A 55,702-nucleotide genomic window follows, 5' to 3' on the forward strand; every position below is an offset into this window, starting at 1 on the left:
GCAGAAGAAAATATACATAACCGCATAAACGGGGTATGTAAATATTTTCTTCTGCAATCGCTGCAAGTATTAATAATTTAAGGATAGTGGTTTTCACAATAAGAAATTCAGTGGATCCGATGTAAATATAAAGATTTTCTTTATTTTTTGTCTTATTTGACAAAACCAAAGAACTACAATGTAGGTCTTCTTCGTCCTGGATAATAACAATCGAATACATTACAATACATTTGTCCATAACTTGTCGATGAAAGAAGATCAACTCTTTTTTTACAATTCATTCAAAAAGTTCACACAAAAATCACAATTGTTTATCCAACCACTGATTTGGGTGGTGGTGGCGACCGAGTGTGGTGGTTTACTTTGGTAGTTGTGGGCGTTGTTGGGCCTTTCGTTGTACCTGGGTGAGGTGGTGTCTGTGTCGTGTACGGTGGTGGTGAGTTTGTGGTACCTTTAGTTGTGGTAGTTAGTGGTGGGGGTGTATCATAACGCCGTCTTAAAATTTTTGCCAGGTTTGAAACCGGAACTGTTTAGTTGGGAAAAAACGTCAATTCCACATATAAAATTTTTCTACATGTATATAAGCAGCAACAGCATCTCAAAAACTTGTTTTAAAATTTATGTACGCAGCGATTCATTCCGTAATATAGAAGTCTTTCCAGACATGGTCTGACGCCAAATTACAGTAGAAAACAAGCTTATTTACGGTTGCATGTGCCCCCTAAATGATAATATTCTTTGTCAGGTGTTTTTGCTTGTCAAGGACTTTGTTCGAATTTGCCCCCACCCCAACCCTTTCCAACTGATTTCTTTTTACAGGTTTCTATTTTGTTGTTCAAATCGTAGCACAACATACTAAGACTTTTGGTATACGGGGTTCGTAGATTCATTCTGTACATGCATTTCACAATAAATACGAATACGCAAATATAAGCTCTTCGTTTATACCACATTAGCAGACAACTGATTACCTTTGGCAAAAGGAAATCTGGCCTCACACAAGTTGCGACAATCAAAGTATCCATTCTCCGTGCACGTGCACCATATGCAACGGGTTGCGTCAGTGAAGCCTTGCGTCCCCCCTGTACGTGCACATTTCCATAGGGATCCCGCAGCCGCTGTGCTCACCAACAAAAGCGTCAACAATGTCAACTTAAGAATCATCTAGGAAAAAGAGATTGCGTAATTCTGTGTACATTGTCTTATCATAGCAAACACATGACATTCTTAGGTGACTAGTCGCACCTTAATCATGATCTGTCGTCTGGTCACGTTAAGTTGTTGGTCACCTCTGTAGTATGAAGGAAATAATAATTCAAGGCCGGTCAGTTTCATTTTCCAATAGAATTTTGACAATGCAAATCTTAAGTAATTTTTAGAGTTCTCTCACCTGGCATTTGGGGAGGGGAGGGGATATGCATTTTTCAGATTTAAAGGGACACAGAATTTCATGTTTACAAGATATTTTATTGACCAATCAACAGTGATCAAGGACGCCCGGAAGGCATTGTAACACAAAAGTACAATTTACACATTATCACGACAGAAGACAATAATATATCTTTCAAACTTTTCGGTGGAATTTCATGACTAACATGTTGCGAGAGCGTTTCAGACCACTTCTTTTATCTGAAAATTATCAAAATTAGGACTTTCAGATGTATTCGATCAAGGAAATGTTAGAAAGCAAAACCAAAATACCAGTGTCAGTTCGTGTTCAATGACGTGTGCTGTGTTACCAAATCGAACACACCCAGTACGTATACAGCGTAAATAATAACAGAGCTCGAGTCAATGTTTGTAATACAGGTGTTTGATGCAAGAATTTTCATGCAATTTTGAATAACTAAACTAATGCTATTTTTCTAGTAATTTCAAAATTGTATTCAAAAAAGGAAATGCAAATTTGTCTATGCCCAAACAAATTTACGAAATGCTTACAAGTAGATATCCCCCCTTTCCCACCTAGTATTTGTAGTCTTTCCATTTGCATGTACGTCTTCATTTGAAAAAATAAACAGCTGAACTGTCAAAAATGCTTAAAAGTATCAGATAACACACTAAATCTAATGTTTTCTTGGGACTATAAAGTTGATCACCTGTAAACTCCGTCTTAAGGTTTCATTAGAATAGAAAAACCTAGTAGAATATTTAGAATTTATCAATACCAGTTGTCAGAAAATTTTTGAGACATACCATGAGTATTGCATTCTCCATCAATTTTGTCAACACAATAGAAAGTAGAACAGTTTTTAAAACTGCACTCGCAACCACTCATGGTGCACTTTTTCACCAGTTATTTACATACACTTAAATAATGACCTTCAGACTTCTTTCTTATCAGTTATACTAAGCCTATCCTCAGTGAAAAGTACAACTGCTTTAGAAGATCAATTCACTTTGTACTTTTATTCAAATGACCAAAAACAAATACATAACAAATAACTAAATTCATTCTTTAAAAAATTGAAGTCATTTTTTCAGCAACATTTTTCTAAAATCATCGTTGCTCATTTTTGTTGCTGTGGCATTGGCCACTGGCTGTCCATTAGATTCTGTGTTTTGTGGGGGAGGGGGTTTACTGTTTTTAGCTGTGGCTGGGGTTCTCTGGATTGACCTTGGCACCAAGGACAGCTGTGTACGAGCTTTTCCTCTCCTAAAAACAAAAAATGGTTACTAAGAATTAATCTGGAGACTTTTGATCAGATAAACTGTTGTATATGTTCCAATATTGTATGTTAAACATTTATATCACATATCAAGTAAGAAAGTAAGTAAGAAGTGGGATGGAGGCAAAGAAAGAAAATGATCCACTAATTTACCAAACCTTGGTTTCACTTGTTAATTTATTTTGTTTTTAATATGATGTTTTACATTTGCAATCTTTACAAATGTTATCAACCAATAAAAACTGTTCAGATCAATTAACACTAAAACAACCAATTTACTCCTTACACTTCTGTCTCTTTCTTTCCCCCTCCCAGTGTTGGGGTGAAGGAGGTTTCATCCCTGCTGCTGAGGGGGGTACCTCTCTGTGGAGGGTTACTGATGGCTACCTCAATCTCATGTTCACCAATCTTCAATCCATCTGTCTTAACCACAGCTTTAGCTGCATCTTGCTAAAACAAAAACAAAAAAAAGTTATCTTTAGGAACTGTGTGTCTGGAGTACATGTTTAGAAAAAAATTTCTGATTTACATGTGTATAATACAGATTTAAAAAAAAAAGACTTTGAAATAAAATTAACTATATAACCCAGTATGACCTTAAAGACAACATAGATTATTTTCCAATCCTATTGCATTTTTGGGAGTTGAAGTATGTTTGATATACATGTATGTTTGATCTCCCTTGGCCATCAAAATTGTTCAAATCATTGGGCGAGCAATTTTTGTATAGGTTGTATAGTACCACTTCTTTGTGAGCTAATCTACTCGTAGGTGTACCCTGACAATCATAGGCATCTACTGTATATGCCTCCGCAATAGAAATTAAATACAGCGTACCACATATCATTAGTTTTCATTTGAAATTTTTTAGAAAATGAGTTGAAAAAGAAAATGTATACTTGAATTCTTACTAAAAGGTTACTTCAGGTTTCATGTTCATGAAGACTGAAATGATCATTTTGACCTGATTATGCCACGCTAGGCACTGGATTGACTGATTCATTGCTGATAAGAGGGGTTAAAAAGTTAATAACCGACTGCATAACATTCATGTCTCTAGAATTTGTTTTTTTCTTTACCCTTAAGTATTAATGTATACCATTTCATGGAGTAAAATAAAACAAATGAATAGCAAGAAAGTATTTATGTAATAATAGCATTATTTGCAGTCCATCTGACTTTCTTTAAACCATGTAATTTTTATAAAAAGAAATAGAAGGATTATTACAATAATTTAAAGATTTTTTTCTTTAAATAATAGAAAATTCAACTCCCAATAGTACATTCTGCACTTCAATTCATTAAACAGCTCAGTGTACATCCAGTTAGCATAGCTAAGGTCCTAGCTGCAACATTATTTTAATGGTCCTCTGCCATAATCACTGGATGTGTACAAGAGGAGCATGTATTCTATTAACTGCAGCTTCTGCCTAGGGTACTATGTACTGTACATGTATAAAAATTCACTTAGGCCACACCAATTTGTAAAATAGTTCTTCGGATTTTCAAAAATAAAAACTGAGGCGAGAGGGCGAAATAATTTTACAAATATTATTTTTTATTTTGGGGTTAAAAATTATGAGGCAATCGAAATACAAGTAATATAATTTTTTTTAATGAATAAAGCATGATTTCAAAGAGCGAGCGCTTAAAAAAATAAAGACTTAAAATTATCAGATATCATTTGTATACCACATGAACTTATGATTTTTAACTTTTTGATATTGTTTTCAATAAAAAAAAGTTTCAGTTTTCAAATACTTTATTTTCATAACAGGTAATGTTTTGCTACATTAAATAAGGTCTTTTTGAAGAATTTCCTCTCCAATCTGTTGCCCATTCTATCAAATCATTAAATAAATTCGGTGGTCTCATTTGCCTGTAATTTTTCCAGGGAGAGAATAATTTTTAGAAGCATTCATAAAACATGAAAACGCGTCTACTTTCTGTTCGTCATGTTTTGAATGAGGTACGTATTACATTGCAATTTACTTTCATTTCTACAAATGTTCTGTTAAGTTCTGTGCAAATTCCTAAGGACATGTCCAGTCTTGAAATCTGAATTACATCGCTCTTAGAATTTTTTTTTATTTTGACAGAGCAAATATCATCAATATTCACCAAACCTTTCGTGGACTTTTTGTGGTCTCAGTAACATCTTACAGCGCTTCAAAAGTTTCCTCGGCTTCTAGTTCGATTGCAGTATAAGGAAAAAATTCACATCCACTGTTTTTAACTATTGACGTATCGTAAATATAGAGAGTAGAAAAACTTCACACATTGTTACACAGTATGATTTACGAAGTATGAACTTTCTCAATCCCGCGCTTGTGTCATTCTTCAACCACGTGTTCCGAAGGCTTTTGTGCGTTTGGTGTAAAAAGTCGAAAAAAATGTACTAGGATATTTTGATAATATTTAATTTGGAATTGTTACAAATAGAAGGGGGGAATCTGACGAACTATATTGCAAATTGGTATGGCCTTAATGATGAAAAAACAAAATTTATTAAACATGCAAATCTACCTCATCCTCAAACTCTACATAGGCTAACCCTTTAGGAGCCCCACTTCTGTACGTCACCATTCGGACCTCGCGTACAGGGCCATGCTGTAAATTACATGTATAAAGATGAATTACTACCATTTATATACAAATGTGAAGAGACAGTAAAACATTTAATTAAATATTAAAACTGATAATTATACCTCACTGAAGATCTGGATCAAGGCCTCCCTGGTGCAAGTAAAAGGAAGATTCTTCACAAAAAGTTTGTTCTTCTCCATTTCAGTAGAAAACTGAAACACAATAACACAGCCTTTCATAAGCTACATCAAGTTAGAAACCACAGGGCATGATGGGTCTTTATTTACAAGTAAATTATTTAAAAAAGAATGATATTAACACATTTTTTAAAGTTTTATTTACATGTATGAGAAAAATAATTTATAAATTGATTTTACATCAATTCTTCTTCAATGATAATACTTAAGGACCCTCTCTACACTCCACCCCTAATTTCAGGGTACTTTTGTGTAGTTAGACTGACCCATCATTTGATATAGAAATAGAATAAATTTTAACCTGCACTGTATGACATAATTTAAAATAAATCCAAGTATTCTAAACATCATATCAGACCCAGATAGAGTAGTTGAAAACTTTATTTGCATGTATTTTCTCCATTTGATTAAGCAAAAGCGAATTTTATTTATAATTACTTCATTATCTTTGAAGATTTTACCTGGATAAAAAAGGCATGCTCCCTATATTAAAAATGAATTAGTTAATTTCAAAACATCCTCCTTTATGCTATATAATTTTCTCAAAGTCAAAAAAACATTTTTCATCAGTGTATAGAGGGTCCTTAAAAGAACACAAAACACACATTACTGATAACAGTGAAACATTTTCCAGCTCCCTCACCTTGAACTGAGCCTTCTTTTGGCTTCTGTCTTCACATTTTGAAACAAAAACTGGTCGACCCTCAACAGGTGTCCTGTCCAACTTTAAAGCTTCTAACATACCCAGCTAAACCAATTCATATAAAACAGAATTTTCATTTTCAGTCACTTTGAACTCTAAAAATCAAGCAGTAGGGGCTTTTCAAACAAAAATAGTTCTTAATGCTTCAAACAATATCTACTCCAAAAAATATTCTCTAATTAATCTGTATATGATGTACATATAATTACCAAAAAAAACAGGTCCTTACCTCATCTTTAAATTCTACATAAGCATATCCTTTAGATTTTCCTCTAATAGTTTTCACGAGTCGGATATCTGTCATTTCCCCACACTACAAAAATTTCTTTTAAATTAAGTCTTTTTCAGTGTATAATGGTATATGAACATTTAATGTTTAAAATATTACACTGCTCCTTCGATGAGACAACAAAAAGCTAAAAATTAACCTTGGCAAAAAGTTGCCCAATGCGATCCTCATCTATGGAGTAATCCAGATTACTGACAAATGCTGTACGTTTGGATTTATTCGGATCTTGCTCAGCTTTCTCCACAAAATCTACTTGAGTGTTTGAGCCATCCCCCTGGCCACCACTGTTGGATGTTTCCTCCTCTAACAGGTAAATATTGAATTCATCAATAAAATGGCATCCATGTTTAATGAATTGATAGTATATAAATAGTGCACGTTTTTGAGGGTAACAGTTGAAATTGACACCCCAAGGAAAACCATTGTCAACCGACGCGTCAGCGGAGGTTGACAATGGTTTTCCGAGGGGTGTCAATTTCAACTGTTACCCTCAAAAACGTGCACTATTTATTTTATTATACTGAATGTCTTATTGATTTCGGATGTCATAAAAAAAAAAATCGGAGATCGTCGTTAAGTTCACGCTTAGAAAGCTTTCAAACTCCCCGCTTCTATTTTTCTCAATAAGAAAGCTTCGGAAAAGATTTACCAACCTCTCTATTGTTTGTTTGCTACTCAAAAAGTCCTTTATCATCTAAAGTTTGCACTCGCAAGGATGTTTCGTCTGTCGTTTGTTGTTTTCAAGTAAGCTACATCGGACGCAAGCTTTTATTGACGTCGTTTATTCGGCTTCTTTCAAACGCACAACCGACGTTTTGAGAATTCTACGGTGAACCGTACGCGCATGATTTGAACGCATGTGATATTTTCGTAATGTTACCCGTTGTCAAGTGTGTTGCTAACGCTGAGGGTAACATTACGGATTGTTAAATGCGTCTAAACCAATCAGATTTTAGTATTTAACATGAAAGTATAATAATACAAAATATTAGACAGGAATCTTTTGTACATGTAATAGAAAAATTTAAAATCGGTAAGTCTCATGAATGAATTTATAATGCAATTCATTGAAGTTAGGGATTCTGTACCTATGCAATATAAAATCTGAATCTACATGTATTACATTAATGCAGAGTTTTATTGTAATCAATCAAAGTATTTATAAGCATCAATAAAGTTAGAGTTACTGTAAACCAACTTTTATTCGCATGCGAGAAACATCCGCAAGTTTCACAACCTACATTTACTTGCGAAAATTAATCACCACGAACCATTTCTTTTGCTTTGTATTTGAAGAGAATGTTTCCTCAGTCGCGAAAATTAATCACGCGAATTGATTACAAAATGATAAATAGCGAATAAAAGATGACGCGAATAATAGTTGGTTTACAGTATTCAAGTCAATGTACCTATTTTTGGCTTCTTGGCTGCATGCTCTCCTCCTTTATACCCTGGAGGGGGTCCTTTATATCCAGGTGGAGGGGGTCCCTTGGACTCAGGTGGAGGTGGCTCCTTGAACCCAGGAGGGGGTGGTCCCTTTGAACTTGGTACTGCAGGTACTTTGAATTCAGCTTGCTCTTCTTCTGACTGAAACATATCCTACACAATTTAAAACTGCTAACAAGCTACCAGTGATTCAGGGAATTTGTATCCCCTGCTTCAGGAATAAAGAAGAGGGTGGAAAACCTAAAAAAAAATGTAAATGGCAAAAGAAAAAAGGTTGACCATGACCTTTCAGCTTTTGGTCTTAAAGTTAATATGGGTCATTTTTAAGGACTCTCTATACACTGATGAAAAATGTTTTTTGGACTTTGAGAAAATTATATAGCATAAAGGAGGATGTTTTGAAATTAACTAATTCATTTTTAATATAGGGAGCGTGCCTTTTTTATCCAGGAAAAATCTTAAAAGATAATGAAGTAATTATAAATAAAATTCGCTTTTGCTTACTCAAATGGAGAAAATACATGCAAATAAAGTTTTCAACTACTCTATCTTGGTCTGATATGATGTTTGGAATACTTGGATTTATTTTAAATTATGTCATACAGTGCAGGTTAAAATTTATTCTATTTCTATATCAAATGATGGCTCAGTCTAACTACACAAAAGTACCCTGAAATTAGGGTGGAGTGTAGAGAGGGTCCTTAAGTTAAAGAAATTCATGACCTTAAGATTCATTGCAGAAAGGTTACAGAGAACTTTAAGTTAATATCAGGAAACATTTTTTGCAATGTATGAATTTCTGATCTTGGTCTTTGACCTTTTGACCTCAAAATCAATAGGAGTCCTTTTTTAGTCATATTGACTGAAGGTATAAAATTTCACTGCAAATCTCAAAGAGAACTAAAGTTATCACCAGGAATCCATTTTAAGCAAGATATTAATATTTGACATTTACCTTTTGACCTAAAAAGTGATAGGGGTCTTCTTTAGGTCATTTGGAGTTATGATATAAAATTTCATTGACAACCTGAATGAAAGGTAAGGTCAAATGTCAGGAAATATCAGGAATATCAGGAAACAATATTTTGTAATTTATAAATGTATGACCTTGACCCTTTGACCTTAAAATCAATAAGGGTCTTCTTTGAGTCACTGAGAGTTATGATATATATTTTCATTGAAAAAGCCCACAGAGAACTAAAGTTATGAACTGGAAATAATTATTTCCAAATATGAATTTCTTAACTTGACCTTTGACCTTAAATCTTTAAGACTTGAGACATTTAGTTATGTAAACAAAAGTGTTAAATGCAGATAGAATGACAGAAGGACAGACCCAAATTAATATCTTCCACTTTCAATGAAAGCAGTGGACAAAATAACATATTTACACATGCAAGTTTTTTGATACCGGTATATTAAAATAATTTGGAAAATACAAAATCCTTATCACATAATTCAGTTAAGTCACCTTTCTTTTCCTGTTTTCAGATTTGTCTGTCTTTTCTTTCTGTGAAGATTTGTCTGCACTTTCTTTTGGTGACGATTTTTTTCTCTCATTACCGTCTTTCTTCCCCTTCTTTCCTTTTTCTTTTGCATCAAATCTTTTCTGTTTCTTTTCTAGTCTTCTATTCTGTCTTTTTTCTTCCAATTCTGACTCCTTGAACACAACATGGTGGCATAAATCAGTAACTGAGTTACATGAAAGCAATCATTTCAGGAAATATCTTCTTTTTTATGATTATTGTTAGATGATCAATTTCTTACCTTTCTCTCTTTATTTATGGCATCCATATGTATCTCACACTTGGTTACAGCTGTGTCATACTGTTCCAAATTCCCTATTTAATACAAATTTAACAACTATACAAGTATATCTCTATTATCATATTAAATCAAAGCTATCATGAACTACAACGCTTGGCTCAACATATCTGACCTTCCTCTCTTTCAAAGTTGATCATAGCTTCGACAATTCCTTCTGGCCAGTCTGTTACCACATTGAGTGCTCTGTTCAGAAGTTTACGGCAGTGTTTATTATCACCGTATGCCCTTCAATAAAATAAGCCAATCAATGGTTAGCATCATATGGAATCATAAACACTAAAAATTGACATTAAAAGCAGATCTGCTTCTTATGAGACACATTGAATTTGGATTAAAAAGCAAATAAATGCATGTTTTTATAACTGGTTAAATACAGCATTTCTCAAAAGATTTTTGATGTTTTCTGGTAGTTTTGTAATGAAAGAGAAAATCTACAGATCCTCACTGTTTCAGCAATATCATCGGAAAATATACAAATACCTTTCTATTTTTAGATAATCCAACCATAAAGCTGCCTCATGATTTCTTCCTGCAGACATGATGTCATTCCAGATCTCTCTAGCCCTTGTCATATTTTTACAAAACTTGCCCTGCAATTTTTAAAAAATTTTCTTTCTTTTTTTTTTTTTTTATATATTTACGAATATATTTCATTAATACAATTTATTCTGAGGGTACATCAAATATTTCAAATATGTAAATGTAAGGATAATTCTTTTTCCCCAATCATAAAGACAAATAAGAAAATGTCTCAATTTCAGGTCACCTTTCATAATGGAAATTTTGTTTCTCTATTGGCTAACAATTTAGAACATATTTTTATGATCTATACATAAACTGTACCTCTATTACTGCCCAGAACTGCTGTAAACTCCCCTTTGGATCTGCCTCCACACCATAATCTGTCATAAAATATTTAGATGATATTTTGAGTATTTCCAATTTCCTACCCAGTCCTGACCTATATGGTATATGATGGTAGGTAGCAATGATAATCACTTTATAAATTCTTATGAAGCATTTGATAACAGTGTATAAATTATTTAGTTTCATACCCCAATTTTTATTTAAATTTCACTCTGAAAAACAGCAACAAATCTTTGTGATTTTTTTTTTTTGGGGGGGGGGGGGGGGGGGGTCCATAGCAAAAGAAAAATTACCAAAAATTAAATTTAAGCCTTATCATAAATTTAAATGCCTTTAGATATTAAGAAAGGAAGGGAAGACTGACAACTACAACAAAGAAAAAGCTAACTTTAATTGATAAAAAATCAACTGCAAAAATAAAACAAATTCACTATCAATATAAGAGTAATTTAAAGCTTACATGATAGAAAGTTAACAGCACTTTCAACAGTTATTCTGAACAACTCCAATTCATCTTCATGTTCTGTGGGATAAAAATGTTCTCACTAGACAATTAATTACAAACGATAAAAATATATATAACATATATTAACACACAAGTAATTAAAAAAAAAAAAAGTTTTCACTTCTGCTTTTGCAAGACCTTAACACATTCGATTCTCAAGAGCAAGCCATTACCAACTTAGAATAAAAGAAGAGGATATTAAAAACTTTCAGTACTATCCTTGTTAACTGGCGAACATGAGAGAGCATAGTGTATGTGTACTTAAAAAAGCGGGCTTTATATTTTAGCGGCTTTGGCGTAGACAAAGATGCACTAATTCATGCATACCGCTAAGAAATCATTTATATATACAATACACGGCATGGACATGTGTAGCACTAATTCATGATTACTCTAACAACTCCATACTCGGTGATTGCACTAAATTTTGAATATGCCAATTTATGTACACGTACAGAATGTATTCAACAGTGTTACACTTGGAACATTACCCTGATCCCACTTAATTCTCCGTCGCAGATAGTCACAGTACGTGCTCCACACCACTAGATAATCAGCTCCAGAGTTAAAGCCACACTGTAATGCTCTGTCCACCAACTCTAAAAGTGTGAAAATTTCATCATGTACAGCATTTATAAAATCCAAGATCTGATTTAATGAACAGAGTAAAGATAATATTTGGTAATACGTTGATAGTAATCATATCATCATAAAGCCATGAATATTTGGACATTTTTTTCATCTAGTTTGTTAAAAGGAAAGTCCACTAGACACTGTACCTTTGATTTCCTTTTGTGATTTATGAAATCTCTCCATAGCTAGTATGTATCTCTGCCATAGCTGTGAGCACCAAGGACAATTTCTGACAGATCTTTCATACATTCCTAGAACCAGGGTTTCCACCTGTAGTCTTTTGTGATCCTGTAAATAGAATATTAGTGGTTCAATGATATCACAAAGTTAGGAGGAAAGACAAATATCAATGCACATAAAATAAGAATAAAAGAAATACCAGATATTTAGCATATTTCAGCCATAACTCTGCATTTAAACAGTTCTCTTGTAAAGCTCGCTCAAATATGTTGTGAATTCTGGCTGGATCATCGTGAGTCATCTCGTAATCAATATAGGACAAGTAAGCATCCAATCTTGGCGGCTCTGCTGAATTCTGCAAGATACATACAGAATACCACTAAATGCTTGTATTTTAAGGACCCTCTATACACTGAAGAAAAATGTTTTTTGGACTTTGAGAAAATTACATAGTGTAAAGGGGGATATTCTAAACTTAACTCACTCATTTTTAATATAGGTAGCATGCCTTTTTTATCCGGGAAAAATCTTCAAAGACAATGGAGTAATGATAAAGAAAAATCGCTTTTGCTTACTCAAGTGGAGAAAATACATACAAATAAAGTTTTCAACTATTCTATCTTGGTCTAATAAATGGTTTAGAATACTTGGATTTATTTTAAATTATGTCACCCAGTGAGGACTACAATTTATTCCATGTTATGTCAAATGGTGGGTCAGTCTAACTACACAAAAGTACCCTGAAATCAGGGTGCAGTGTAGAGAGGGTCCTTAACTGTCAGTGAATTTAATTTTAAAATTATCCTTCTCATCTATTTTTAAACAGAAATTAACATACACATACAAGTATGAAAACCCTTAGAAGACATTTACTTAGTACTTACTAAAGCCTCTTCATATGGTATTAACTTTTCCAGTTTATCCAGAGCTTTACTATAGGCCTCTTTGGTTCCGTCATCAATCTCATCCTCAAAATATTCTTTGAATTCTGCCATGGTTTCCTGCATATCTGTTTCATATTTAACATAATTACTTCTTCAAATAGTATGCGTACAACATTTTATAATTGTGTAGTGCAGAAGAAGTGTAATACAAATTTACCCATTAAAGGGATGGATAGCTGTCTTTTGAAAAGGGAGACTACTCTATCCTGCTGGGTATTGAATTTTTCTTCTTGTTCAGGAGTGGCTACTTGTCCTGGTTGTGGCTAAAACCCAGAAACAAAAGCATTTCAAATGAAATTGCTGAACAAAAAGAATAGTGCACTTACAAGTCAGCAAAGGTTTAAAATAAAATATTGAATATGTAAGAATGATAAGTTTGAACAACTAACTGAACAAAAACAGACTCTATCATCTGCAGCTGGCAAGAAAATTTGTACAAAGTTCTTAAGAGTTATTCCCCTTGTCTGCTTATCTGCAATACGAAAAATCTGTCCTTTTCTTCACCTAAACTCTCCTCCCTGACCCCAAAACAGGTGACAGAGTCAAAATTGGTATTAAAATATGTCTAATTACCTACTGAAACAGTATACAAAATTTCATAAATATGAGATAATCACTGGAAAAAAACATTAGGGAAAAAACATGATATTTGTGAATGGATAGACAGAGTCATTATTGTAAAGCATCTGCAAACTTTGACAGGGCCCTCAAGAGTCACAAAATACCACAATTATGAATAACAATAAAATAAATAATACGAATCTTTTGACAAAATTTTAATGTATTAAATTTTTGTAATTTTTTTTTACCATATAACCACTCATTAGAGCATTCTCAAACTCCCTATAAGCCTCCCAGAGACTAGATCCAGCTGCAACATGAAGGCCAGCTGCTGACAGAGCCCTCTCAAAGACATCCCGAATGTGGGACATTCCATCTATCTGACCCATCCCTCCAATACAGAACTGCACATATTCCAACCACACATCTACAGCTAAAATTAGATATGGATGTTTTATAGTATGTTTCAGTGTAAAAATGGCTAAATATAAATTAATATTGAAACATGCAAGTATGTCTGGCCTGACAAAAATCCTTATTCAAGTAGCATGACAATTTAATGTATGAATGCAAGGAGGTTAGAAACTGTTGTTACATGTATCTGTTACTGTATTTTAAAAGATTAAGATTGCCATCTGGACTTTCACCATTATTTTTTTTTAATTAACATGACTTACACAGATAGTCTTTTACTGCCCTCTCAAACAGGTCATAGACATGCTTCCTCTCACTTTCATCTGTTGCCAAAGGAATCTCATCTCTGAGCCATTCCAACCACAGATCTAAACAATCAGAGAAAAATGAATACCATAAATGTCTGTAACAAAACAACGTCAAACACTATTAAATTTTACTTTAAAAAAATACCAAAAAAACCATTATATTTGCCATCATTTGGCTAAAGTGATAAAAAAATTCAAGATTCTTAAATGATGTATAAATGGTACATGTGCAAGGGGTGATCAAAAAGTTTGCGAACTATCTCTATATCTACAAAACCAAAATTCAGATCAGAATGAAATTTCGCACACATATACATGTAGTCATAAATATGTTCAATAAAGAGCAGATATTGAGTAATGTTTTGCTCTGCATTTATGATGTCATATTGTGAAATATTTAGATGACTTGTGACAAAAAATGGTTGAATCCATTGTACTCAAACAAGGAACGGCTATAAAGTTTAAGTTAAATCTTGGAAATTCCTTTGCAGTTGCATATAATAATCTGTACCAGGTTTATGAAGGCAAATGACTTGCCAGAAGTTTAATTATTAATTTGATTGTTTTAGTGAAGGAAGGGAGATGGTTAAAAATAATGTTCGTTCTGGTGCCTAGTGAAAGTAAGCTTGGAAAGAGATGTGTCCTTAGTTAAGCAATAAGATATCAATTGTAACAGGCTTGGGTTAAAGTTTATGACAAATGTCTGTGGACTATACAACAATTCAATTTTAATTTTTTATTCCATTTCAAACCGGCATTTTTATCAACTGAAGCGGTCAATTTGGCCGGTAGCAGCTCTTAGGGAGAACACTGTATACATATTTATACCTTGGACACTGAGATTTTTAGATCAGAAGTCTTTTAATATTAAAGGTGCTTAGACACAGATTTGAAGTTAATATTTTCTCAAATTTTCTGTATAATATCACGACTTATATATTGCAATAGCATTTCACATGAAAATATAATTAAAAACTTATTTTATCTAGAAATTATTGGAACTACGAATTCCTAGACGAGTTTGATTAACACATCATTGCACTTTCACAAATTTTATCTTTGTCCTTAATATTTAAGAAAAGAAGTGATTTTGTTGTGTATTAATGAAAAACATTACATCTATAATTCAGAAAATTCAGAGTAGAAATGTGCGAAAGCAAACCCTCTCACTAATATCATCAGCCCGTGCTCAGTGTTGTGTACAGAGTTTAACAAATTGAATACACCCGTGAAACGTAAACTGTTTTTGTAAACAGGGCACAAGCTCTGTTATTGTTAATGTTTACGATTCACCGGGTGTGTTCAATTGTTAAAGTCTGCACACACCACTGAGCACGGATTGACAATACTGTGAGTGGGTTTTGCTTTCGAACATTTCTACTCTGAATTTTCTGGATTATAGTTTTAATTTTCATTAATACACAACAAAATTGCCACTTTTCTTAAGTATTAAGAATAAATTTAAAATTTGTGAAAGTGCAAGGATGTGTCAATCAAACATGTCCAGAAATTTGAAGTTTCAATAACTTCGAGATGAAATAAGATTTTTATTTTATTTTAGTATGAAATGCTATAGCAACATATAAGTCATGAAATTATACAGAAAATTTGAGAAAATATTAACTTCAAATCTGTGTCCAAGCACCTTTAATAATCAGAAGTAACTCATGAGATTTCTCTGAATTTGTATGACTTCCCAAAACATCTTTTTTCCCAATTATGGAAAAATCATCATCATAAATAATACATGTTGAGGAAAGTCTAATACTGGACCCATGATGTCATCCTTTTTTTTTTTTTTTGTTTTGTTTTTGGTGATCTAAAAAAGCAATGGCAGAAGACACTGAAGATTGTCTTCCGGTGTCATTATCTTACTGAGTTAAATTGTATTACCTTGAGTTAGGGGAAAGTACTGGCTCATTTTCTCTCTTGCGTCTCTAAGTTTCTCCAGTTCTCCAGTGTTACGGAGAAGTTTTATCATTTCTGTGTGTCCATCATACAAGTACGGATTTTCCTCTATCTGTTTAAAATATATATATCACAATTGAATAAAAAATGATTTCACTGAAATTCAGAAAATCTTTCATCCAAGAAACTAAATTGGGTATACCTTTGATAAAATTGAAATAATTTTATAAATAATAGTTAATTAATGTAATATCGACAATTTGGGTGACAACAATTCTAACAAGAGGCTCATGGGCCACAATACTAACATGAGTCACCTTGGTCCTGTTGTTCATCACATACCTGTCAACATTCCAAATATTTTTGGGGGGAGAAAACACGCGATGACCTTTTTTGATAGTAAAAAGTCATCGCGCGTTCTTTTTGTTCATACTGATAACTAAGAAATAACAAATGATACACTTTAATGTTCTTTAATCTAATTGTAAGCTGCTGATTTAGTCAGCTTTAGAGTGTCCTTAGAAGGTTTCACTTGATGGCATTCCTCTTTACAGTTTATTTTAGCACATAGAAGACTACATAGTGTCTGATTGTCCATGGAAGCTCTTTGTTCTGTCTGTATTTTTCTCACAAGGGAGAACACCCTCTCACAATCTGCATTGCTGTTTGGGATACAGCACATAGACTGAGCAATTTTATTAAGAATTGGGAATCTTGGTGTTCCAGAGACTTTGTTGGTGATTTTCCCCATCTCTCCCCAAAATGAGTCTATTCTTGTCTGCCCCTTCTCAAAGTTTGGAAGGTCACAGTCAGGAGAAACACTGAAATCCAGATACTCCTCTTCCAACTTTGGGAAGTCCTTTTCCTGAACTATGGCAGGGAATCTTCTGGCAATCTCCACTATAGACTGTAAGCTGGTCTCTTCCCTTCTGTGAGGATTCAAGAATCCTAAATTGTTGACAACTGGGTCCTTGAATGGAAAGTGCTTTAGCATTTTCTTTGTGATGGCACAGTAGAACCCCCTTACATTCCTAGAATTAGACAAAAACAAAGAGGTATAATATCAGTATGAGTTTTTGTATATTAATGCAACATTCCTTAATACATGATGAACACTGCATACCACAAATATCTGAAGAAAGTTTTTTTAGCAACTTATTAATTTACTTTCTTTACTTAAACTGAGCTAAGAACTGACAGCTTAAAAAACTTAAAAGGTCAGAATCTAAACTTACTGGAAAAAAATTGCCAAGTCTACTGGTGGAATATCCTCATCATTCTCTGCAATGTAGAACCTGGTAAGAATTCCAACTGCAAGTATGTTATCTTGGAGCTGGTTTTCTGGATTTTGGAAGTCCACACTGATGAGGTCCTTGGAATTCTTGATTATTCCTGCCTTTATAAAACGGCCAAGGAATTTTCTTAGAAGTTTGTGGATTTCTTCTCCAAGATATCCAATCCTTGATTCATCAGCCTACAAAGATAGAAGAAGAAATCAGTACTTAAGTAATATACAGTTCTGTAATTTTGTGATTTATTAAAACAAAATTATCAATATATTAAGATTATAGCTTATATACCTGAAATGTAGTGTTGAACTCATTCAATGGCTCCAACACATAACCTAAGAAGTGGAATGTCATCCTCATCTCATGGCTTCTGAGGAGCTCTGCCACTCTCTTAACTCTTCCAGGCTTCTCTACATCACTGTGTGAGTTGAAATAGCTTGTCAGAGCAGGCCAGTGGTGCAGCAACCTTTTGACACACTTCTCAAGACTTAGCCACCTGGTTGAGCAGTGCTTCAGAAGTTTTGAAGGGTCAACATCACAGAAGTCCAAGTATTCCTTGTATGTTTCCTTACGTAATGCACTGTTAAAAGAAAAGAAGTAAAATCTAAGGTCAAGATAACAGATATAAAGTGTGCAATTTGAAACTATGTAAAACTGAAAACTAAGTTAAATATTACCAGTAGATGTATTTATTAATGTATTTATTAGATAAATGTTTTACCTATGGTGAAAATGATAATAGACGTCAACAAGGAGGTCATCTACAGGAAGGGACAGACTTTTGACACCAGCCATTGTGCAGAGATTGGCCAAATGACAAATGCAGCCAATGTCAAAAACATGTGGCTGCATTTCCTTGATCTTTGTCATCACTGAATTCTTCTTGCCCATCATGACATTACAGTTGTCAGAGGAGAAAGCAATCAAGTTTTCCCAAGGAATGTTGTTGTTTCTACAAAATACATTGATAAATTAAGAACAATTCCCTTATTGAAATCTTTATCTGTAAAAAAAAAAAAAAAGGGGGGTATTCAATATAAAATCTATACACATTGAACTTACATAAAAACTTGTTCAAGGTGGTCAAATATATTCTGGGAAGTTCCCACATTGCAAATTGGCATGTCCAAAAATTGAGTTACTGCCTGATTGTCAAAGTATCTGACAAATATAGCAAGGGTTTTCTCAGAGTTTCTATCATTGCTTTCATCACAGGCTAAGGAAAATGGCTTTGTCCTGCAATTTTGAACTACTTCCTTGTGAAGCTGAGGGGCAAGGGCGTTCTTGACAATCATGGTAGTCTTTGTGCGGCCACAGGCAAATTTTTTTAGCAATCTGGCTGTCAGGAAACATGGACTTGCAGAGTTTCGTGAAATGGTCTGCAACAGCAAATGGGATGTTGTGCTCCGCAATGAAATTTGAAAATAAAAATTCTGCTTTCACCACTCCTGAAATGGAAATTATTTGGTCAAAGATCAACTTAATGTACTTGAAAATATAAACTATAAATATGTAGTTTTTTGCATGTTTAAATATTACAAAATCATTTAACTGCATTCTCCCTCATGACACTATGTCTGTTACATTCATTAAAATTTACATTTTCATTAATTTCAGTACATATTTCACCAATTTCAAACAAGTGCAATTTGCAGTTCTTTAAATTATGATACGTCTTACCTTCATCACTTGAAGTTGTCAAGAAATTTTGTATTGGCATTGTGACGTTCTGTGATTTTTTGCTGCTTTGATGAGCTGCTGATGAAACATGCTTCATAAGATAATTTTTTTTACCGTGGTCAATCTTTATATTTTTCATACACAGTCTGCAGATAAGCATGATCTTCGCCTTTCACACTTTTTGTTAGCCAACCTTGGAATTCTGCTTCTTTTTCCCAAGAATTTAGGTACTTGCAGACGTATCTTTTCTTTTTTGGCTTTGGTGGTGTATTTTCCATGCTTAAAAACTTCGTACGTGATTATAATAAGGAATGCCATATTTCTAAAACTTATTTCCATTTATAAGCCGTTTATTAGTATATTGTCATATTTTGCTGCAGAGTGTCAATTCGACACTAGCTCGTATCCCGTTGTCATTTTTCTAATGTGTATTTCTAAAATTTCCACATCTGGCATGCCTGTCTCTGTTAATAAACTCTGCTAATGAGAATCGGAAGCAATTACAATCCCAGTAATCACTGGTAGCACAGTTGACACCTTGTTGATTACCTGTTATCAGCAGCAATAAACATGTATCTACCGATAAACAATGAACTGCCATCTTCTCTTTCACAGGAAATATGGTATTATTCAAAGCGAAATCGGTAAAAATTCCGGATTTCTTAAAAATCAGTAGAAATTGGGGGTAAAAAATATATCGGTAGACAAGCGGTAGAATGGGTTCAAAATCGGTAGACTCCCGAAAAAATCGGGAGAGTTGACAGGTATGTCATCATTATTTTTACTTTTTTTTTATTTGTTAATTTCTTCTTTAAATATCATGAAAATTCAGAGTACATATTGAGGACCAAAATCTAGCCCAAAGAGAGCTCATATGATTTAATCAAGAATGAATATGTACAATGTTGGGATGTTTCAATATCAATACAATTAGCTGCAGAACTGTAGCGTTATAGTTTAATATTTTAGTCTTTGACCATAACGCTACAGATCACGTCATGCAAATATTGTGCAATTTACAGCGCAAGATTTTCTGCACTTTTTTGGGATCGATGTATTTCGCCACTTTCCAGCATTGTTCAATCAACCTTTCATTCCCTAATTCTAAACATATTCTATGACCAACCTGTATATTTTTTCCACCTCTTAACCCTTTATAATTGTCTCTACAGACCAATAAACTCGCTTGTTGTGAATTTGTTGTTGGATGGCATAAAATTGAATTTATTCAAGACTTAAATATAAAACCAAACCGCTACAGTTCTGCAGCTACAATACAATCAACACGATCCTTGTGTTCTAAGAAGATTTTTTTCTTGTTCATGTCTACACATGCAACATGTAAAATTTAGATGTCTGATTTCGACCCAACCCTAGTGTAGACCAGTCCCAGGGCTCATAATTTAAAAAAAAATTATTCCATGTAACTTAGGTGTGTTTTGCTTTTTAATAAATAAATAAAGCCATTATAAAGGAAAAACTCAGTATATGAAATTGTGGGGTAGCATTTGTATCTATAGATGTTCTAGGGATTTGCATGTGAATCATGTACACTGTTAATCAACCTGCGTCTGAAGTTCCTCAAGCCTCTTTTTGTTTGCTTCCTCGTCGTCATCATCCTCACTCTCTCCGCCGGAATCACTAGAACTGGAGTTGTCAGATTTCATTTCTGCATCCTCTGTTTCTTCTGCATTATTCTCGCTCTCCTCTTGAATAATTTCGAGGGAATCTCCTCTATCCATGCTTTCCGCCATTGAGCGTAATTTTATCGTTTCAGATTTCGGACCTTCTTCACTAAAGAGTTCGTAAAATGGCTGCGCCCATGTTGAAAAACGTTCCCATCAGGTAAGTCTAATCAAATTTTGATATATTTTTGCTTGTTAAGTATGGAACAAAAGTTTTAAGAAAAATTATTTAATAAATAATGAGATTCTACGCATGACACGTTTTTAAAAGTTCAGAAAATATTTCTCTTTAGCCTTTAGCTATGTAACAGAATTAAAAGTGGCTATAATATGCGTTGTATTTAGTGAGGCCACACTCCTACTAGCACTAGCTAGTGGGTTAACCCTTTAGCTTAGTCGGTAGAGCGTCGGATTTTAAATCTGAGGGTTGTAGGTTCGAGCCACAGTGTGGACACTCCTATAGCTAATCGGTCATTGGTGCCCAACTACAAAACCCACATCAGGTGAGTGGTGTTTGTAGAGTCTCGTGTGCGAGATTTCTCAGGGGTAAGAAATCTCAAGAAAAAGAAGGGGGAAGTGTAACAGAATTAAAAGTGGCTATATGTGTTGTATTTAGTGAGGCCATGCTCCTACTAGCACTAGCTATAGTGGGTTAACCCTTTAGCTCAGTTGGTAGAGCGTCAGATTTTAAATCTGAGGGTTGTAGGTTTGAGCCACAGTGTGGACACCCCTAGCTAATTGGTCATAGTTAGAATAATCTAACCCTGTCTTGGGACAAGCCCTCACCACACGTTTAAGTTAAACCGGGTGCGTAGGACAACATCAATTTGACGAAAGAACGTTCTATCTATTTATCCATTAATCTCCTATAGCATTGCTTACATCAAAGGTGCTTGAGGAGCCAAGATTGAGCAGTTGTTATCGATGAATTTGTTTTCACAATCTCTTGAAGAATTTCATGAACTTTGTAAAGGAATATTGCTGATTTTCATAAGCCACATATAAGCTTTATAATATCATTATTTAAACTGTTGAATAAAAGGGAAACAAAAGTCTTCAAATAAAACAAAAAAACAATTGAGTGCACACCTCACTGCTCCACTGACTTTGGATCGCTGTTTTATTCACCATCTCAATGAACACTATATCTTCGTTACAAATTTTTTGTATTTCTTTAACTTTCTCTTCATTTTCAACCTTTATGTTGATGCTGTGGTCACCGTCTCTGCAGTCCCCTTTGTGACACACAATGGCAGGGTCACCATTTTAGAATTTTCATGTTTTTTACATTCTGAATTTCAGTTAGATAGCAACAAAGATAATAATTAATTAATTAATTAATTAATTAATAATAATAAAATTAATTTATCATATTTTGGGTCAAATATTTAATATTTTCAGTCTTTGTGTTATGTCTTGTAGATTTTTCAATTGTTGCTGTAGAAATGCAAGAATTGACAAAAGAACAGTTTCAAATGGTAAGCTATCCTTGAATATTTGAAGATAAAATTGTAAATGGAAAGTTCTCTGTCATTCAAAATAATTTTAAAAATTGCAGAGCTGCCAATATCATAAAATGAAAAATTGGAAGAAGGGGGTCCAGGGGCTGCTGGAGATTTTTTTGTGAATGGACCTTTTCATTATATAGTCAAACCTCATTATCTCAAACTAGATGGGACCGAGAAAAACTTTAAGATATCTGAAGGTTCAAGACATAGAGGGTAAAATACTTAAGAAATACATAGTTAGGACTTCCCAATCACTTCAACATATCCATGGTATTTGAGATATCCATGTTCGAGATACTGAAGTTCAACTGTATTTAGAAATGATTTATATTGCAATTTTGAATAGAAACTAACAACAACAAAACAAGCAATTGCTGGAAGAACTATGACTTTTTCATTATAATAGTGAAAACTGAAGGTGAACAGCTACAAAAAATCTGGTATTTCAAACTTTTGACTGAGAGAAAAAAAGGAAATTGGAAGAATACATAGAAGAATCATAACGAAGGCATATTTTAGGTGCTCAATCTGCACATGTAAGCATTACACCAAAATCATAAGGATTGGCAGTTCTGTGTGCATTATAACAATCATTTTAATACAATTATGTCTAATTGTGTGAGCAAAGAAGTGGAAACAAATTTAATAATACCGTAACTAATTCACCAGTATTACACAATACTGAATGAGTCTTCACTGGATTTCTATACAATTAAAAAATACATTTATAGAGTAGAAAGCTGTTTTTATATTCAATGAATTTAGGTAAAATTAAGATTTATGCTGATGGACCCTCTAGGTTTAATTTCATGATAGATAATGTAAACAACAATATAAGTACACTGCCTGATATTAGAAATAGTGATTAACTGCAGCATTGCAGGGATAACCCTTGACAAGCTAATTCAGGGAATTTTTGTCTCCTTTTTAAGGACAAAATATGAGGATGGAAGACAAAAAAAATGCAGATGGAGAAAGAAAAGAGGGATTGACCTTGACCTTTCACCTTTTGGCCTCAAAATCCTATTAATAGAGATCTTTCTCTTTAGAGAGATTTATTTCCTTAAGTTTCATTGCAAAAACTCAAACAGAACTAAAGTAATCATCTGAAGAAAAAAACTTTACCCACTATATTAATTTTTGACCTTGATCTTTAATCTTTTGACCTCAACATCAATAAGGGTCTTAAAGTCATTAAGAATATGATATAAAAATTTCATTGCAAAAAGTCCTACAAAAAAGTTATTTTCCGGAAATCTTTTAATGCAATATATGAATTTCTGACCTTGACATTTGACCTCAAAATCAAGAGAGGTCTTCTTATTATAATGAATTTCACTGCAAAAGTTCAAAGAGAATTAAAAGATGTTTGTGCTGTATATGAATTTTTGACTTTGACCTTTTAAGTCATCTATTATATAAGATTTCATTGCAAAAGTATAAAGGATTTTTGTGGTGATGTCCGGAAATTAAAGTATTACTCACAGACAGACATATGCATGGACAGACAGATGGGCAAATGGACAGACCCAAATTAATATCCCATATTTGCTTGTAGTGCAAATAGGGGACAAAAATCAGAGGGAGATTTGTTTTATCCCAGTAACGATGCATACCAATACTTTATACATAGTTATGAGTATAAGATAGAGTTTCCAAATGTGTTTGGGTGACAAAAAAACCTCGAATTTAAAGTAGTAATTTTCCTCTTTTGGCTGTTTCTTTTATCTTATGTTTACCTACATTTGTTGTTTTTCGTTGCTCATATCATTATGAATTTTTATTTTATTTTTGTGATGAGTTTGCTGAGTTACTGTAGATTACCAAATTTTCCCGACACCTTTTTTTTTTGCAAGATAGACATTTAATATTCATTAGTGGGACAATTAAAATTTTCATGAATTGTGGTTATTATCGTGTATAATCTACACCAATAAAAATTTTTTGCAAGTTTTCCGTCTAATATAATTGTGCGAAAATAAAGTTCTTGCAAATAAAAAGTGATTTATAGTACATGTACCAGTATATGCACATAAATGTAATGGTTATATTTTTTTTAAATCCAAGCCAAAAATTGGGAAAAAACTGAACCAACTTCCCAAAGGCCCTCTTTATGACTGTCTTAAAATCATAAAATAATTAAAGATGTCCTAGCTAGTTTAGTATTTCATGTGAATATTTAGCATGGTTAACAAAGATTACAGGCAAAGTGCAAGTTTTCTGAAGCATATTAGTGTTATTATTTAATAAAAATTCTAATACTTATGAGAACTTAAGATTAAATTTTATTTCAATTTACCTACTTTTCAGAAAAGTGGGTAAATTGAAATAAAATTTAAATTTCTCAATGAAAGAGTAAAGATGACAAACTGAATACATGTTGTGAAGCTATGCCCTCTGTACTGATTGCTTATGTACTGAGCATAGATTGGACATCTTTAATACAAATTTCTATATTTATGTTGGTCAGGTGTTGTACGACCAAAGAAAAGAAGATTACTCAAGTTTCTGGGTCTGACTGTTGGAGCAAGTGCCACAACAGGGATAATGTTGTATTACCTAGCTAAAAAAAATTACGAACAGCGAACAAAAGAGGGCAACAACACAACTAACACGGTATGATCAAGTAGAATTCTAAGTACATGTACTTTGCTTTTTTTTAATTATTTCTCAGTGACTAAAGAGCATGTTATGTAAATGAAGTATCACTCCACATCGACAGAGTCACATTGTGTTGCACATGTTTTAAAATGGGAAATAACCTGATAACCCACAATTTCATCATCGCTTATTATTGCTTTTTAATATACTCCTTAATTTAAATAAACAATTACAATATATTTGAATTAAAGAAAAATAAAAATAGATATATGAAATGGAAATATTCTATTGACAAAGACTGTTTATCTGTTATTTTTGTTCAGATAAAACATTAAAATCTTCCATTGAACCTAAAACTTGCACAGTATAACCTTGACTTATAGCCAGAAATTCACAAGTCCAACATTGAAACTAAATCATGTGATTTAGGATTTCAGTTACATAGATGCTTAATATGAATAATACTAGTGCATTGTACTGCTGTTTTATTCAAATGTGCTCAAGGGTCAAAAGTATTTCTGCAGTGATAATTTTTAATATAGAATTTATTAAAAATGTCACATTTTAAAAATATTGCTAAAATATTTCTACTACGCTATATCACTATAAAAAAAATTCACAAAAGATGCAACACTGTCTAGATATATAAAGCTGATATTGTTATTTTTTAAGCATGACCATTTTAACATTCTCAGGGATAATCTTTGTGGAAGGGCTTTTTTTGAGGTTCAACTTACATAAATTCCTATTAGTCAAAATTACCAAATTCAACTAAGATTTGAGTCTTATAAAGCTACATGTACATCAAAATACTAGATATAACAGGTAAAATTTTGATACATTCTAAATTTCTTGTGAAAATTTCATAATGATAACAATATTTGTAAAATTTTGGTATTTTAAAATAGAAGGTTTGTAAAGAATCGTATAATTGAATTTAAAAGTGCACTCATTTTGACCCTTGAGTGTATAAAGTTTGAACAATATTTTATTTGTAACAATATCTTTTTTTTCATTATACATGTTTAAAGGTTTTATCTGATTAAAAAAAAAAAACAACACAAAATCTGTTGGCAGACTTTAAAAAATAGCATTCCTAGAAAATATTTATTCTTTAAAAAAAATCATATTTTTGAACAACACAGAAATCACACAAATATCCAATAAAAATTTTTCATCACAGTAAATTACAGATCTTTATTGATATTGAAAAAAAAACACATACACAAACATGTACAATAATCAGCAAAAAATAACTTTCCTGAAAAAGTTTTTGAGCAACAAATTAAGGTTCTCTTTAAAAAGAAAAAAAAAATACACCAGTCTTTCAAGAATCTTTAAAATGAAATCAGTCTCAAACATTAAAAAGTTAAAATATACATAAGTTATATGTTGTTCAGTTGAAGAAAAAAGTCACAAGCAAATTGTAAATAAGAAGCTAAAAGAAGACAAAAAAAATGACTTTGTCTCTGAGGGGTCATCTTAAGTAGTACTAGTACTATATACTATGTACTTCTAATTAAGAAGAATTCTCTTGAATCCAGTCATAGGTGTAAGGCTTTATTATATACAGACGTAAGTTATAATCATAAAATAAATCATTCATAAAATCACATGAAGGATTTCTCCTTGAAGTAAAGGACAATTTTGATTAGATTTTAAGTATGTGTACTGTTATAATTAGCACTTATATGTCATTACATGGTTTGATTGGTCAGTTCAAGGACACAGTGGTATGTGTGTAGTTTAACAAGTCATGGTGATCTTCCCATGTACTCCACTCGGCTCCGCAGATAAGATAGATAGCAGGAGGAAAATTATAGTCATGTTCTAGGTGGATGTTTCATCTTACTCATGAAATAGCCTTTGGAACTTATTGGAAACACTTCTGTAAATATGTATAGATTTTGGTGATTATTGATCACTGTATAAATTCAAAAAATATTGTTACGGTAATTTTCGAGTAGTGAGTAATTAATATTTTAATTATAGAACTAGACACATTTTCCTTAAAAACAATAGTTATATATATATTATGAACTCAGAAATAATACGACATTCTAAAAACTATTAAACAAAGCATGAGGTGATAAACATGTCACCGTTAACCCACCCCCCTCCCCGGAAACACACACTCACACGAGCTCGCTCTCACATATACATCAAAAAATGAAAGGAAAATAAAACTTAACCTATAAATATTTTAAAATTAAAGGACACAAACAAACTTCTACAGATAAATTACACATAGGTGTTTAACCTATTACGTAATGATGTTTTACTAAATTATGGAGGAAATCATTGTTCTTTGGGTTATGTACAATACCTGTGAACCATGCAGTAAAATGAGTGAGATTGATACATAGGTTATACTTATAGAAAGGGTGACATAACTAGTACATGACGAGTTTGATAACACTGATATCTAACTGGGCTGTGAACTTTACACATATTTCCCCCCAATATAAACCATTGATTCAGTGTGCATGGTCACTTTGCGGCCCTTCCCGTTGGGGAAAACTTCGGGTTTTCATATTTTATAAATCTTAGTTCAGTTAATTTTTGCTCAATGTTTCATCGGAGAAGATTTGCGACACATGTTGGAGATTTCTGGATAAACTACCCAACGGAGCTTAAAATTTTTGAGTTAATATAAAAAAAACATTTATTATTATATAATATTTTTTTTTTTACATCTTTAGTTGATTTGTATCAAATCAGAAAAAAACATTGCTTATAGTCACGCGCAAAAGTGAAAAACAACATGATAAATGTTTTGTTTTCACTACCACTTGCTGAAGTGGACTTCGATCGGAGTGTGCTGTACAGTACAATCATTTTAGCAGTACTCTTGACTGGTAAAAATAGATCAGAGAAATTTTTGTTCAAGCTATGGGAAATGACTCGATGGCAGACATGGTCCAAAATGGCACTTAATCGCCACAAAATCATGTTTGATGGTCTTCGTTGGGGAGTTCCATTAAGACAGATTAAGAAACTTCTTTCGATTCACAAAATAGTGCGACGCAAAAGATCCAGCATTCACAAGAAACGAGGACATAAAAATGTTAATCGCACGGTAAGAAGCGCCATGTTTTAATTCAGTTATAAAAGACAGTATTTTAAATGTTGAAACTTCAATTCGAGTTACAAAAGTTCGAGAAATAATGAGCATCGCATCATATTTGGTTGGAAATATTTTAATTTTCTACACAGGTTGTAAGCGCGGGCCTCCAAACCCCAGGGGCTTTGAGACTCGCATCTAAACGGCTATTCCATGCGGGAAGGTGACCCATAGTGGCCCCAAACTATCTAATCTTTTAATCTCTATTTTATGTAAAGTGTCACTGTAAATCTTTATTTTCTAGCAAAATTTTAATTTTAAGATGTAAATTGTGAATTACGTATTTTTTTGCAGAATAATTTGATAAACTAAAAAAATTTTTCGTTGAACGCGAAAAGAAAAAAAATACTTAAAAAAAATACTTAAAAAAAAATAAGTAGATAGCAAAACATTTATATTTAACTGTTAATACTGTTTTGAAAATGAAAAACCTTTTTTTTTTAAAAAAAATGTTCTACCTTTCGAAAACACGAATTTTAATCATGCTTTTATTTTGGTTTTGCTGTCTACCTATCTCTAGTAAATTGTGCTAAAATTGTATCTTTCTAATTATTAAATTATATATTTGCCGCAGTTGTTAGTGATTTTGATGGTGAGCACCACAACTTATTTTACAGATTGAAATGTATCGCATCATGCCACTCAAGGCGATGTCCCGAGCCTGGGGGAAATTTAACCAGCTAGAATTGCCGGTCATTCTAAGGAGACCACTGTTAGGACTGTACGTCTGGATGTTCGACTGCAAGCTGGACGAAGCCATGGAAACGGAACTGAGGAACTATCGCAACCTTGGTGAATTCTTCAGACGTATTCTAAAACCGGACATGCGACTGATCTCAATAAAAGAAGAACTGGTAAATTTTTATGGCAATTTCTTATCCAGGAATATCTTCTGTTTTGTTATATTAGCTTGCTCTTCCGAGTGATTATTAGGTGGCATCCAATGGGTAAAGCGTGTCTGACTGCACTCTAAATTACACTGGTCAAGTCTGTTTTGGTGGCTATGCCTGACCCAGACTTGGTTTGACATAGACCAAACTTGCTTGGATAATGTATATTATAAATGTTTTCCATTCAGTGGTAATTCAAAGGTTATGTATGCATAGTGAGTTACCATCTATACAAGTTAATTTCAGTTACGTGAACTCTACTACCTAAAAGGCCTGAATTGACGGAAGTGTAAGCTATACTAAAAGATAACAATGACATGAAGATCATGAGATATGTATTAAAATAAATTTTCTTTATTATTTTTTTTAACCAGACAAATCCAGCAGATGGAAAGATCCTTCACTTTGGAGAAGTTACAGATGGAATTTTAGAACAAGTGAAAGGAGTAAATTACTCCGTCAAACATTTTTTGGGACCACAGACCTGGATGAACGACTCTAACGCCCCCACACCACCGGCGAACATGACGGACGAAGAGTACTTCCGGGGATTGAAATTAAGACCCGGAAACAAACTTTACCACTGTGTTGTGTACCTGGCTCCTGGGGACTACCACAGGTTTCATTCCGCTGCCAAGTGGGACATTACCTACAGACGCCATTTTCCTGGTAGGGTTTACTTTATTTTCAAATAAAAGAGTAAAAATGAATGAAAATTAATGCCAAAAGTTAAATTGGTTTTAAAAATTTGTATAATCCAACTGATATAAATTCTGTGCTATCTCTTTATTCAAGGAGAACTACTGAGTGTAAATCCAGGTATCGCTCGTTGGATCCACGGTCTGTTTGTCCTTAATGAACGAGTGGCTTACATGGGGGAATGGGAACATGGCTTCTTCTCCTATACTGCAGTAGGCGCCACGAATGTAGGATCCATCAAGATTTACTGTGATCAGGTAGGTCATAAAAGTTTACGTTCCTGTATGAGTTTTTTCTTTAGTTTGTTTTATCAATTCTAGTAGTTGATGCATACTTATGAATATAGATATTACAAGTAAAGTGATTAAATTAAGCTGTATGCTAGATCATTTATGATCGGGCTTCCACAAATTACAAATATGAATGTTATAAAGACTTCAAGTTTAACAAATATACTGTAAATAGTTGTATGAAATTTTGTAAACTATAAATGTAACAGCTATGTTGTTCACTTGTTCAGGAAATGATGACGAACGTAAAACATCACCCAGACACGCGTCTTACCCCTGGTGTGTACTTCGATAAAGACTTCCGACAAAACCCAATCCATGTGGAAAAGGGTGAAATGTTTGGCGAGTTCAATCTGGGATCCACCATTGTGCTGGTATTTGAAGCACCTGAAAATTTCGTCTTCAACGTCATCAACGATCAGAAAGTCCGCATGGGTGAACCAATGGGCACGTGTATACCATAAAGTAACTGACAAACCGGAAGTGGAGAACGCAATATCTGTGATACATTGACCTTATTCATGAGCTGCTCAATTTTGTTCTTTATTGGAGAGATGTAATTGAAAATGACGTCAATATGTCATTGAGTTTTTTCAACTCTGAAAATGCTTTTAAAATGTAACTGTAATGTCGCAACTGGTGTGATAATATGCGTATAATTGTAATAAAATGCGCAGATCATGATAGTAATGTTGGTTTTATTTTAGAACAATCCTATCATTTTAGAGAAATAAAGAAATACATTTTCCCCTTGATGTGAAGTATTCCGTTCCCATGTTCATAAGTATTTTCTTGTTATCAAGGTCAGAGTATAGGCCTAGTTTTTTTTTTTTTTTTTAAATTCGTTTCCCTGGGGTCTATAATCCATGTGCATTTCTTAGAAAGTATAAAATTGTCATATCAAATTGATCTCGGTTCAATTGAATCTGGAGGAAAAAAAATAAATTTTTTGAATGTCGCAATAGGCAAACCAGTGTAACGACAAAAAAGTGACCCCCGTAGAACATTGACCAGGGGGTGTCAAATTTCTACGTAGAAAAATGACCCCCCCTTCCGGTTTATATTCTGCGGCAAGTAGGATCATTTTTTGACCGTAGAAAACCCTTCCAGGCCGGTAATTCTACGACTCCAAACACGTTGAAAAATGCCCCCCCCCTAGAAATCTGACCCCTACTTTTTTACTATATTATATTAAAAAAAAAACCCCTTAGAAATCAGATGTGATACACGTTCATCCCAAGGTTATGGAAGGGTTGGCGAAGATCCAGGGATAACTGCGTTTCCAAATTTTTTTTATATTATCATTTATTAATTTTTTAATCATTATTTTTCCCAATGAGTAAATATATTTTTATTATTGGGGAGTATTAATCTCACACCATCCCTCTCTCTCTTCCTCCCTCTCTGCATTTCTCCACTCCTCCCCATCCCCTACCCCCTCTCATTCTACCCACTATCTCTCTCTCTCTCTCTCTTTCTTTATTTTTTGTCTGTCTGACTCGATTTATCTCTGAACTTTCGAAATAAATTATATATATACATAATTGATAGATGTTTCATAGTTATTTACAATGAAAAATAATGGGAAAAATACTTTTTCTACAATAAAGAGAAAATTCTTATCGTTATTTTAAAAGAAATTATAAAATGTTTATTCTTGATCTTTTTACTTTAAAATGGATTTAGCAGTATTGTTTATTTGTACAAAAAATGAATGTAATTTAAAATTATAAGGGCGATAACTTTACACAACAGAAAAAACTGCTTCCAAGTTCACAATTAGATCATTGCGTTGTTTGCGTATTTAATGAACAGAAGTTTTATATGCTTGAAGATCAATACTTATATGTTTACTAACATGCAAGGAAGATGATATGTCAGCTTGAAATCCCAGTTGAATATTATTTGTTGTACCTTATGCAAAGTGGGTGAGCGGCTGATGCCTTAAATTATCCACATACTGAGGGGAGGTCTATAAGATATTCTTTATTTGACCAAGTATGTAATTAGGGTTTGACATTCACTATCCCTTTCCCTTGTATGCATTCAGTTTACCTAAATTTTACATTTTTATAATTTTTGTCCTGTTGAATGTTAGCCAAAATTCATAATTTGCATCATGACTGCCTCGTTGTTCGACGCATTACCCAGTATGTTATTTTTTTTCTCATTGCATATAGATGTTCGTTTGGTGCTTCATTTGGTACTGTTAATTATAAATAAACGTACAATTAACCTTTACTTGTTGCATGGTTCTCCTCTTACCACAGATTCCCACTTAACATTTTTGAATGGATAGTGTTAAATGATTAACCGTTGGGCCATCAGTGTTTGAGTAAATGTTCACCTTATAACAGGTCTTAGCCATGCTTCTGGGAAAATTACAATCATTCAATTATTAAGCAGTAGAACCATTCAATAAAGAATAGAGTCATGTAAAGTATGTGCTTAGAAATTGTTACAAGGTTGTCTCTGTCGCGCATACCGCCTGAGTTTGTAAATCGTAAAACATTTAAAACAGAATTCATTTCTTAATAATTTAAGTAATGAAAAGGACCAGGTGAGGGTGTAGGGGGAGCGAACATGTTAGAAATTCGAAATTTCTTGAGAAGCCAAAAAAAAAAATAATGCCCTCAGACCTTATTTATATATATGACAGGAGCAAAAATAGGAAGAACCATACTGCAGTGCAGTATGGAGTGCAGTGCAATGCAATGGAGACAAGCCAATCTTATTTACAATAAAGTATCAATCCTGGGCTCAATGTGTAAAATAATAGGATGATCACATCATACTCAGGACAAAGATATGTGAATTAGACTGAGAAGCTTTTTCGTAATGCAATAATGCAACATTCGTTTTTTTCTATTGGTAAAACTTTTACACTGCCGTGTATAGGCTTGTGTCAATTCTTGGTATACCAAACACCTCTTTTTTTAATCAATTGATTTTTTTATATAAAAAGCCTCATTTTGTTAAGGAATTTGTTGACACTAGCAAACGACAAAAGATATTGGTAAAGTTTTATAGCTAATCACTAATATGCTCCCGATATCGAAGGTCAGATGCATATTGATTTAGTTCTACGTGTTATTTTTTCACATATTCAATCTTCCCTATATTTTTATGAGAAGAAGTTTGAGACTCTATTCATAGAAAATCAAATATATTTACGAGATCGAATTTCCTTATCAATCTTGCATTTTTTTTTCACACAAATTTATTTGGGTAGTATGGAATTCCATATACGACAGCCAACTGCTTACTGCCAACTGCTCACTGGTTACTGCCAACTGCCAGCTGCTTACTGCCAACTGCTAACTGCTTACTGCCAATTGCCACTGTTTAACATTTTTTTTTATTTATCTTAATATCTTTAATTCACATGCTTGAATAAATCTTATAAATCTTCTGATAGCAAGAAATGAATGGCGAACGATAGTATAGTTCTGCTAACTACCTCCCATTCAATTTTCATAAATTAACAATTTGTAAAACTTGTGTTTTTCACTATAGAAATCAACTGAAAACAGAAATTTATTTTCAAAACACCCCCACCCCCACCGTGAAACAATAATTCCTTTTAACAGGTATTATGAATTGTTATTTCAGAAATTCATACCAAAGGTTTTGCTGTTTCACCGGGGAGGGGGGGGGGGCATATGTTTACAGACTAAAAACTAGAAGATAGTCATTTTATTACCAATTTCAAATTAAAAATTCCTGAATCCGCCAATTTTTGTTATTATTGTAATATTCTTGCATAGGGTTTATTCAAGCATGCGTATTAAAGATATTAAAGATAACAAAACAGGCAATATCATCTCTAATAGCCACAGAACGTCATTATAGCCTGTAAGGTTTTCCTTTAATGGGGATAAAACATCTTGTATTAATAAAGTATAGTATATAACCTTTCAATTTCGTCATTTTTACTTTAAAGCTTTTAGAAATGAACACTTCATATCATAAGGCTGTGTGATTTAACCCCTATGTATTTGCCTAACAAGAATTTTTCTACCAAAACCATGCAGTTTTTTTTAATAAAAAAATGACACAGGGTCATTTTTCTACAGGGTCATTTTTCTACGTAGAAAAATAATCCCCGGTCAATATTCTACGGGGGTCACTTTTCGTCGTTACACTGGCCGATATATACATGTAAGAGTTGTCATAGAACGAAAAATTATGATTACTTCAGTGCCCCCCCCCCCCCCCCCAAAACCCACAAGAAAATGATTAAAGTACGGAAGCCCGTTGAGGCCTACGGAAGCCCGTTGAGGCCAATTCAGAGAGAGAAATATTTTTTATTGCGATTAAACGCAATAATTATTGCGTTTAATCGCAAAACATTGCGTTTAATCGCAATAATCATTGCGTTTAAACGCAAAAGATTGCGTTTAATCGCAATGTATATTGCGTTTAAACGCAAAACACTTTGCGTTTAATCGCAAAAGATTGCGATTAAACGCAATCTTTTGCGTTTAAACGCAATACTTTTGCGATTAAACGCAATAATTTTTGCGTTTAATCGCAATGATATTTTTGCGTTTAAACGCAATAATTTTTGCGTTTAAACGCAATACTTTTTGCGTTTAAACGCAATAATCTTTGAGTTCAATGGCAATAATCTTTGTGTTTAAAGGCAGTCATTTGTATCAAACCTTGCAGAGAACAATGGACCCACGCATACTTATATCTTTTATTTCTTTCTCTTTTTACTTATTAGGAAATTGTGTGTTGTCTATATAGAATCAGATTTCTCCGAGCAAACACTCTCTGAAAGGTAAATCACTAATAAGAATTTTTAGAGGAGAAAAAAATGTCGGGTTGTAAAAACAAAGGAATCCTAAGAACGAGACATGTCTTAAGCTTATTCTTTACATTTTTAATGAAGTTTCGGTCAGTTGTTCTGATGAAAAAAACTGTCCCATACGTTGCAGTCACAAGTTTAAATCATGTATAAAGGGATTTTTGGAAAGGACTGAGGAAATGTTGGAATTACGTACAACATGATGAAGTATTTAGACTTCAATGTACATTCATAACCCTTCCTATGGTTGCATACAGTAAACACAAGAACATATGTGATGGATTTATATGAGGTCAAAATCAAAATCAAATGAAAACAGATTGATCGATGTGTACTACATGTATCAAATTGAAAAGTGCTATTAATACCACTGAAACTTTCTCTATAAGTTATGATACACGTAAGCAATTGATCAGAGACTTCATTAAGAGTTTTGGGTTCTAATACATTTAAGACATTCAGGTTGTTAAGATGCCATTGTTTTATTACAATTTTCAAAAACTGGAAAATTTTGCAAAAAGACACAGAACAAATCGGATCTTCTTAAAGTTGAAGTGTCGGGTCCTAGTACATGTAATTATAAGCTTTGACTAATTCATGTTTGATTTTGAAACTACAGTATCATTGTGTTTAAATGCAAAGCAAATCCTTATAAGGAAGGATTATTGCGTTTAAACGCAAAGATTATTGCGTTTAATTGCAAAATTATTGCGTTTAATCGCAATACTATTGCGTTTAATCGCAAAAGTATTGCGTTTAATCGCAAAAGTATTGCGTTTAAACGCAAAAGATTGCGTTTAATTGCAATCTTTTGCGTTTAAACGCAAAGTGTTTTGCGTTTAAACGCAATATACATTGCGATTAATTGCAATCTTTTGCGTTTAAACGCAATAATAATTGCGATTAAACGCAATGTTTTGCGTTTAAACGCAATAATTATTGCGTTTAAACGCAATAAAAAATATTTCTTTCTCTGAACTGGCCTCAACGGGCTTCCGTATTAAAGCATTTTCTAGTTGTTTTTTTTTTCTTAATGTAAGTGAGCTTATTTCCTATGACATGTTTCTTCCGGATGTGCGCACTTAGCGAGAGTAATATGTTTTTGGTCTGACTGGTATGGAAGATCGTGACCACCACGGACATCACTTTACCAACTTCTACGTCACTACGACCGTACAGTCCAGACGAAATTTTAGAATCATCATGGAAGCTTTCACAGTTTACTTTTTGTCCATGGAAATTGTCATCCTTACGCACCGTCAAATAACAAATCAGAATAATTTTGCTCATGGTAAGCCCAGGGCTTTTCTTTTTAAAATACTGGATAAATTGAGAAAAAAATAAATCAAGAGTATTTTTTTTAAGTTTGTGTCGAAACAGATTTTGACCGAAATGTCAAAAACCCAAGTGAAGATACATTTTCGGCTATTTCAGATTATGCTTTCGAAATCATCATATCAGCTTTTGGGTTAGGTATCATAATGCAGATAATTTTGTTATTAAAAGACTTCCCAACAGGGGTGATATATGAATGCATGAACGAGTGGCACAAACTTCAACTCTTTTTGCATTTTGGAGGATGTAAGTAAACGTTTAACTCTTCACAATATTCTAATACATGTAAATCCGATTTAAAAAATGATATCATACAACAGTAGATGTATATTGGACCAAAGGACGTGTATAAAATCCACAACCCTAATATAAATCCCTCAACTATTGGAATCTTTTCCCCATACATACTAGTATATATTTTTAAAGACATACCTTCATGAAAAATAGGGGGGAAATAAATTTTTTTCATATTAAATAATTTAACCCCCCCCCCATCTTATAAACACACACCCTTACCCTCACACTACACCTTTAACGCAAAGAACGAGGTAATTTCTACATTTTGATCTCAATATATAATTGACTTAAATCAAGAGTTTTTTGTTTTAGTCTGCTCTCTTTCATTAGTTGTACTAAGTTTTCCACCATTGTATGTTTCGCTAGCGTTTAACAAAACTAATATCATTGTCCTTCCTTCGTATAGATTTTGAAACAGAAAAAAGTTAAAATGTCTTTATTATTTCTCTCATATTCAATCATCAATTTTAAAAATGAACTGCCACTTTGTAAGTCGATACATGTAAAAAGCTATACAAAAAAAATCCATTGAACGTGTTCCAGTTGCTAGTAACTTTCTTTAAGATCTGTCTAATGCATTTGATCTTCAAAACTGTCTGTCCTTCTTGAATCCATATATATATAACTGATTATATGTTTACTTTCTTTCCTTTTTTCTTTATATACTTGTCTATTTTTTGACCCTTGACTGTAATTTTTGTTTGTATACATGTGTATATGTTCCTCTTGTACCAGTGATCTGGTTTTTAGTGAAAAAAGAATTGAAATTGATTAAAATCTACCTTAGAAATTATATGCAATTTACACTTATAGTTTTAAAATATTTTTTTAAACATTTTTCTCTCTCTCAGTTTTTTCAACAGCAATGGGCATCATCGCTATGGCAGTTTCAGAAACTACTGTTGAAGAACATGAATTCACAGTTACAGTGGCTGCTTTAGTGACGTCAATAATTAACGCAACTTGGTACACCATTTCCAAAATCTACGAAAAAGCCGTGAATTTGTCTATTCCTGCCATAACCGTAACCGACACTGGCAAAGAAGAGACTATAGTGCTAGAAGGGCCATTTGGTGTCAGATCATGGCTACAAACTCCGAGACATAGACGGCAAGACGGACATTTCCTGGTGGCCCCGGATATTTCGGGCTCCCAGCCCATTCACAAGGAAGGCAGTCGGTTTATGAGAGTACCATCAGAAATGTTGTTAGAACAAGCCTTGAATCGGGAGAGGTATCAAGAAGAGATGTCAAGCCTTGGGCGAAATTTGTCTGCGGGATATCAAAAGAATAATGAAAACCTTGAAGTCCTTTAGAGAAGTCGTGAAACATGTTGCACGATAATGGACTGGTTCATAGCGCTTGATGACATGGTTGCAAATGCATCGCTTTATGCATGGTAAACAAAATTACATGAACAATGATTCTTTCATATTGCTTTAATGTTAAGAATATTTTATATACTCATAATCATTGCAAAATGTATGTCTTTTTCAAGGCTGTGACAATCGGTCATATATCTAGAAAAAGAAAATATATAGCATCACTACAAGATGTACATACTTTTTAACTCTCGTCAGATTATATAGTGCATCTTAATATATTATTTTCATACTTACAAAAAGGAGTAAACCATCAAACTCATTCTTTTCAATAAGGTTATCCTCTGTAAATAAATTAAAAAACGTAACTTGCAGACATCTTGATGATAGATTGTTCACAGACACTGAATGGGTTCATCTCTTCAAACACTCTTGGCGCCTACTTTCAAAAAGTTTACATTCCCATATTTAATCTGTCGTCTGTGTTTTCTTGCTCTTATTGCTGTGCATGTTATTTAAAACTTAAACATAACTCACTATTATGGTCTGCGGCGGTGAACAATTCCTGGATGTCATTGTGACAAACAGCACCACTGTGGTCCATGTCAAAGTGCTGGAATACATGTACCGACGCTTGATGTGTGTCCTGGTAATTATGCTGCCATTGGTGAACAAACTCGTGACTCACGGCGCAACCGCTTCCTAGAAAAAAAAATGAAAATCGTATATATCGTGACCACCTTTTCCAGATCATCAGGTAATGAATCCTGTATATATTCCAACTATGTGGTGAACATATTTTTAGGTGTTTGTTTTTGTCCGTCGTCGTGCGTCATCCGTCGTTCGTAAACTTTTTCAGCTTCTCTGCATAAGCTGCTGAACAAATTGAACCCGATTTTGGTATGTAGCATCTATGGGTAAAGGAGAACATAAATTGTTAATTTATGGCCTATGAGGTCGGAGGGATGGAGTTAAAATCTTCAAAATTAAAGTAATCTCTTTACTCCAGTCAAACTGTATGACTGTAATGAGCATTGAGCCATCTACAACAATTACCGTATGAAATTTATGGCCCCATGGTCAAGATTATAAAATTAAAGGCCCCTAGGTCAGGGGTTTTTGTGTTAGGACAGGGCTCTATTGAACATAATTATAGTGAAAATGATTATTTTTTTGAAAATCTTTGTCATCTACAAAGAAACTAACTGCATGGTTATGATGAGCAAGGGTGCTTCTTCTAAAATTATAGAATTCGGAGCTCCTTGCTCAGAGGTTCTTCTTTTCGGACGGGTCTCTATTGATTATATACTGAAAATACATTAACTCTTTTAAAATTTTCTTACTAGTATCTGCTCTATGTTTAAGCAGATAATCTAAGTGAATGGATATTATGAGCAGTGCCTTTTGAGAAATTTATTGCCCCTGGATTAGGGGTTCTAGTGTTAGAGCGGACTCTATTAAATATATTTTAAAATTCATTAATTCTTTGAAAATCTTTTCGTCTGCCCCTGGGTAGATGAACTAAGTGCATGGTTATGATGAGCAAGGTTTGTAAATTTCATGGCCCCTGAGTCAGGGTGTCTGGTGTTAGGACAGGGCTCTTTAAATTATATAGCGCTGGACAGGGTTCTATTTATCTCGTAGGGAAATTTATACTCTACTCTGAGAGAAGTTATTCCCCTTTGATTGCCAAGGTATGATAATTGATGACATAATGCAATTGATTTGTCGATTAGAATAAAAGAATTAATTTATACAAGAATTTGAGTGTGATATACAAAAAGTAATTTTATAGATTTTATTGTCAAGAGGACTTGTAAATAATAAATAATTAAAAATGCGGTAAAAATACTCCATATTTGTACATAAATGTTATCCAAGACCAATTAAGAGAGAACATGTGGTCTATGTTATACTGTTTTATGTGATCATGCACTATTGTGACAGCGTTGTTTAGTCTGGTGATAGTGACAAATGGGTCTGGAGTGTTTTGGCACTGGCGAGTACAGGCAAGTAAATAGATCTACATTTTTACCTTGAGTTGGTGCTGAATACTAGACTAACTATTTTTGCTGAATTCTGATCGTCCTACTTCTCTTGTTTGGGGGCGAAATATTTTCATCTTATCTGTTAATTTTGTTACTTCTATGGATCCTTCACAGTGTTGTACTTTACTCAGATGACCGCTAAGGCTCTTGGGCCTCTTGTTACTTTTTGCTGAGAAAAATATCATATGTATTGTATTTTGCAGTCATAAGAATTATTGAGTAAACCTTCCGATAAGGTGCCTCTCTAAAAACTGGAGTTTTTAATCTCAAGATTGATAATCTACAAATATATTATGTCCTTACCATCATGATCAAAGTTTGTGACAAATTCTCGCTCTAATTCAGCCAGGGACAAATGACCATCAAGGTCAAGGTCTCCTAGTGCCCAGAGTTTGTCCGTTAATTCCCAGATGGTCAGCTGGCCACCATGGGGATTTCCCCCATGAGGACTATTGCTACAAAATATTATGTCACAAAATTATTTAGATAGATACGATGTTTAGTGATAATAATCAATGGCAATGGAATGGGTTTTATAAGTTCAAAGGAATCTAATCAAATACAACAAATTTGAAGGTCAAACTTCAATAATTCAGCGGTACGTTTATTTTCAAGCTTTTCGTGCTGCACTTGCTCGCTTCTTCGTTTGCACCATTCAGTAAATCTATACTCGTCTGAACTAGTACTATATAGATAAAGATAAAATTATCAAGAACTCTATAAGCGATAATTTATTATAATACTGTTTTTAGATATGAAAAATACGATGAATTTTGAAAGCGCCAATATATTGATGTTTACAATAAAAAAAAGTTCCTGTTTTCATCTGAAACTGCATATTATCAATTTAAGAACTAGCGACAACTTAAACGTTTTAAGTACATAGCAGTAATATTTTAACACTTTCATTTCATTGATCTCATAGGTACCGATTACTTTACAATTGGGGTATATATCTATTAAATTTCTTTTCCAATACGTACGTACCAGATAATTCCCGAGAAGCAAATTGTCAAGAGAATAATCTCTTTCATACTCTTTATCTCGTTTGCAACGATTATTCAGATCACGACAATATATAAGTACAAATACTTATCTTCAATCCACGTCTGGAAATACTTGTGCTATGAAAGACACCTATGTTGAGTGTTTAACGAGTTTAAGTACATAAATAGATAAATGTATCGAACCTCATCTATATATTTTAATTCTATTCAGGCTCTGTAAAGTCTAACAATACATATAAATGGTAACATCAAAGTATACGTCAGATCTTAAATATATTACAACATGTGCGTGTGTGATCAAAAAGTTTTTGATTGGTGTGGCAAAATACCATCAGTGTTTCAAATGTATATCGTTATATACTAATATACGCCATGTGTGCTTTCTTATTTTGCTTGGTCAGATAAGTAATCCCTTCTGACTGATTAGTTATGTTAGCATCTCAGAATCAATTTTAAGAATCATTGGTTGTGATTTGATATTTATTTATCAATCATTGTGGTAATTTTTGGTGATTGATGTAATTCACAGACATATATTTTCATTTTATACAGACTCCTTAGAACACCTGCAGTGTTGTAAGTGCTGTTTGTTTTAGAGCTGTGTTTATTTGTTTCTTTACTAGTTCTTCAATTGTCCTTTAATCATTTCTAAGCAAGTCATCTAAGGGGACCCCGATTTTTGAAGAAGGTGGCCGTGTAATATATTACCTGAACGATGGGCCCTACTTTGAACAGACTTGAATCTAAACTACATAATGTTTTAATATATTTATTGCCTTGTTTTTTCAAATATTTTTGCTTACGCATTCCCTTGAATAATTTTGACATTTCACCCCCTCTCCAAAATATGATCCTTTGCGAGGACATAAAAAAAACTGAAAATTACTCATCAGCTAGAAAATGTTATATAGTTTCTGTATATTGAAAAACAGGGACAAAAGAGTTGCAAAAGGTTTGACGCATGCACGTACGTGTAAATACTAGTACAGACAAGATGTGAAGGGAAGTTGGTGTACAATTTAATTAAATTCCTGTATTTAAAGGCTAGAAATTGACTTCCGAGTTATTTCATCATCAGACATACATTCTATTTCAATTTTAGGAATGAAATGTAATCTTTCAACGGTACTAATTTCAAAGCTTAAAAATTTGATTTAACTGTTTTTTCTTCAAACTGATGGACATTATCTTGTAAATACATACAGGTTTAAGTTTTTCCTTCTACCAGTCAGTGTATAATTAAATAATTAAAAAAAATACATCAGCTGACCTGAACTTCGGCACATGAAAAGTATCTGTCAACTCCAAAAACATTCACGGTCAATCACATTGGTTCAAGCAACTCCTGCTCTTAAAACTTCGGTGACCTTCTCGGTAGTAACGCAACCTTAAACACCTATTTAGTACACTTTCAATAAAAATTTCCCAATTATGCATAAGGGATAATTTTTATACATTTTCTCTTTTCAATCAATGCTCTAAAATCAGCATATTCCACCTATTTTGCATCCAATGAGTTTTTAGAAAACTATTTCTATCTTTAGAATTGAACTTCTTGCATGGTCAATGGATAAGGGGTAAATTATGTGATCTTTTATTTGGACAACTACGAAGAAAGACAAAATGTTTTCTCTAAAACATTTGCTATTTTAGTCTGTGATCAACGATGTCTGAATCCTACGTATGGGTAAATTTATAAAAAAAAATGGCCAAATATATATCTATCAACCTGTACAAAAAAGCAGGCAATGGGAATAAATTTCTATGTCTCAGCATATGTCTTTACATAGTGTCTAAATACCTGCCAAATATCTCATTGATATCTCAATTCACAAAAAAGTTATGCCCCAAAATGATGCTAAAAATATTAGGAGTGCAACACCTTTTTATGACATTTTGAAAATTCAATATTTTTAGCTCACCTGAGCTGAAAGTTCAAGTGAGCTTTTCTGATCACCTGTTGTCCGTCGTCCGTCCGTCTGTCTGTCTGTCCGTCCGTCTATAAACTTTTCAATTTTCAACTTCTTCTCAAGAACCACTTGGCCAATTTTAACCAAAGTTGGTATAGAGCATTCTTGGGTGAAGGGGAGTTTAAATTATTAAAATGAAGGGCCAACCCCCCCTTACAAGGGGAGGTAATCAAGAAAAGACAAAAATAGGGTGGGGTCATTAAAAAATCTTCTTCTCAAGAACCACTGGGCCAGAAAAGTTGAAACTTATGTGGAAGCATCCTTGGGTAATGTAGATTCTAAATTGTTCAAATCATGGCCCCTGAGGATAGGGCGGGGCCACAATAGGGAATAAAAGTTTTACATTGAAATATATAGGCAAAATTTTTTTTAAAAAAAATTTCTTCTCAAGAACTACTGGGTATGATCTACATGTATATAGCCCCACTCTAGCACCAGAACGCCAGGAAAATATACTATAAAATATATTTTATCTTCTAAATATATATTTTAGCTAGTTTTTGACATAAATAAGGAATAATTCAAGATATAAAGCCAAGTTTAAATACTTTAATGTTTTTTTAATTATGAAGTATTGGACTATAAATATTACACAATTTCGTTACCACATGATGTTGCCAACACTTCATAAATTTTAATGTTCTATGGTTTTATTTTTTAATTTTACTGCAGTCAGGAGTGCAACAAAACCGTTTTAAAATATCAATGATCTTCATATATCTTTACTAAAATATAAATTTTTAAAAAATGGTACTATTTGATGTTAAAAACATAATGTTTATCAACTAATTACAGACATTTTACAGTCAATTCAGAGAACAGCTTTTATCACTTAGCATATAATTTTATTAAATTTAGTATTTATTGTAAAAAAAAAATATGGATATCATTTTTGGGGGCATAATTCTCTTATTCTATTAACCTTTCAAATACATTATATACAGTGATTAATTAGTGATTAATTATCAAAAGTGAATGGCAAAGTGGAATAACTTCTCTCAGTAGAATACAAATTAATAGAGCCCTTGCCAGGACCAGAACACTTGACCAAATGGTCCTGATGTTCAAAAATCTGGTAAAAATAGCCTTGCTTATTAAAACTGTTATTCTGTTTGCCTTCGATATGCCAAGGAGCAGAGAAGATTTAAAGAAATAATGCATTTTCACAACAGATTCAACAGAGCCCTGCCCTAACACTAAAACCCATGTCTAGGTCATGAAATTCCCTAATTTAGTAAAGATACCCTCATCATCATATCTATGCACTTAAATGAAGATTTTCAAAGAATTAACAAATGTTCACTATATTATCAATATAGTCCCCCACCAAAGAAACATCAAAACCTGGGACCACAAGTTTTAAAAATTTTGTAGGAAGCACAATTGTTCATCATAACTATGCACTTTGTTTGTCTGTCTAACGATAAGGAGCAGACTGGATTACCCAGGAGCAGAGAGGAAGATTTTCAAAGAATTAATGCATTTTCACTATATAATCAATAGATCCCCGCCCTAACACCAGAATCCCTGACCCTAGGGCCATGAAATTCACAATTTTGAAAAACGCTTCCTTGTGCATCATAACCATACACTTAGTTTGTTTAAATAATACTCAGGAGTAGAGAAGATTTTCAAAGAATTAATGCATTTTCACTATATAATCAATAGAGCCCCGCCCTAACACCAGAACCCCTGACCCAGGGGCCATGGAATTCACAATTTTGGAAAAAGCATCACTGCTCATCATAATCATACACTTAGTTTGTTTAAATAATACCCAAGAGAAGAGAAGAAGATTTTCAAAGAAATAATGCACTTTCACTATATGATCTACATAGCCCCGACCTAGCACTAGAACCCCTGACCCTGGGGCCATGAATTTCACAATTTTTTAGAAGTTCAATGCTTATTACAACCATGCTAACAGTTTGACCGTTTGATGTCAAGGAGTAACGAAGAAGATTTTTAAAGATTACATCAATTTTGGAGGTTTTAGCCCCACCCCTCAGGGACCAGGGAAGCAGGGACCATTATTCCCCTTCATCCAGAGATGCTATATGCCAAAATTAGTTGAAATTGGTATAGCGGTTCTAGAGAAGAAGTAAAAATGTTCAAAAGTTAACGCACGACACACAACGCACGACAGACAAAACGGATAGCAATAGGTCACCTGTGTGACTCAGGTGACAAAAAAATTAATTCTGAAACCTTTTTATCCAATTATTATTATCTATTCTATTGCAACTTCAGGAATTTTAACTAGAATGCATGTACAATATGATGATGTAAGTGAAAAATATGTTATGGGTAGGTGATTTCTTTTAATTCAATTTGGTGGTCATTATTTTTGAATTCACCCAAATGTGGATAAGGAAATGTCATTGCTTTTAATAGAAAAATTAGTAGGAATTAACAACGGAACTGAGGGGGAAAAAACCAAAACTTTGAATCACAGATCATGATTTTGTTGTCGTACTTACCCCTATCCGATATAAAAGGAATTTTCTATTTTATAATTAATAAAAATCTACACTTCCGTGAATTGACATGACTTTGAAAGAAAATCAAACATGAAACATAGAGGAAACACAACTAGGTTATCAGTTTTTTATCCATCCAGGCCAAATTCTATATGAAGCCGTTTTGGTATTTACTCCCATTGAGTGATATCACCTATTTGAATAGTTGATATCACCTATTCAATTGGTGATATCACTTATTCGAGTAGCACCTACAGTGTATTTAATTTGAAATGGTGAAATATGTATCCGTATGGGTGATATCTTCTATTCGAGAAGGTGATATCACCTGTTCATTTTGAATAGGTGATATCATTTATTCGAATAGGTGATCACCTTTTCAAATTATGCATAAAATAACAAATGCTCCCAAAACTATATACATGTACTGCATACATTTACTCTATACAGGAAGTAAACATTTCAGTCTCTTTGCACTTAAATTATATAAATATCAAAAAGCAGAGCAAAACTAAATGCAAGTAAAATATATTATAACTTCACAGAAATTGATATATAGTAATTTAGCCCTAATTTGCTTATGATTAAATGGAAATGGGTTGCTCTATGGACCCTTTTTGTGTACATAAATTATACGAACACCGCCCCCCCCCCCTTGTGCAAAAAGGAGATAAATTTCAGTTTATTTGATCATTCAATGTCGAAATAGTAGAGAGTATGGTTCAAATTAAAAGACAACTCCAGAGAATCTTTTATAATCTTTTTTCAAAGTTATGTTTAAGAGTAACGAAATCAATATCATCAGTTTTAAATCAATGCTAAGAAAATAAAATTGTTCTTCGAAAGCCCTTAAAAATTTCATCCTTTACTTTGCATTGAAGCTAGATTGTCTTGAAAAAGTGACAAATCATTATTAAATGTTGTAAGAAAGGCAACTAGGCGATATTACTCATTCAAATAAGTGATATCACCAATTCAAAACGAAAAGTTGATATCACCAATTCGAAAAGGTAATAATCACATATTTGAACAGATGATACCACCTATTTACTTCGAATAAGTGATACCATCAATTCGAAAAGGTGATATAATCTATTCGAACAAGTGATATCATCTATTTGAAATAAATAGGCGATATCACCTATTCGAGTAGGTGATGTCACTACATAGGTACGACATCATCTTTTGTTCTTTTAATACTTTCTATGTCTTGAAAGGCCCAAGACAGTCCAAGAAGTTACTTGTCCAAAATCTTGTACGTGAAAAGAAGAAAACATTTGCTGTGGCCTTCAACTCGACATTTAGATATATCGACGATGTATTGTCAATTAACAATGGCTATTTTCATTCTTATGTCGATACGATATATCCTGGTGAGCTTGAGATAAAAGATACCACAGAGTCTGACACATCTGTTTCATATTTGGATATTTTACTTGAAAAAGACGTTAATGGTAATCTAACAACCAAGCTTTATGATAAACGTGATGACTTTAACTTTTCAATCGTAAACTTCCCTTACTTATGCAGCAATATACCTTCATCACCTGCATACGGGGTATATATCTCTCAGTTGATTCGATACGCAAGAGCATGCTCTACGTATGAACAATTTCTAAAACGAGGTAAATTATTGACAAACAAGTTGATGAAACAAGAATATCAGCTGTCTCGTTTAAAGTCATCATTTCGTAAGTTCTGTGGTCGATACAATGACCTTGTCAGCAAATACAATTTATCATTGAGTCAAATGCTGACTGACGTTTTTCATACTAATTGTTAGGCCATTATTTACACACTGAATTGTCGACGGATTTTCCGTTATTTCCCGATCATGACAAGGAGCACACGGCGGGTGTGACCGGTCGGCAGGGGATGCTCACTCCTCCATGGCACCTGATCCCACCTCTGATGTTTAGAGGTCCGTGTTTGCTCTGCTCCTATTTTGTATTGTTTAATGGACTTTTGAGCTTGAATACTGTTCGTTATCTCCATATATTTCACTGTAACTGCCCAATTAGTCAAAAATCTGTCCATTATTAGAAATAATGGATAGTATATGATGATTTATTTGACGGCTACAGGTAAGTTATTGGTATATGAGACAGGATTTTTTTCTTGGTATTTCACTCATATTTTGCCAATCAAAATTTCAGAGGGAGATAGAGCAATCAAAATTTCAGAGGGAGATAGAGAGAAAAGAAGAAACAAATAAAAATTAGACATATCACTTTATATATAAGCATCAGTTATCTGTGGTTGTTGGCTTTACAAACACATCTGCAAATAAAAAAAAATTCTCTTTGCTTTTTTTTTTACCTCGTGATCATTTGAGATCATTATCTTAGGCGCAATCTCTTGATTTACTAGTATTATAACAAATTATGTAAACTCCGCTAAAGCATGTTATAATTTCAAGTAAAAATCTATCATTTCCATTGCACATTGAAATCTGTAAAACGATTGGAACGGATAAAACACATAAAACAGACAAAGAAAAAAATGATTCGATGTACTGGTTTCTATAAACGCCAAGAAAACGAGAAAATCCTTTAACCAATGAGTGATGTTAAAACTAATGAGAATAGCAAGGAATATTTTTAAACGAGTCAGACGTCTTTTATTCCGTCTCCAAAAATTAACCACTTTCAGTAAGAAAATCAATATTGTTTGATAAAAGATGTGGAAAATGTTGAATATACAGTGGAATGATGATAAAAAATTCTGTTCTCCTGGAGTGAAAAAAATCACAATTGATGTTGCAGTGATACCAAAACAGCTTGCAAGCAAAGCAACATCACTGAAATTAGGGTTATAGTTAGTAGCCTTGATAATAGCTTCCTTTTGCAATACATAGAGAATTACAAGAATTAGCAGAAATGACACCAATTTCGTTCCCATTAGACAATATAACCATATGTAGAATATGCTGTTGAAAACAGAACTATCTATCAAAAATACAATAGCAAAAATGTAAAATGGACCGCTTAGAAAAATGGCGGCTGTTGATAAGTATATTTTTTGTCGCCTTGTTAAGGAGATACTTTCTTCCAATTTAAGTTCTCTTTCTTCTTCGTACCGATCACAATCTGAAGAAATGGACACATAGAAAGTTCTCCTTTCACTTGTTGTTATTGGTATACTTATGACGAGTACCGTAGATAGTACACTGAATTCCATGACAAAAGGTAGTCTAAAGATTTCTGTGTATCGAATCAGTGTTTCTAAACCATTTTCTTTAACATAGCTACAGTTGTACACTTCTTTAATAAAAGTTGAATTATCTGAGCTCGTTTTTTCAGTAACACAATATACAAGACCAATTAGGAAGGCGGTCAAATTTGTAACGACCATCAAAGTTATGACACATCTTATTTTAACACTATTTACAAAGGAATTCCTATGGCAGTACAAAACAATGAACGACTGCAGAATTGTAAACAGAACTGAAACAAATCTCCCTAGTTCTCTGACTATTTGGTACTCATCATCGTTCGCACATCTCCAATGAATCTCCCTATGAATAAATCCAAAGACACATTTAAATACCCCAAGAGTCCAAAGAACCCCTATCTTGGTTTTGGTCACCCCAGACAAGAGAAGGTTGTGAGTTATCCATTCCCTCCTTCTGTAGAATACAGATAATGCTGTACAGAGAATGACCACAGTTCCAATAATCTTGGTTGATATGCCTATTACTGCAACCACAGCCTCTTTCTGTGTAAAAATGGGAGGGAAAAAAATTCCGATCAAAGTTGCGGCAAGTAAGAAGGGAATAGCATTGCCTCTTTTACGTTGTGATCTCAGGGAAAACATTTTAATTTATGACATCAATCATCACGAATCAATAAAAATATAATTAAACGAACATTTCCTTAAGTCGTTTATGTCGCACTTAAAACTGTTCTAAAAATTTGAAAACGGTACAATTTGAAAATCATGTTACATATAAAAAATGTGTTTGGTGTGCCTATAGAATAAACAAACAGGGACTTTCGCAACTGGTACCACTATTTTGCCGTTTCAGACAATGACTTGAGTGCATCTACAATGAACAGTTCTCGTCCACTCCATGCGCACTATATTCAACTGAAAATTGATCGTAGAAAACATTCAAGTATTTAAGATTACCTTCTTCTGTTAACTGAGGTAGAAATGAGAATAATACATGTATCTCTTATAGGTTAATGTAGCTGTTAAAGTTTTCAGTCACTCTGTACCTGGGCTCCTATAACAGCCCAGTATTTGTATAAGTCACATTCTGAACTTTTATGAGTGAGTATCTCAAAACATTTTTTTTTAATCTACAGGGTTTGTCAATAGAATAGGGTCCTTTGAATGAGACCTTAAAAACTGAGGCCCCGTGTCACGGCAGGTGTTTGCACGATAAAGATCCCTCACTGCTTAATGGCCCTGAGTGCCGAGAAATGGTCAAAATTTGAAGCCCTTCACCGGTATATGGTGACGTCTCTATATGAGTGAAAAATTCTCGAATGGGACGTAAAACAACATACAATCAATAGAATAAACAAAAGCAGGGACATTAGCAACTGGTACCACTTGCACTGCCGTTTCAGACTGTGACTTGAGAGCATCTTTTTTGCAGTTTTCTTTTGCACTCCAAGCACACTATAGTCAACTGAAAATAATTCATAGTACACATTCAAGTATTTCAAAACTGAGATAGAGAATATTTTCCCTAATCAGTAAATGCAGCAGATAAGGATTTGAATAACTCTATTCTTTGGTTTCTGTAACGGAGGATTTGAACAAGTAACATCCTGAACTTTCAGGAGTGAGTGGCCCAAAACAGTTTGGCCTATAGAATAAACAAAACTAGGGACGTTAGCAACTGGTACCACTATTACAACCGTTTCAGACTGTGTGCATCTTCAGTACATAAATAATGCACAGTTCTCTTCCTCTCCAGGCACAATATATTCAACTGAAATAAATCATAGAAAACATTAAGGTATTTCAACATTACTAGTACCTGCTTCTGTTAACTGAGGAAGAAATGAGGATAGAATCTCTTATCAGTGTATGCAGCCGTTGAGGATTCAATCACTCTATTCCTGGGATTTTATGACAGTCCAGTGTTTGTACAAGTCAAATTCTGAACATTTATGAGTGGCTCAAAACAGATTTATAATCCACTGGGTTTGTTTATAGCATAGACAAAACCAGAGACATTAGCAACTGGTACCACTAACTCTGCCGCTTTAAACTGAGACTTGAGTGCATCTTTTTCACTTTTCTCTTCCTCTCCAAGCACACTATGTTCAACTAAAAATAAATTATGACTAAACAAATTCAAGTTTTCAAAGATTACGTGCTTCTGTTAACTGAGGTAGAGATGAGGATAGTCTCTTTCATCAGAGTATGCAGTCGTTAGGAATTTCAAAAACCATATTCCTGGGCTTCTATAACAGTCCAATTTTTTTTTATGAGTGAGTGGCTCAAAACAGTTTTTATATCTAACGGATGTGCCTATTAAATGAACAAAACCAGGGACATTAGCAACTGGCATCATTATCACAATCGTTTCAGAATGCAACTTGAGTGCATCTTCAGTGCACAAATAACACACAGTTTTCTTCCTTTCAAGGCAAACTATATTCAACTGAAACGAATCATAGAAAACATCCAAGTGTTTAAAGATTACCTGAGGAGGAGATGAGGATGGAATCTCTTATTGGTGTATGCAGCCGTTAAGGATTTCAATCACGCTATCCCTGGGATTCTATAGCAGCTCAGTGTTTGAACAAGTCACCTTCTGAACTTTTATGAGTGAGTGGCTCAAACCAATTTTTAACCCGCTGGGTTTGTCTATAGAATAAACAAAACCAGGAAAATTAGCAACTGGTACATGTACCACAATCACAACCGTTTCAGAATGCGACTTGACTGATCTTCAATGAATAGTTCTCGTCCTCTCCATGCACACTGCAATCAACTGAAAGTTGATCGTAGAAAACATTCAAGTATTTAAGATTACCTGCTTTTGTTTACTGAGGTAGAAATGAGAATAATATCTCTTATAAGTTAGTGTAGCTGTTAAAATTTTCAGTTACCCTGTTCCTGGGCATCTATAACAGTCCAGTATTTCAACAAGTCACATTCTGAACTTTTAGGAGTAAGTGGCTCAAAACAGTTTTTAATCCACTGGGTCTGTCTATAGAATAAACAAAACCAGGACATAAGCAACTGGTACCACTAACTTTGTCGCTTCAGACTGTGACTAAGTGCATCTTCTTTGCACTGTTTTCTTCCTCTCCGGGCACACTATAGACCATGAAACAAATTCAAGGTTTTACGTGCTTCTGTTAACTGAGGTAGAGAGGAGGATACTAGTAGTGTCTTTCAGCAGTGTATGCAGTCGTTAAGAATTTCATAAACTCTTTTCTTGGGTGAGTAGCTCAAAACAGTTTTTTTTTAATCCACCGGGTTTGCCTATTGAATAAACAAAACCAGGGACATTGGCAACTGGCACCATTATGATTGATTGATTGTATGTTGTTTAACGTCCCTCTCAAGAATTTTTCACTCATATGGAGACGCCACCACTTGCCGGTGGAGAGCTGCAAATTTCGTCCTATACTCGGCACTTACGGCCATTGAGCAGTGAGGGATCTTTTTCGTGCCAGCACCTACTGCGACACGGGACCTCGGTTTATACGGTCTCATCCGAAGGACCGGTCTCCACGTCCCACAGTGGGATTCGAACCCGCGATAAGGATCAACTCCTTACTTCGCCACTCTAGAGCAGACGCTCTAACCACTGCGCCACGCGAGCGACGGCACCATTATGACAAACATATCAGAATGCGACTTGAGTGCATCTTCAGTGCACAAATAATTCACAGTTCTCTTCCTTTCCAGGCACACTACATTCAACTGAAATGAAATATAGAAAAACATTCAAGTAATTAAACTTTAAAGATTATCTGCTTCTGCAAACAGATAGAGATGATACCGGTAGTATCTCTTATCAGTGTATGCAGTCGTTAATGATTTCAGTCAATCTATTCCTGGGCTTCTATAACAGCCCAGTATTTGTACAAGTCACAGTCTAAACTTTAATGAGTGAGTGGCTCAAAATAGTTTTTATGTTTCCTCATGCTGCACAATCTCACCGCAGCTCTGTTTTTGCTGAGTTATGATCAATGAAATCAACACCAATGTTGAGATGAAATAAGTCATTTATTAAAAATGTCGAAAATAAGAAATATATATACATAAACATTATAGGGGATCAGACCAAAAGGTATTCACACAATACATATCAATATGCTGATCCCCTAAATTTACAGATAAACAATATTTGCAAAAAATATATAAAACAGTAAGTATACAGCAAAAATGTGGCACATCAAAAATAAATATGCCAGTAAAATTAAAACATATAAATGCAAAATAAGGTAGGAAAGACTGGGGTGGTGGTGGGTGTGCCAAATTTTTTGTTGTTATCAATAGCATAGATGAGGCGAGAATGACCCAAAGCTGACTGGTCAGCTACCGACAGCATCAAAACACGTGACCATGATATGGTCATTTCTGATTGGCTATTAGCATAGATAGGGGTAAGGTTTGACCATGGAAAATTTTGGAGTTGTGTAACAAGTAGCCGAAACTGAAGAAATGGGGAAAATTGCATAACATGCACCTGACACCTGCAAGGCATGGGAGAATTCCAGCCGATGAAGAAAAATCAAAATATTGAGATTTAAACAATACAAAATACAATATTTACTTACTTACATTTAAACAAAAGAAAACTAAACAGCATTCGACACATAAATGAAATTATTTACATAATTGTTGTTTTTTTTTAATCCACTGAGTTTGTCTGTAAAAAAAAAAAAACCAAGGACAATAGCAACTGGTACCACTATCACAAACGTTTCAGACTGCGACTTGAGTGCATCTTCAATGAACAGTTCTCGTCCTCTCCATGCACATTATACATTCAACTGGAAATTGAAAGTTAAGATTACCTGCTTCTGTTAACTAAGGTAGAGAAGAGGATATTATCTCTTATAAGTTAATGTAGCTGTTAGGGTTTTCAGCCACTCTGTTCCAGGGCTTATATACCAATCCAGTATTTGTACAAGTCACATTCTGAACTTTTATGAGTGAGTGGCTCAAAACAGTTTTTTAATCCACTGCCTATAGAATAAACAAAACCATGAACATTAGTAACTGGTACCACTATCACGACTGTGCATCTTCTATGCACAGTTCTCTTTTTTGCACTTTTCTCTTCCTCTCTAGGTCTGTTTAAATTAAAACATTTACTGTGCAACAGTTGTTGTCAAAGAAATGACTTAGCAGGAAGGATATTTATCTTTTACGAGAAAAAATGGAACCAAAATATTGGCGAAATATTGATATACATGTATAATAATGATACTGAATATAATATCACTCAATCGGTAACTATTATAGTACAATAAACGTTTAAAGTTTTCAAACTATGGGTTTTTTCATGTAAATTTTCAATCCAAAATAATTCTTCAGGGCTCAACATTAAGTTGAAAACAAACTAGACCGGTCGGACTAGTACCTGAAAATTTTACAAGACCTGACCATGGGCTTCTATAACAGCTTAATATTTTGAACAAGTCACATTCTGAACTTTTAGGAGTGAGTGGCTCAAAACAGTTTTGTTTAATCTGTTTGGGTTTGCCTATAGAATAGATGTAAACAAAATCAGGGACATTAGCAACTGGTACCACTATAACAACCGTTTCAGACTATGATTTGAGTGCAAATAAAACCGTTCTCTTTCTCTCCAGGCACACTGTATTAGGACATTATTCACACACTGAATTGTCGTTTTTTCCGTTATTTCCCGATCATGACAAGGAGCACACGGCGGGTGTGACCGGTCGGCAGGGAATTCTCACTCCTCCATGGCACCTGATCCCACCTCTGATGTTTTGGAGGTCCATGTTTGCTCTGCTCCTATTTTGTAATGTTTAATGGACTTTTGAGTTTGAATACTGTTCGTTATCTCCATATATTTCATTCAACTGAAACGTCAGCACACAAATAAAACACAGTTATCTCCCTCTCCAGGCACACTATATTCAACTGAAAATAAATCATAAAACGCAGTGAGGTATTAACTGGGATACAGAAGAGAGGAGAGCATCTCATATCAGTGTATGCAGCCGATAAGTATTTCAATCACTCTAGAACTTAACTAAGTTGAATTACAATTTCTCTCTTCTTGAATTCAATAAAAAGAAATTTATCCGATAGCCATAAAATTTTTTGAACCTCAAAAAATGACCAACTTAAGATAAACATCAAATTGTTAACGTTATTGATGCTAGTATTCAACAATTGTTTTTTTTTTCCGTGGAAATATTTAAACAAAATTAATTGCGTCATACAATGATGTACGGATATTAGGTCATGTCTAGAGAAGTTGAGGTCAGGTCTTGTAAAATTTTCAGGTACTAGTCGGACCGGTCTAATTTGTTTTCAACTTAATGTTGAACCCTGATTAGAAATGCATGTACATAAATGAAATAAGACAGCCCTAGTCTAGGTTATACTCCAAGGTCATGACGTGAAAATTTGTACCAAAAAAAAAAGGTCTTGTCACAACAAATACATAAGTGAAATTTTGGACATGATCCGTCGAGTTTTCCTTTGAAGAACTGCAATACAGAACACTTTTTGTGGGCGTTTCTTATGCAAATAAGCAGAAACTGTACATTATCTGCAAAATATCAATATCAATACAGTACGGTTTATTTTTACCGACGGAAAACTGAATCCGCATTTTAAATGATATAGACATAACAATCATTCAAATTGCATGACAGCGCCGTTAGTATTTATTGAAAATTTGAGATGAATTAAAAATAGAATTTTACAGCGTAAAGAAACCAATGACGGGTTTAAAAAATTTTAAAAAAAGAGGGAGTGGAGCAGTACACAGGTCAAGTTCTGAAGGTTAAAATGTTGGCATCGAAAGGAAGATCTTGTCACAGGGGATATGTATGCGAAATATGAACTTCAAAGTCCTATCATTAATCGTGCAAAAATTATGACCAAGGTTAAAGTTTTTTTTCAAAAAAGTAGATCAAACTCCAAGATCAAAGTCAGAAGTGTTGGTACCCAAAAAAGGTGTGGTCACATGGAATATATTTGTGAAATATGAAAGCCCTAGCTCAACCATTCAAAAGTTATGGGCAAGAATAATTTTTTTCGGACAATAGATTTCAGATTAATATATCAAAGATTCGGGGTATATAGTTTTTGCCCTGTCCGTCCGTCTGTCTGTCTGTCTGTCTGTTTGTCCTCAAAAACTTTAATAGCGATTCTCTGTAACCACTTAAACTTCTTTGCCACGCATGGTCACCGATTTTGATGAAACTTCGCCCATTATTACAACTTGACACCAGAAACATATATAAAATAAAATTTCATTGCTATGTGTCTTGGTTGCCATGGTAACAGCCAGAAAAATTGAAAAAATTGAGATTTTCAGCTACTTTAAATCTTTATTAAGCCTTAATAAAGACTAATTATTTACATTTGCAAATATTTTTCTTATATGAACGTATTGAAGAGAAAATATGTTCAATTCTGTATGAACTTATTAGGGGGTC

The 55,702-nt window shown here is 33.7% G+C and overlaps 6 protein-coding genes across 7 annotated transcripts; 2 read left to right on the plus strand and 4 right to left on the minus strand.

Moving 5' to 3' along the window:
- Positions 1–280: 280 nt before the first annotated feature.
- LOC133171638 (uncharacterized) lies at positions 281–1,179 on the minus strand. Its single transcript, XM_061306424.1, has 2 exons — positions 972–1,179; positions 281–526 (listed from the first exon to the last, which is right to left on the minus strand). The coding sequence occupies exons 1-2, from the start codon at positions 1,162–1,164 to the stop codon at positions 312–314; spliced, it is 408 nt and encodes a 135-aa protein (XP_061162408.1). The 5' UTR covers positions 1,165–1,179; the 3' UTR covers positions 281–311.
- A 1,215-nt stretch (positions 1,180–2,394) lies between these two features.
- On the minus strand, positions 2,395–20,783 carry LOC133171989 (squamous cell carcinoma antigen recognized by T-cells 3-like). The gene is made up of 23 exons (XM_061306782.1): positions 20,572–20,783; positions 16,023–16,149; positions 14,085–14,189; positions 13,656–13,840; positions 13,004–13,109; positions 12,787–12,911; positions 12,102–12,257; positions 11,869–12,010; positions 11,581–11,688; positions 11,045–11,107; positions 10,561–10,619; positions 10,198–10,307; positions 9,830–9,942; positions 9,658–9,731; positions 9,362–9,550; positions 7,854–8,031; positions 6,584–6,747; positions 6,385–6,468; positions 6,096–6,200; positions 5,378–5,467; positions 5,196–5,279; positions 2,956–3,119; positions 2,395–2,656 (listed from the first exon to the last, which is right to left on the minus strand). Exons 1-23 carry the CDS (start codon positions 20,758–20,760, stop codon positions 2,473–2,475), a joined length of 2,904 nt encoding a protein of 967 aa, XP_061162766.1. The 5' UTR covers positions 20,761–20,783; the 3' UTR covers positions 2,395–2,472.
- Positions 16,516–19,116, minus strand: LOC133171854 (uncharacterized). Its single transcript, XM_061306646.1, has 6 exons — positions 19,007–19,116; positions 18,389–18,774; positions 18,048–18,278; positions 17,618–17,906; positions 17,273–17,511; positions 16,516–17,068 (listed from the first exon to the last, which is right to left on the minus strand). Exons 2-6 carry the CDS (start codon positions 18,619–18,621, stop codon positions 16,516–16,518), a joined length of 1,545 nt encoding a protein of 514 aa, XP_061162630.1. The 5' UTR covers positions 18,622–18,774; positions 19,007–19,116.
- LOC133171990 (phosphatidylserine decarboxylase proenzyme, mitochondrial-like) lies at positions 20,761–30,447 on the plus strand. Of its 2 annotated transcripts, XM_061306784.1 has the most exons (7): positions 20,761–20,851; positions 22,114–22,169; positions 24,670–24,815; positions 28,542–28,778; positions 29,189–29,483; positions 29,610–29,770; positions 30,034–30,446. In XM_061306784.1, exons 1-7 carry the CDS (start codon positions 20,817–20,819, stop codon positions 30,265–30,267), a joined length of 1,164 nt encoding a protein of 387 aa, XP_061162768.1. In that variant the 5' UTR covers positions 20,761–20,816; the 3' UTR covers positions 30,268–30,446. The 2 variants fall into 2 exon arrangements, with proteins under 2 accessions (XP_061162768.1, XP_061162767.1); XM_061306783.1 differs by lacking the exons at positions 20,761–20,851; positions 22,114–22,169; positions 24,670–24,815 and adding an exon at positions 27,550–27,879 and having other exon boundaries at positions 30,034–30,447.
- Positions 30,448–35,717: 5,270 nt separating this feature from the next.
- Positions 35,718–37,563, plus strand: LOC133172462 (uncharacterized; the record flags this gene model as incomplete). Its single annotated transcript, XM_061307349.1, has 3 exons — positions 35,718–35,907; positions 36,051–36,197; positions 37,100–37,563. Coding segments are annotated over 3 exons (801 nt in total), but the record flags the coding sequence as incomplete, so codon positions are not given.
- Positions 37,564–37,759: 196 nt separating this feature from the next.
- On the minus strand, positions 37,760–40,736 carry LOC133172464 (uncharacterized). Its single transcript, XM_061307351.1, has 5 exons — positions 40,605–40,736; positions 39,921–40,072; positions 38,107–38,271; positions 37,863–37,913; positions 37,760–37,767 (listed from the first exon to the last, which is right to left on the minus strand). The coding sequence occupies exons 1-5, from the start codon at positions 40,649–40,651 to the stop codon at positions 37,760–37,762; spliced, it is 423 nt and encodes a 140-aa protein (XP_061163335.1). The 5' UTR covers positions 40,652–40,736.
- Positions 40,737–55,702: the final 14,966 nt, after the last annotated feature.

Source organism: Saccostrea echinata, unplaced genomic scaffold, assembly GCF_033153115.1.
Source record: "Saccostrea echinata isolate AGI-Se365-2 ecotype Australia unplaced genomic scaffold, CSIRO_AGI_Sech_v1 ptg000054l, whole genome shotgun sequence".
NCBI classification, from domain to species: domain Eukaryota; kingdom Metazoa; phylum Mollusca; class Bivalvia; order Ostreida; family Ostreidae; genus Saccostrea; species Saccostrea echinata.

Excerpts from the sequence above, each read along its gene's own strand:
- LOC133171638 (XM_061306424.1), bottom strand. The coding sequence starts at position 1,164 with ATGATTCTTAAGTTGACATTGTTGACGCTTTTGTTGGTGAGCACAGCG. Across the intron at positions 527-971 it reads CAGATTTCCTTTTGCCAAAG|TTCCGGTTTCAAACCTGGCA; the intron begins GTAATCAGTTGT and ends CCAACTAAACAG.
- LOC133171854 (XM_061306646.1), bottom strand. The coding sequence starts at position 18,621 with ATGATTGTCAAGAACGCCCTTGCCCCTCAGCTTCACAAGGAAGTAGTT. Across the intron at positions 17,512-17,617 it reads AGTTCAACACTACATTTCAG|GCTGATGAATCAAGGATTGG; the intron begins GTATATAAGCTA and ends CTATCTTTGTAG. Across the intron at positions 17,069-17,272 it reads GACTTGGCAATTTTTTTCCA|GAATGTAAGGGGGTTCTACT; the intron begins GTAAGTTTAGAT and ends GTCTAATTCTAG.
- LOC133171989 (XM_061306782.1), bottom strand. The coding sequence starts at position 20,760 with ATGGCGGAAAGCATGGATAGAGGAGATTCCCTCGAAATTATTCAAGAG. Across the intron at positions 10,308-10,560 it reads AGTTCTGGGCAGTAATAGAG|GGCAAGTTTTGTAAAAATAT; the intron begins GTACAGTTTATG and ends TAAAAATTGCAG. Across the intron at positions 3,120-5,195 it reads ATGTAGAGTTTGAGGATGAG|CAAGATGCAGCTAAAGCTGT; the intron begins GTAGATTTGCAT and ends TTTTTGTTTTAG.
- LOC133171990 (XM_061306783.1), top strand. The coding sequence starts at position 27,565 with ATGATAAATGTTTTGTTTTCACTACCACTTGCTGAAGTGGACTTCGAT. Across the intron at positions 27,880-28,541 it reads ATAAAAATGTTAATCGCACG|ATTGAAATGTATCGCATCAT; the intron begins GTAAGAAGCGCC and ends CTTATTTTACAG. Across the intron at positions 29,771-30,033 it reads TCAAGATTTACTGTGATCAG|GAAATGATGACGAACGTAAA; the intron begins GTAGGTCATAAA and ends TCACTTGTTCAG.
- LOC133172464 (XM_061307351.1), bottom strand. The coding sequence starts at position 40,651 with ATGAAAGAGATTATTCTCTTGACAATTTGCTTCTCGGGAATTATCTG. Across the intron at positions 40,073-40,604 it reads TGCTTCTCGGGAATTATCTG|CAATAGTCCTCATGGGGGAA; the intron begins GTACGTACGTAT and ends AATATTTTGTAG. Across the intron at positions 37,914-38,106 it reads CACCGCCGCAGACCATAATA|AGGATAACCTTATTGAAAAG; the intron begins GTGAGTTATGTT and ends ATTTATTTACAG.